Source organism: Cottoperca gobio, unplaced genomic scaffold (assembly GCF_900634415.1).
Source record: "Cottoperca gobio unplaced genomic scaffold, fCotGob3.1 fCotGob3_87arrow_ctg1, whole genome shotgun sequence".
Classification (NCBI taxonomy): Eukaryota; Metazoa; Chordata; class Actinopteri; order Perciformes; family Bovichtidae; genus Cottoperca; species Cottoperca gobio.
The window spans coordinates 1-68,567 of record NW_021167072.1 but is presented as its reverse complement, the minus strand read 5'-3'; the positions used below and the strand labels follow the sequence as shown (position 1 = coordinate 68,567).

Here is a 68,567-nt window from a genome sequence, read left to right as displayed (position 1 = left end):
CTTATAAATAGTACATCAATTGTTCTCTAATCTCTGAATTAATGGTTGAGAAATTGCCAACATGTTCACGTGAAGTCACTTTTATTTTGAGGTCAGTTCTCAAAGCCTGGTCTATACACACACAGCACAACAACAACAACATGGGTCTAGAGTGGAGGGCTTGAGATGCAGACAGACGGGCGGTTGAGAGGGGGAGAGAAGCGAAACTCCAAAGCGAGTTTGAAAAACTTTACGGGACGATTTGTACTTAGTGTCGCCTTTTTTTGCATGTTATGTTCAATACATAATCAGAAATCCTTTATTGTCCCTCAGCGGGGAAATGTACGAGTTACAAAAACGCAGAGACGGAGCAGATAAAAGACAACACACACATGGTAGAAATAAGTAGCAGCTTATAAAAGTGAGCTAGCAGTCAGATATATAAATAATAAAATAGTATAAAATATGTTGCACGAGCAGTTTCACTGCACATCATTTGAGCTTCGTACTAACTCATTGAAAAACTTGTAATATGAATTTAATTTTACTTTTATGTGATTGGAGTAAGGTGTACAATTTGTGTTCTTTTATATTTTTTGCCGTTATTCATATTTAATGCTTGGTTTCAGTATCACTGGGTGAACAAGACTGTTGAATGAAACCTGTAAATATTAATGTAAAAACTTTCTAAAAGAAAAAGTGATTCTAGTGACCTACAGAGGGATTTTCTATCACTAAACACAGGTCAGTTCACGCTTCTGAGCGAACAGAAATCTTTCACTAGCATTGGAAGTTTCCTTTATGATAATTATTATATATTGAAACAGTTTCACTCGCCGGCTTTTAAGCAATTCAATCATTCTTTGAATCTGAGCGGAGTTGTCTGGCTTGTGAAAGAAGTTTAAGAGGCCTTTTCAAAATGCACAGATACAGAGAATCCTCAACTTTACGACGCCACCACGTAGAACAAGCTGCAGTACATGGCGTATATTCCATATTTCACCCCCCTAAGATACTTAGTACAAGACTAGGGCTTTTGAGTCTGAGTGATTGGAAGGAGACCAGAGAACGTCCCTCAGGTTTAAACTCTCTGTACATCTTATTACACTTGAGTTTGGTCAAAGATTTGGTGCAGAGGAGAGAAAACCCTTCAGTGCTCAGGTTGTGGGAACTGTTCATCTATCTGCTGACGTTCTGGACCCATCTTCAGTGATGTTCTGGAATCATCAGACCCTCCTACAGCCAGGGCCAGCTCACCAGCTCCTATTGACTCATGGCTCCTTCTCTTTGAGCCACAGCCTGCTGGACCTGATGGTGCCTCCATCGTTACGTTTGTCTCCTTCGGGCAGTTAAGGTTGTGCTCCAGGGTTCTGCTGCTGACTCTGCCCCGTCGGTCTGATGGCGGAGAAAATAAAGCATTCCCTCGAAGGAAAACTTAGTTCATCACATGCTGGTTCATGTTGTCATAAGTTTCTTTATATTGAACGATGTTGATAATTATCACTACATATATGTAATAATAACAAATTAACATTTAGCATTCATCAGCATCTAGTCTCTGAGAGACAACAGAACTGTGTGAACTTCCATAAATGAAACAAAATAAACAAGTAGTGTTGTGTTCTTCTGCTGTGACTGTGCAATACTTATAATACTGTGATATATATATACTATAGTTAATTAAATTATATAATCAGCCTCCTATGCAGATGATTTAAAAATGGCTTTAAATGATCGGTCTACCATATAGTAATAATAATAATAATAATAATGCTTTCTCCCCTTTTTCATTAATAATGGAGGAGGCATTGCATATGAAGAACCTGAGACTGGCAGCATTAAACGCTTTCTCGTTTTATTTTGAAGGAGGATTGAACCGGAAGCAGTCTTCCTCACGTGACTAACTCAGTCCGGTTGAAGAGCTTGTTCCGGGCCTTGTTGAACCGCTTCCCCCGTTAGTCCTGCTCTCGCCGTTCCGTACTTCATCACATACAACCGGAGTGAACCACCAGAGCCGGATGTGAGGAGAAACCTTCTGTTTCCCCTCAGACTCACCTCCGTTAGCCGAGAATGCTAAGTGAAGTTAGCGTGCATGCTAACGTTAGCGGGAAATAGACGGAGCCGGAGCTCGGCCACACAGCGCTAGTGGGAGAGACGAGTAGAGAGCAAAGTGTGTTTCTCATGGAGCCACAGTGTCCAGAAAAGCTGTCTGAATGGACTCTGTGCTGCTCCCTTTATCTGAAAACGTCACAATGATCTCTGGTTCCTAAGAAGCTAATGAAGTTAGCTTGCTAGCGGAAGTAGACGCAGACGGACCTCGGCCACACAGCGCCGCATTTCAGAGACAGCAACGTTTTAACGGAGTGTGTCTGCAGCAAAGGTTCTGACATTCAGTCAAAATGTGTAAAGTCCAAATGCTGAGAGCGTTGGTGAAGCAGCGACTAACTGCGGCTGCTGAAGAGATATTTGTGCTGTTTGAAAGAACGATAGCAGAGTACGAGGAGGAACTGTGTCGTTCAAAAGAGGGAACGAGCGACAACGGAAACTACTGGACGCTGTGCTCAAGCCTCAGCTTGAGTCTCCAGCAGGTTTGTTCATTAAACATACAAGTTAATTATTAATAGAATGCAAAATTGAAGTCTTTTAAGGATGAAAACTATTCAGCCAACATCCGGCTCTTTCAAAACAAAAGCATACGGCTCTACTTAAAGTGTGAAAACAGCCTGACATTTCTTCAAAATTAAACCCATTAACACATCTGATGTGATATTTAAATAATTAGTTTTCTCTTCTATTAAGGTAATTTAAGAAGTTTATCTTCTCACATTAATACAGACATGCTCTAATTATCCCAGAATAAATTATTATTATAGTTACTATAGATCATTTAGCCGACATGAGTTCAATGTGGTTCAGGACTGATACACAACTTACATTGATTATTTATTTATTTATATATATAATATATTTTATCCTGCAGTTTTTATTAGCCCCCCCCCCAAAAGTCTTAGCCCTTTGACAGGTAAACCAGTGCACTCAGAGCAGACGTTCGTTCTTTAATTTCACTTCAATGTTGCGTGTTCCCCACAGCACCCCAAACAGGATCTGTTGGTGCTTTATAGAGCTGAAAAGGCATTCGACCAGGTTTAATGGCCCTATCGACCTTAAAATCAGTAATGCGTTTATTTCCAGGATACAATTAACATATAACAACCCCAAGTCCAAGTAATGATTAACTAAACACCTGTCTTAACTTTAGGTCCTTTGCTCTTTGCGATACACGTGTCTTACCGAGAGCGTTCGATTACAACCAGAAATATCAGATGTAACACAAAATACACCGTGAGCACAAATAACTCTCTACGCAGACGATACTCTCCTTTTTATAATCCAACCAAAAAAAACATCAATCTTGTCAATTCTGTCCTTGATTGTCTGTGAAGATTGAGAGTTAGATGGTTCTGTGAAGGTGAAGTAAAGAGATTTGATAAAGAGTATCGATACTGTTGAAGCTGCAGTGAAGAGTTGTGTGTGTCGATGTTAACGTGTGTGTGGTGTGTGTGTGGTTTGTGTGTGTGTGTGTGTGTGTGGTGTGTGTGTGTGTGTGTGTCACTCTCCTCCACAGACATGAAGCAGCTGCTGTGGTTAAAGAAAGGTTCCCCCTGAGCAGCAGGAGTGGAGCTCCAGTCTGGACCAGCAGGACCCAGACCCCCCCCCACCCATTAAAGAGGAACAGGAGGAACTCTGGAGCAGTCAGGGGGTGAGCAGCTTCAAGGTCTGGAAGAGGCTGATATCACCATGTTCACATTCACTCCTGTCATGTGAAGAGTGAAGATGATGAAGAGAAACATCAGTCCTCACAGCTTCATCAAAGACAAACTGACAAATGGAAACAGGAGCTGATGGTGAGGGTGGAGGACCATAACCAGCCAGGAACTCAGAGAGACATTTAGATCCAGATACTGAGGACAAGACTGGAAACTCTTCTGGACCTGATAATAATTATCACTGGGAGGGACTAAGGACCCTCAGTCAGATCTAAACTCTCTGGGAAATGAAGAAGTCCCCGTCAGTGATTCTAGAAGTAGTGCTGGAGAGAAACCATTCAGCTGCTCTGAGTGTGGGAGAGGATTATCCACAAGAGAAGTATGAAGAGACACATCCTGAGTCACACAGGAGAGAAACCTTACAGCTGCTCTGAGTGTGGGAAAATATTTGGTCGTAAGTCACATCTGAACAGACACATGTTAAACTCATGGTGGAGAGAAACCATTTAGCTGCCCTCAGTGTGGGAAATTATTTGGCGCAAGACACATCTGAACAGACACATGTTAATCCACATTGGAGAGAAACGTTCAGCTGCTCAGTTTCTAAGATTATGTTGCACAGAGTAGTCATACACAAACACATGAGAACCCACACAGAGAGAAAACCATCCAACTGCTCTGATGGAAAGGACTCTGGAGGACCAGAACAGCTGTTAAATGAAATTAATTCTAACAGTAATCTCCCGTGGATAACCTTCCACATTATGTAACATGAAGGCAAAAACATTTCTGAGCTTTGACGTGAGGAGCGTGTAATATGCCTCGACTTGTTTAAGTATTTTGTTTACCATCAAATCCTAAAGCATCAGAAAAAAGTAAATAGATGACAAGACATCATTTTACTTTACTTTTAAGTGGAAGATGTGAAAAGAAGACTTAAAAACAACAGTAGTGAATTATTGTACCATGTGTGTTCACACATTTTTAAATCCAACCAGGAGAAACTCTTAATAAGATCAGCTCTCACCTGTGCTTACGTAGACACGTTTTTCCGGGATATGATGTTGAAATTGAAAGTTTCAGTGTGTCCACATAATCCTCTTTATCAGAACATTTGAATAACTTTTGACGTCCTGTACTGGACACAAGCCAGCAGGCAAAATATCCTACGCTCGATATCTATCTGAAAGTGGCTGCGACTTAATTTAAGGAGTGATTCCATCAGCACTTAATTCAATACCAGGACTCAACACCAAAAACAGAGGACTCCAATGCTAACTTTAGTCCCTCCCAAATTAATCATCTATTGATAGCGCTGCAGCCTCACTGCGAATAACACTCAACTCTGTCGCTCCTCTAAAGAAGAAGATCATAAAACAGAAAAATAAATTTTACAAATCCGCAAAACTAAACAAAAGTCGAGAAATCTTGAAAGTAAATGGCGTTCACTAAACTGGAAGAATCTCGTTTAGTCTGGTTAGATCATCTTAAAACGTATAAGAAGGCTCTCCGTTAGCAGAGCAGCTTATTACTCTTCCTTAATAGAAGAACATAAGAACAACCCCAGGTTTCTGTTCAGCACTGAGGCTGACAGAGAGCCACAGCTCTACAGAGCCTTCTGTTCCTGTATCTCTCAGTAGTGACGAATTACTGAGTTTCTTTAACCATAAAATTATAATATTAGAGACTAAATTAATCTCCTCCTGACCTCAATCAGTAACGACTTAACTTCAACCTCCAGAACCTTAAAAACATCTGTAAATCCGAAATAATCTCGACTGTTTTACTCCAATCAACCTTAACCAACTAACTTCAACAATCTCATCGTCTAAACCCAACCTGTCTTTAGACCCGATCAACTAAAATGTTTAAAGAAGGTTTTACCCTTAATTAACACTTCATTATAAATATGATCAACCTGTCTCTATTATCTGGCTACGTACCACAATCCTTAAAGTAGCTGTAATAAAACCACTTCTTAAAAAGCCTGGTCTTGATCCAGAGGTTTTAGCCAACTATAGGCCGATATTAACCTTCCCTTTCTCGCTAAAATCCTTGAGAAAGCCGTTGCAAAACAGTTGTGTGATGTTTTACACAATAATAGTTTTATTGAGGTTTTCAATCTGGATTTAGAGTTCATCATAGCACAGAGACGGCACTGGTGAAAGTTACCAATGAACCTTCTGTTGGACAACCCTAAAGCACCATGTCTGCGTCTGTCACTGGATCCTGTCGGGACTAAAAGTGGGTGTGTGTGTGTGTGTGTGTGGTGTGTGTGTTGGGGTTGGGGTGGTTGGTTGGGTGGCTGTTCACTGTCATGCTTTCCTTCTCACGTCTTGTAATAAATATGCTGTTACATAAGATCCAGATCTGATTGATCTCTTCATCACATTAAATATGTGTGATAGTATTAATATTAAATATATATATATATATATATATATATATTATATATATATATCTATAATATATATAACACACAACTAAATTATATATATATATATATAGATATAAAAATAAAAGAAGATATTATATTATATATATATGATATATTATATATATATATATACACACATATATATACATATACATAACATAATATATATCTATATATATATATATATATATATGGATACATATATATATATTATAAGTATATATTATATATATATATATATATATATATATATATATAGATATATAGATATTATGATATAGTGTATAACATATATATATATATATGTGTATACATATATATATATATGTGTATACATATATATATATATGTGTATACATATATATATATATATGTATACACATATATATATATATGGTTACATATATATATATATGTATATATATATATTTGTTACATATATATATATATGTGTATACATATATTGTATATATATCAAATATGTTGTACATATATAATAATATAGTGTTACATATATATATATATTGTATAATTAATATAATGTGTATACTAATATATATATGATTATACAATATTATATATATATGGATACATATATAGATATCTATGTGTTTATATATCTAATAATAATATATGTATTATCAAGTATATATATATATATATGTATACACATATATATATCTAGTATTGGAACAGAGAGGCGGGGAGAGGGAGACACACAGAAGAGAGAGAGAGGGAGACAACAGAGACGAGAGAGAGAGAGAGGAGAGAAGAGAGAGAGAGAGGCGAGAGAGAGGAGACATGGAGACAGAGAGAGGAGAGAGAGAGAGAGAGAAAGAGAGGGAGGAGAGAGAGAGAGAGAGAGAGGGGAGGTAGAGGAGAGGAGGGGGGGAGAGAGATAAGCGAGACCAGAGACAAGAGAGAGACAGAGACAGAGAGAGATAAGAGAGAGAGAGATATATATATATATATATATATATATATATATATATATGTGTGTGTGTATATATATATATATATCTAGCATCTATCTCTCTCTCTATCTATATCTTATATATATATATTATATATATCTATATAATATAATATATATACACACATATTAATGTGATGAAGAGATCAATCAGATCTGGATTCTTATGTAACCGCATATTTATTACAAGACGTGAGAAGGAAAAGCATGACAGTGAAACAGCCACCCAACCAACCAACCCCAACCCCAACACACACACACACCACACACACACACACACACACCTTTTAGTCCCGACAGGATCCAGTGACAGACGCAGACATGGTGCTTTAGGGTTGTCCAACAGAAGGTCATTGGTAACTTTCACCAGTGCCGTCTCTGTGCTATGATGAACTCTAAATCCAGATTGAAAAACCTCAAATAAAACTATTATTATGTAAAACATCACACAACTGTTTTGCAACGGCTTTCTCAAGGATTTTAGCGAGAAAGGGAAGGTTAGATATCGGCCTATAGTTGGCTAAAACCTCTGGATCAAGACCAGGCTTTTTAAGAAGTGGTTTTATTACAGCTACTTTAAAGGATTGTGGTACGTAGCCAGATAATAGAGACAGGTTGATCATATTTAATAATGAAGTGTTAATTAAGGGTAAAACTTCTTTAAACAGTTTAGTTGGAATCGGGTCTAAAAGACAGGTTGATGGTTTAGACGATGAGATTGTTGAAGTTAGTTGGTTAAGGTTGATTGGAGTAAAACAGTCGAGATATATTTCAGGAGTTACAGATGTTTTTAAGGTTCTGGAGGTTGAAGTTAAGTCGTTACTGATTGAGGTCAGGAGGAGATTAATTTAGTCTCTAATAATTATAATTTTATGGTTAAAGAAACTCAGTAAGTCGTCACTACTGAGAGATACAGGAACAGAAGGCTCTGTAGAGCTGTGGCTCTCTGTCAGCCTCAGTGCTGAACAGAAACCTGGGGTTGTTCTTATGTTCTTCTATTAAGGAAGAGTAATAAGCTGCTCTGCATTACGGAGAGCCTTCTTATACGTTTTAAGATGATCTAACCAGACTAAACGAGATTCTTCCAGTTTAGTGGAACGCCATTTACTTTCAAGATTTCTCGACTTTTGTTTTAGTTTGCGGATTTGTAAAATTTATTTTTCTGTTTTATGATCTTCTTCTTTAGAGGAGCGACAGAGTTGAGTGTTATTCGCAGTGAGGCTGCAGCGCTATCAATAAGATGATTAATTTGGGAGGGACTAAAGTTAGCATTGGAGTCCTCTGTTATATTGGTGTTGAGTCCTGGTATTGAATTAAGTGCTGATGGAATCACTTCCTTAAATTAAGTCGCAGCACTTTCAGATAGATATCGAGCGTAGGATATTTTGCCTGCTGGCTTGTAGTCCAGTAACAGGACGTCAAAAGTTATTCAAATGTTCTGATAAAAGAGGATTATGTGGACACACTGAAACTTTCAATTTCAACATCATATCCCGGAAAAGACGTGCTTACCGTAAAGCACAGTGTGAAGAGCTGATCTTAATTAAGAGTTTCTCCTGGTTGGATTTAAAAATGTGTGAACACACTATGGTACAATAATTCACTACTGTTGTTTTAAGTCTTCTTTTCACATCTTCCACTTAAAAGTAAAGTAAAATGATGTCTTGTCATCTATTTACTTTTTTCTGATGCTTTAGGATTTGATGGTAAACAAAATACTTAAACAAGTCGAGGCATATTAACGCTCCATCACGTCAACAGCTACAGAAATGTTTTTGCCTTCATGTTACATAATGTGGAAGGTTATCCACGGGAGATTACTGTTAGAATTAATTTCATTTAACAGCTGGTTCTGGTCCTCCAGAGTCCTTTCCATCAGAGCAGTTGGATGGTTTCTCTTCTGTGTGGGTTCTCATGTGTTTGTGTAAATGACTACTCTGTGCAACATAATTCTTAGAAACTGAGCAGCTGAAACGTTTCTCTCCAATGTGGATTAACATGTGTCTGTTCAGATGTGTCTTGCGGCCAAATAATTTCCCACACTGAGGGCAGCTAAATGGTTTCTCTCCACCATGAGTTAACATGTGTCTGTTCAGATGTGACTTACGACCAAATATTTTCCCACACTCAGAGCAGCTGTAAGGTTTCTCTCCTGTGTGACTCAGGATGTGTCTCTTCATACTTCTCTTGTGGATAAATCCTCTCCCACACTCAGAGCAGCTGAATGGTTTCTCTCCAGCACTACTTCTAGAATCACTGACGGGGACTTCTTCATTTCCCAGAGAGTTTAGATCTGACTGAGGGTCCTTAGTCTCCTCCCAGTGATAATTATTATCAGGTCCAGAAGAGTTTCCAGTCTTGTCCTCAGTATCTGGCTGTAAATGTGTCTCTGGATCTGAGTTCCTGGCTGGTTCTGGTCCTCCACAGTCCTCACCATCAGCTCCTGTTTCCATGTGTTCAGTTTGTCTTTGATGAAGCTGTGAGGACTGATGTTTCTCTTCATCATCTTCACTCTTCACATGGACAGGAGTGAATGTGAACATGGTGATATCAGCCTCTTCCAGACCTTGAAGCTGCTCACCCTCCTGACTGCTCCAGAGTTCCTCCTGTTCCTCTTTAATGGGTGGGGGGGGGTCTGGGTCCTGCTGGTCCAGACTGGAGCTCCACTCCTGCTGCTCAGGGGGAACCTCTTCTTTAACCAGCAGCAGCTGCTTCATGTCTGTGGAGGAGAGTGACACACACACACACACACACACACACACACACACACACACACACACACACACACACACACACACACACACACACGTTAACATCGACACACACAAACTCTTCACTGCAGCTTCAACAGTATCGATACTCTTATCAAATCTCTTTACTTCACCTTCACAGAACCATCTAACTCTCAATCTTACAGACCAATCAAGGACAGAATTGACAAGATTGATGTTTTTTTGGTTGGATTATAAAAAGGAGAGTATCGTCTGCGTAGAGAGTTATTTTGCTCACGGTGTATTTTGTGTTACATCTGAATTTCTGGTTGTAATCGAACGCTCTCGGTAAGACACTGTTATCGCAAAGAGCAAAGGACCTAAAGTTAAGACAGAGTGTTTAGTTAATCATTACTTGGACATTGGGGTTGTTATATGTTAATTGTATCCTGGAAATAAACGCATTACTGATTTTAAGGTCGATAGGGCCATTAAACCTGGTCGAATGCCTTTTCAGCATCTAAATAAAGCACCAACAGATCCTGTTTGGGGTGCTGTGGGGAACACGCAACATTGAATGTAAATTAAAGAACGAACGTCTGCTCTGAGTGCACTGGTTTACCTGTCAAAGGGCTAAGACTTTTGGGGGGGGGGCTAATAAAAACTGCAGGAATATATATATATATATATAAATAAATAAATAATCAATGTAAGTTGTGTATCAGTCCTGAAACACATTGAACCTCATGTCGGGCTAAATGATCTATAGTAACTATGAATAATAATTTATTCTGGGATAATTAGAGCATGTCTGTATTAAATGTGAGGAAGATAAACTTCTTAAATTACCTTAATAGAAGAGAAAACTAATTATTTAAATATCACATCAGATGTGTTAAATGGGTTTAATTTTGAAGAAATGTCAGGCTGTTATCACACTTTAAGTAGAGCCGTATGCTTTTGTTTTGAAAGAGCCGGATGTTGGCTGAATAGTTTTCATCCAGTAAAAGACTTCAATTTGCATTTCTATTAATAATTAACTTGTAATGTTTAATGAACAAACCTGCTGGAGACTCAAGCTGAGGCTTGAGCACAGCGTCCAGTAGTTTCCGTTGTCGCTCGTTCTCCTCTTTTGAACGACACAGTTCCTCCTCGTACTCTGCTATCGTTCTTTCAAACAGCACAAATATCTCTTCAGCAGCCGCAGTTAGTCGCTGCTTCACCAACGCTCTCAGCATTTGGACTTTACACATTTTGACTGAATGTCAGAACCTTTGCTGCAGACACACTCCGTTAAAACGTTGCTGTCTCTGAAATGCGGCGCTGTGTGGCCGAGGTCCGTCTGCGTCTACTTCCAGCTAGCAAGCTAACTTCATTAGCTTCGTAGGAACCAGGAGATCATTGTGACGTTTTCAGATAAAGGGAGCAGCACAGAGTCCATTCAGACAGCTTTATCTGGACACTGTGGCTCCATGAGAAACACACTTTGCTCTCTACTCGTCTCTCCCACTAGCGCTGTGTGGCCGAGCTCCGGCTCCGTCTATTTCCCGCTAACGTTAGCATGCTACGCTAACTTCACTTAGCATTCTCGGCTAACGGAGGTGAGTCTGAGGTGAAACAGAAGGTTTCTCCTCACATCCGGGCTCTGGTGGTTCACTCCGGTTGTATGTGATGAAGTACGGAACGGCGAGAGCAGGACTAACGGGGGAAGCGGTTCAACAAGGCCCGGGAACAAAGCTCTTCAACCGGACTGAGTTAGTCACGTGAGGAAGACTGCTTCCGGTATCAATCCTCCTTCAAAATAAAACGAGAAAGCGTTTAATGCTGCCAGTCTCAGGTTCTTCATATGCAATGCCTCCTCCATTATTAATGAAAAAGGGGAGAAAGCATTATTATTATTATTATTATTACTATATGGTAGACCGATCATTTAAAGCCATTTTTAAATCATCTGCATAAGGAGGCTGATTATTAATAATTTAATTAACTATAGTATATATATATACACAGTATTATAAGTATTGCACAGTCAACAGCAGGAAGAACACAACACTAACATTGTTTATTTGTTTCATTTATGGAAGTTCACACAGTTCTGTTGTCTCTCAGAGACGTGGAGATGCTGATGAATGCTAAATGTTAATTTGTTATTATTACATATATGTAGTGATAATTATCAACATCGTTCAATATAAAAGAAACTTATGACAACATGAACCAGCATGTGATGAACTAAGTTTTCCTTCGAGGGAATGCTTTATTTTCTCCGCCATCAGACCGACGGGGCAGAGTCAGCAGCGAGAACCCTGGAGCACAACCTTAACTGCCCGAAGGAGACAAACGTAACGATGGAGGCACCATCAGGTCCAGCAGGCTGTGGCTCAAAAGAGAAGGAGCCATGAGTCAATAGGAGCTGGTGAGCTGGCCCTGGCTGTAGGAGGGTCTGATGATTCCAGGAACATCACTGAAGATGGGTCCAGAAGCGTCAGCAGATAGATGAACAGTTCCCACAACCTGAGCAGCTGAAGGGTTTCTCTCCTCTGCGACCAAATCTTTGACCAAACTCAAGTGTAATAAGATGTACAGAGAGTTTAAACCTGAGGGACGTTCTCTGGTCTCCTTCCAATCACTCAGACTCAGAAGAGTCCCTAGTCTTGTACTAAGTATCTTAGGGGGGTGAAATATGGAATATACGCCATGTACTGCAGCTTGTTCTACGTGGTGCGTCGTAAAGTTGAGGATTCTCTGTATCTGTGCAGTTTGAAAAGGCCTCTTAAACTTCTTTCACAAGCACAGACAACTCCGCTGCAGATTCAAAGATGATTGAATTGCTTAAAAGCCGGCGAGTGAAACTGTTCAATATATAATAATTATCATCAAAGGAAACTTCCAATGCTAGTGAAAGATTTCTGTTCGCTCAAGAAGCGTGAACTGACCTGTGTTTATGTGATAGAAATAATCCCTCTGTAGGTCACTAGAATCACTTTTTCTTTTAGAAAGTTTTTACATTAATATTTACAGGTTTTCATTCAACAGTCTTGTTCACCCAGTGATACTGAAACCAAGCATTAAATATGAAATAACGGCATAAAAATATGAAAAGAACACAAATATGTACACCTTACTCCAATCACATAAAAGTAAAATTAAATTCATATTACAAGGTTTTTCAATGAGTTAGTAACGAAGCTCAAATGATGTGCAGTGAAACTGCTCGTGCAACATATATTTATACTATTTATTATTTATATATCTGACTGCTAGCTCACTTTTATTAAGCTGCTACTTATTTCTACCATGTGTGTTTGTCTTTTATCTGCTCCGTCTCTGCGTTTTTGTAACTCTGTACATTTCCCCGCTGAGGGACGAATAAAGGATTTCTGATTATGTATTGAACATAACATGCAAAAAAAGGCGACACTAAGTACAAATCGTCCCGTAAAGTTTTTCAAGACTCGCTTTGGAGTTTCGCTTCTCTCCCCCTCTCAACCGCCCGTCTGTCTGCATCTCAAGCCCTCCACTCTAGACCCCATGTTGTTGTTGTTGTGCTGTGTGTGTATAGACCAGGCTTTGAGAACTGACCTCAAAATAAAAGTGACTTCACGTGAACATGTTGGCAATTTTCCAACCATTAATTCAGAGATTAGAGAACATATTGATGTATTATTTATAAGCCACATCTCTCTGGATCTGAGTTCCAGGCCGTTTCTGGTCCTGCACAGTCCTCTCCATCAGCTGCAGCTGAATGGTTTCTCTTCCGTGTGGATTCTCATGTGACTCTTCAGACGTGTCTTATGCAAAAACCTTTTACCACAAACTGAGCAGCTGAAGGGTTTCTCTCCTGTGTGGATTCTCATGTGGACCTGTAAACATCCACTCCGCGCGAAAGATTTATCGCACACGGAGCAGCTGTAGGGTTTCTCTCCTGTGTGAGTTATCATGTGTGTCTTCAGATATTCCTTGCGCAAAAATGTTTTCTCACACACTGAGCAGCTGAATGGTCTCTCTCCTGTGTGGATTCTCATGTGTTTCTGTAAATTTCCACTCTGTGTATAAGATTTTTTACAGACTGAGCAGCTGAACGGTTTCTCTCCTGTGTGAGATCTCATGTGTGTATTCAGATGATCCTTGCGAAAAAATCCTTTATTACAAATGGAACATATGAAAGGGTTTTCTCCTGTGTGACATCTCATGTGTCTCTTCAGATTTCCACTATTGCAAAAATGCTTCCCACACTCAGAGTAGCTGAATGGTTTCTCATCGGTACCGACAGGAACTCCATCATCTTTCAAGAGAGAGTTTAAACCCGACTGAGCTTTCTCTTTGCAATCATCACTGTCCTCACAACTGACTTCAATCTCAGCGCCAGAAAAGTCTCCAGTCATTTCATCTGTGTCAGAAGAGTCTCTAGTCTTGTCCTCAGTGTCTGGATGTAAATGTCTGTCTGGATCTGAGTTCCTGGCTGGTTCTAGTCCTCCACAGTCCTCTCCATCAGCTCCTGTTTCCATGTGTTCAGTTGGTCTTTGATGAAGCTGTGAGGACTGAGGTTTCTCTTCATCATCTTCACTCTTCACAGGGACAGGAGTGAATGTGAACTTGGTGATATCAGCCTCCTCCAGTCCTTGAAGCTGCTCTCCCTCCTGACTGCTCCAGAGTTCCTCCTGTTCCTCTTTAATGTGTAGGGTGGGCTCTGGGTCCTCCTGGTCCAGACTGGAGCTCCACTCCTGCTGCTCAGGGGGAACCTCTTCTTTAACCAGCAGCAGCAGCTGCTGCACATCTGTGGAGGAGAGTGAGATACACACACACACACACACACACCGACACACACACAAACTCTTCACTGCAGCTTCAACAGTATCAAGTCTCTTATCAAATCTCTTTACTTCACCTTCACAGAGCCATCTAACTCTCAATCTTACAGACCAACCAAGGACATAATTAATGTTTTTTTGGTTGGATTATAAAAAGGAGAGTATCGTCTGCGTAGAGTTATTTTGCTCACGGTGTATTTTGTGTTACATCTGAATTTCTGGTTTTAATCGAACGCTCTCGGTAAGACACTGTTATTGCAAAGAGCAAAGGACCTAAAGTTAAAGTTAAGACAGAGTGTCTAGTTAATCATTACTTGGGCATAGGGGTTGTTATATGTTAATTGTATCCAGGAAATAAACGCATCACTGATTTTAAGGTCGATAGGGCCATTAAACCTGGTCGAATGCCTTTTCAGCATCTAAATAAAGCACCAACGGGTTCAGCTGGAAGCGGTGCTCTGTGTCGCACTGCGTCACTTGCGGGCAGTTAAGACAATTTTTCATGGACATGGGTGGTGGTCAGGGGTTCAGGCTTCCAAACATGACACGGGAAGGTTGTTAGTTCACTGGAAGTCGCTCTGGATAAGAGAGTCTGCATGTAGTTTTTAGAAGGAATATTTAAACGTAATTGTTGACATTATTTCAGGCTTATTTCAGACTCTGTGTCTTTGGCAACAATCCCGGGAAAATGCTTCACTAACTTCCTGCAAATCCAACGTTTCCTACTGCTGAAGCTTCACATCAGAATCTTTTAACGCATAGGTCTTGAACTGCAGGGGGGGGGGGGGGTCGCAAAATTGTTTGTAGATAAAGCAAATATTATTATTTTTATATTTCTTTCATAAAAAATATATTTATTTTTTTTTGCATATTCACGTGTGTGAATTGGACAAGGTTTGTCCAATTCACATACCTAAAGAGCAGTGGTCTTCACTATTTTTTACGTGAGAGCCACATTGATAGGACAAAGTCAATAGGAGAGCCACTTTTACCGCAAAGTATGAAAAGCTACATCCAGTCATAAAAAGCATGTCTGTTTATTAATTTGTCATCTCACCCAGAACATACAATATGCAATGCAGCCAACCAATACATTCAATAAAAGCAGGATTATCTTAATACTGGGATGATGTTGTCAAACTCTGCAAACAATATTTCTGCTGAAGCCAAAAAGCAGTGTTTCACAATTTATGAGTGAAAAGTTTTTTTGCCCAAGCCAAAATCCATGCAATCTCAAAAGATGCCTCAGTGAATCGTTCAGCTGTATTAGTTGTCCTGTGTATGAGTCTTTGTTGTCCAGAAACAGAAGAAGAAAGCTGCTCTGTTTTTTTTTTACTAATTCCACTTCCAGGTGCGTAAGTTTCGTTGAATTTTGGATGAGTCATTTGGAAATGCCGCTCCAAATGACTTCGCTTGAAATCAGAGTGGATCTGTTTGCACATTAAGCACGAAGGGTTCGACTGGTGGAGGACAAATACAAATTCCTCTGTCCACTTTTATTGAAATTTCCTTTGCTCGTCTTGTATAGCTCTACCTTTTGTTTTTATAACGGGAGCAGCTGTTGTCTGTCCACAAACCACATCTCCAGCATTTTCCGCTCGAATGCGCTGTGGTTTGATGCTCCAAAGACAAATCTTAATTTCCCTCGTTTGTCACGCTTTGTTTCTGTCCAACTGGTGTGCAACTATTTTTTAATAAGAAATTGATCCATTTTATGTCCATAGAAACCCACGCGAACTAGCATGTAATGGTGAAACGAGTCGACAGGAGCCAAGCTAACGCAAGTATGAAGTGTTTTTATGAAATATCTGTATTGACTCCATAACCAGAGGGTTCAATCAGGCCCGGGGGATGATTTTGCAAAGTGTAAAAATTACCTACCTTTGGGAACAACTTGTCTCTGTAATGAGCATCAATAAAACAAAAAGATAAAAAGATGCCAAGTTTCAGGAGCACACTAAACTGTGAGTAAGCCTTTTTAATGTAAAATGCTGCTTCAGACACTTTTGCACGTTATATATTTCTGTAAGAATATATTTCTGTGAACATTAATACTTACTGTAGAAATATTTAAAGACATTGAACAGTGTGAAATATAATGTCAGTTAGCAGCTGCAGTACAAAGAGACGCAACCTTTATGTGTTTTCATGTATACATTATATACATTTACAAGGCAGGGGGATAACTTAACCTTCTTCCTTAATAGTTCCCACTTTAGTTTGTATTTGGATGTGTGTGGTGTGTCAGGATTACTACACAGATGTGGAAATGAATGTAATTTTAAAATGATTTCTATATCTTGACAAATTGTTTTGATCATAAAGTAAAATACTATATTGTTCCAGATACCTGTGACTAAATGTTTTGTGCCTGACACACTGATCTGTAAGTTGTAATGCAACTAAATGATAAACTGATAATAATATTGTTGAAATTGCACTTTTAAGTTGTTCATAATGTTTTGTAAAAAAATAGTTTTCAGAATATACTGTGTAGTTTCTTGCACGAAAACAAACGGAAACATTTTGAGATCTCGTTATTTATAGGTTATTATGATATGATTTGGTCCGGCCCACTTGAGATCAAATTGGGCAGCATGTGGCCCCTGAACTAAAATGAGTTTGACACCCCTGATCTATAGTAACTCTGAATAATAATTTATTCTGGGATAATTAGAGCACGTCTGTATTAAATGTGAGGAAGATAGACTGCTTAAATTACCTTAATAGAAGAGAAAACTAATGATTTAAATATCACATCAGATGTGTTAAATGGGTTTAATTTTTAAGAAATGTCAGGCTGTTATCACACTTTAAGTAGAGCAGTATGCTTTTGTTTTGAAAGAGCCGGATGTTGGCTGAATAGTTTTCATCCAGTAAAAGACTTCAATTTGCATTTGTAATGTTTAATGAACAAACCTGCTGGAGACTCAAGCTGAGGCTTGAGCACAGCGTCCAGTAGTTTCCGTTGTCGCTCGTTCTCCTCTTTTGAACGACACAGTTCCTCCTCGTACTCTGCTATCGTTCTTTCAAACAGCACAAATATCTCTTCAGCAGCCGCAGTTAGTCGCTGCTTCACCAACGCTCTCAGCATTTGGACTTTACACATTTTGACTGAATGTCAGAGACTTTTTCTCCACACACTCCGTTAGAAACCGTTTGCTCTCCATCAAACTTCCACTCTGACTAGCGCTGTGCTGCAGCTAGCATGCTAAGCTAACTTCACGAGCAGTGTAGGAGAGGAGTCCGAGGTAAAACCTTCAGGGAGAAGCTGAAGAGCACAAAGTCCCTTCAGACACTTTATGAGACACACAGAGGCTCTGCTGGAGCAGGACTGCTGCAGCTCACACACTTTCTCACTAAAACAGAGAGTGACGAGACGCCATCTTGTTTCGAGTTAGAGGAGGATCGTGAGAACGATCACTTCCGGCGGATGTCAATATCTGGTCTTCAAAATAAAAGCTACAAGGGTTTCAATAGACAGAATCGGAGTTTCGGGCTTCCGTTGGAATCGCAATGCATGCTGGTGTGGCAAGCCTAGAAAGGGCCGCCATATTGGATTTCTTCTCTACGTGTTTACATTGTATTTAGCTTATTCTTATATATAGGTATGTGTTTGAATAAAATGGACATTTTTGTTTTATTCTATAAACTACTGACAACATTTCTCACAAGTTCCCCAAAAAAATATTGTCATTTAGAGAATTTATTTGCAGAAATTTACAACTGGTCAAAATAACAAAAAAGATGCTGATGTTGTTTTCAGACCTGGAATAATGCAAAGAAAACAAGTTCATATTTATTTTTAAACAACACAACACTAATGTTTTAGTTAATAAATCAGTATTTAGTGGAATAACCCTGATGTTCAGTCACAGTGTTCATGCGTCTTGGCGTGCGCTCCACCAGTCTGCACGTTGCTGTTCGGGGACTTTATGTCACTCCTGGTACAAACATTCAAGCAACTCGGCTTGTTTGATGGCTTGTGACCATCCTCATCCTCTTCATCACATTCAAGAGGTTTCCAATGAGGTTCAGGTCTGGAGAGTGAGCTGGCCATGATAGGGTCTTGCTCTGGTGATCCTCCATCCACACCTTGATTGACCCGGCTTTGTGGCGTGGAGCATTGTCTTGCTGGACAAACCAATCCTCAGAGTTGGGGAATATTGTCAGAGCAGAAGGAAGCAAGAATTCTTCCAGGACAACATTGTACGTGGTGTGATTCATGCGTCCTTCACAAAGACACATCTGCCATATTCCAGCCTCGCTGAAGCCCCCAGATCATCACCGATCCTCCACCAGATGTCACAGTGGGTGCGAGACACTGTGGCTCATAGGCCTCTCCAGGTCTCCGTCTAACCATCAGACCACCAGGTGTTGGGCAAAGCTGAACATTGTACTGACCAATGAAGATGACCGTAGTCCAATCCTTACGGTCTTTTGCAAACCTCAACCGCATCCTTACTAGATGCCCGAACCACCTCAACTGGCTCCTTTCAACGTAAAGGAGCAGTGGCTCTACTCCGAGTCTCTCACGGATGGCTGAGCTTCTCACCCTATCTCTAAGGGAGACGCCAGCCACCCGTTTGAGAAAACCCATTTCGGCCGCTTGTACCCGTGATCTTGTTCTTTCGGTCATGACCCAGCCTTCATGACCATAGGTGAGGGTAGGAACGAAGATCGACCAGTATATTGAGAGCTTTGCCTTCTGGCTCAGCTCTCTTTTCGTCACAACGGTGCGGTAAAGTGACTGTAATACCGCCCCCGCTGCTCCGATTCTCCGGCCAATCTCTCCCTCCATTGTCCCCCACTCGCGAACAAGACCCCGAGGTACTTGAACTCCTTCACTTGGGGTAATGGCTCATTCCCTACCCGGAGTAGGCAATCCACCGGTTTCCTGCTGAGAGCCATGGCTTCAGATGTGGAGGTGCTGATCCTCATCCCAACCGCTGCACACTCGGCTGCGAACCGATCCAGTGACTGTTGAAGGTCACAGACCGATGATGCCATAAGGACCACATCATCTGCAAAGAGCAGCGATGAGATCCTCAGGTCACCGAACTGCAACCCCTCTCCTCCACGACTACGCCTCGATATCCTATCCATGAAAATCACGAACAGGATTGGTGATAAAGCGCAGCCCTGGCGGAGGCCAACATTCACGGGAAACGAGTCCGACTTACTGCCGAGTATCCGGACACCACTCTCGCTTTGGGCGTACAGGGATTGAATGGCCCTCAAAAGTGACCCCCTCACCCCATACTCCCGCAGCACCTCCCACAGTATCACCCGGGGGACCCGGTCATACGCCTTCTCCAGATCCACAAAACACATGTAGACCGGATGGGCGTACTCCCAGGCCCCCTCCAGGATCCTTGCGAGAGTGAAGAGTTGGTCCGTTGTTCCACGACCAGGACGGAATCCGCATTGTTCTTCTTCAATCAGAGGTTCGACTACCGGCCGAACCCTCCTTTCCAGTACCTTGGAGTAGACTTTACTAGGGAGGCTGAGAAGTGTGATACCCCTGTAGTTGGCACACACTCTCTGGTCCCCCCACCCCGGTCTGCCAACCCCTAGGCACTGTCCCAGACTTCCACGCAATGTTGACGAGGCGTGTCAACCAAGACAGCCCCTCAACACCCAAAGCCTTCCCAAAGGATCTCATCAACCCCTGCGGCTTTGCCACTGTGGAGTTGTTTGACTACCTCAGTGACTTCCATCAGGGAAATTGACGATGATCCCCCATCAGCTTCCAGCTCTGCCTTAACCATAGAGGGCATGTTAGTCGGATTCAGGTGTTCCTCAAAGTGCTCCTTCCACCGGCCGATAACCTTCTCAGTTGAAGTCAGCAGGGTCCCACCCTTGCTGTACACAGCTTGGATTGTTCCTCGCTTCCCCCTCCTGAGGTGCCGGATGGTTTTCCAGGAGCACCTTGGTGCCGACCGAAAGTCCTTCTCCATAGCTTCTCCGAACTTCTCCCACACCCGCTGCTTTGCCTCTGACACGGCAGAAGCTGCCGCCCTTCTAGTCCTTCGATACCCTGCAACTGTTTCCGGAGTCCTCCCGGATAACATAACCCGGAAGGACTCCTTCTTCAGTCGGACGGCTTCCCTGACCACCGGGGTCCACCACGGTGTTCGAGGGTTACCGCCCCTTGATGCACCTAAGACCTTGAGACCACAGCTCATCACCGCAGCTTCAGCAATAGAGGTTTTGAACATCGCCCACTCAGGTTCAATGCCCCCAACCTCCACAGGGATGGCTGAAAAGCTCCGCCGGAGGTGTGAGTTAAAGATCCCCAGGACAGGGGCTTCCTCCAGACGTTCCCAGTTCACCCGCACTACCCGTTTGGGTTTACCAGGTCTGTCCAGAGTCTTCCCCCACCCCTTGATCCAACTCACCACCAGATGGTGATCAGTCGACAGCTCCGCCCCTCTCTTCACCCGAGTGTCCAAAACATGCGGCCTCAGATCAGATGATACGATTACGAAATCGATCATTGACCTTTGGCCTAGGGTGCTCTGGTACCACGTGCACTTATGAGCATCCTTATGTTCGAACATGGTGTTTGTTATGGCCATTCCATGGCTAGCACAGAAGTCCAACAACAAACGACCGTTCGGGTTTAGATCAGGGAGGCCCTTCCTCCCAATCACGCCTCTCCAGGTGTCTCCATCGTTTCCCACGTGTGCGTTGAAGTCTCCCAGCAAGACTACGGAGTCCCCTACTGGAGCCCCCTGCAGGGCTCCATTCAGGGTCTCCAAGAAGGCCGAATACTCAGAACTGCGGTTTGGGGCATAGGCACAAACAACAGTCAGAGTTTTCCCCCCCATAACCCGAAGGTGTAGGGAGGCGACCCTCTCGTCCACCGGGAGAAACTCCAACGTAGCGGCGCTCAGCCGGGGGCTAGTGAGTATCCCCACCCCGGCCCGACACCTCACACCTTGGGCAACTCCGGAGAAGAATAGAGTCCAACCCCTATCCAGGAGTACGGTTCCAGAGCCAAGACTGTGCGTGGAGGTAAGCCCCACCAGATCCAACTGGTAGTGATCCACCTCCCGCACTAGTTCCGGCTCCTTCCCCCACAGAGAGGTGACGTTCCACGTCCCCAGAGCCAGCCTCTGCTGCCCGGGTCTGGTCCGTCGAGGTCCCTGACCATCACTGCCACCCATGTGACAGCGCACCCGACCCCAGCGGTTTTTCCCATGAGTGGTGGGCCCACAGAATGGATGGATGGGAGGCACCACGTAGCTTCTTCGGGCTGTGCCCGACCGGGCTCCGTGGCAAACCCGGCCACCAGGCGCTCGCTGTCGGGCCCTCCCTCTGGGCCTGGCTCCAGACGGGGGCCCCGGGCTTCCTCCGGGCAGGGTCTCTCCTTTCCTTTCCCTTTCTTTAATGAAGTCGTTTTTGAACCGTTCTTAGTCTGGCCCCTCACCTGAGACCAATTTGCCTTGGGAGACCCTACCAGGAGCACTAGGCTTCAGACAACACAGCTCTCAGGTTCATAGGGACACACAAACCTCTCCACCACGATAAGGTGATGGTTCCCAGAGAGGCAGTGGAGAGCATACCTGTCAATATTGGAATTTCAAAATAAGTGAAATGTTTTGCCGGACTCTGCCCATATCTTAACAGCTCTCAGCCACCAATGTAAACGTAAACACATAAGGGACGGGTATATACATACATTTATGACTTTTCAGCTGCAAACACGTTGTTTCTGAAGCGTTCAGCCACAAGCTGGGCCGTCCTCAGGGACTCCGGCTCACATCATGGAGAAGTCTTTTAATGAATGTTAAATGTCTTTAATGTTTTGTACACGATGGTGTGATATCTTTTCAAGGAGAAAACAGAAACACGTGGAGTGAATGAAGCAGCTCTTTCAGCTCTTGTGTTGCCTTTATTAAGTATAAAAGAGAAGGGGCAGTGTCAGAGAATATTCACTGTCCTATGTTGTAAATATGCCCAAAACAGATCAATATGCAGAACATGCAGAGCTTATAAAAGTAAATCATATTATCATGTAAAATCTGATCAAATCTGTCAAAACATCACCAGATTAACAAACTACAGCAACCAAGTCAACGTATCACATTTATCATCAGCATATAAACACTACAGAGAACTACCGGGAGCACAGCGCAACGCTCTGCACGCAAACACATGGGATGTACACAACATATAGCAGACGATATCAGCTTCAACAAGAAAAAAGGATAATTGTTAATAACATCTTTTAAACAATAACCTTAATTATTAATCATTTCCTCTTAAGTATGTAAAAGAAGATATTTATCAAATCAAATCAAATTTATTTATATATATAGCCCAATATTACAAATTATACATTCATTGTTTACAGACTGTACAGGATACGACACCCTCTGTCCTTAGACCCTCTGTCCTCAGACCCTCCATCCTTGTTCTTAGACCCTCCGTCCTTAGACCCTCCCTCCTCAGACCCTCTGTCCTTAGACCCTCGCATCGCACAAGGAAAAACTTCCTAAAAGAAACCCCATAATTAAAGGGGGAAAAATGGAACCTCAGGGAGAGCAACTGAGGAGGGATCCCTCTCCCAGACAGACGTGCAATAGATGTCGTGTGTACAGGATAAACAACATAGTACAAATACAACATTTGACAGAAATGATGTGTTGAAAAAGAGAAAGTTTGGATGAATCCAGGAAAATGTCAAAAAGGCTTCCCGGTGTCCAGCAGGATCAGGGCAGCATGCGCAGCCACGATTCCTGATACTGACGTAAACTTTATCAGTGGCAACCTGCCACATGAGAGACAGAAACTCTGGGGATGAGTTAGTAACATACATTTACATAAATGCATACAGATAGAGAGGGAGAAGAAGAGAGGGAGGGGAGGAAGAGGAGAGCAGGGAGGTGTCCCCCGGCAGTCTAAGCCTATAGCAGCATAACCTTGGGCTGATCCAAGGCAAACCTGAGCAAGCCCTAACTATAAGCTTTATCAAAAAGGAAAGTCTTTAGCCTGCCCTTAAATGTGGAGAGGGTGTCTGCCTACCGAACACAAACTGGAAACTGGTTCCACTGGAGAGGAGCTTGATAGCTGAAGGCTCTGGCTCCCATTGTACTCTTAGAGACTCTAGGAACCACAAGTAACCCTGCAGTCTGGGAGCGCAATGCTCTAGTTGGTTTATAAGGTACTATGAGATCTTTAAGATATATTTATCTCTCTTAACAGTCAATGCTTCCCACATTAAATTAGTTTGAGCAGACACTCTTTATAAATGTGCTTTAGTTTCCACCAAATCAGAAGACATTAATAATTTCACTGTAACAGTGTGTAGCTATTAGTGCTGATCTTTGTGAATTGGGTTTGTAATGAGGCTCATCTGCATTTTACCTCATTTAAATACGTTAGGGCTGCATTTCATTGTTTGAGGTGCTCTGAGAATCAAATTGTTTCTTTTTGTGTCCCCCACCAAGCTAAAAACGTTTGTGAATTCACCCCTCAGTGTACACTTCATGTATTTGATTATAAAGTTATAAAAAAAATGCAACAACATTGGTATGTATGTTTATACTTTTACGTTTTTATTTCTATATGAATGTGTTTCATTTACAACGTCGCTTTTGATGGAGTCAAAGATGTATCTGCTGGTATCGTTCTGTTTTATCAGCAGTGGCCGATGTTTATATGTTGCATGTATAAAGGTGAATAGAAAAGGTCCAAGTACAGAACCTTGCGGGACTCCATGACTGACTTTGTCTTGCCTGGAGGATTCATCGTTAACATGTACAAACTGAGATCGCTCAGATAAATACGACTTAAACCGGCTTAGTTTACAAATAACAGTGAAAGAAAAAGTTGACCGTGTGGGAGTTTTAGACCGACTGGAAAAGATCATCGACAAGAACATTATGTTCAAAGAGAAAGTGTTACGTGAAAACAATTACTTTCTTAATCAATCACTGCGGTCTGGATGGTTTCTCCTCTGTGTGGGTTCTCAAATGACGAACCAGGCTTTCCTTTCGAGAAAACCCTTTACAGCACACTGAGCAGCTGAAAGGTTTCTCTCCTGTGTGAGTTTTCATGTGTGTCTTCAGATGATCCCTGAGCAAAAATCTTTTATCACAAACTGAGCAATTGAAAGGTTTCTCTCCCGTGTGGATTCTCATGTGTGTATGTAAAGTACTTCTCAGTTTAAAAGACTTCTTACAGATTGTGCAGCTGAATGGTTTCTCCTCTGTGTGGGTTCTCAAGTGACATACTAGGGTTTCTTTTAGAGAGAATCCTTTACCGCACACTGAGCAGCTGAAAGGTTTCTCTCCTGTGTGAGTTCTCATGTGTGTCTGTAAATTTCCTCTCTGTGCAAAACCTTTTTTACAAATTGAGCAGCTAAATGATTTATCTCCTGTATGAGTTGCAATATGTCTATTCAAATGTTTCTTGAGCAAAAATCTTTTATCGCAGACTGAGCAGCTGAATGGTTTCTCTCCTGTGTGAATCCTGATGTGTCTGTTCAGATCTCCCTTCAAGCCAAATCTTTTCCCACACTCAGAGCAGCTGAATGGTTTCTCTCCAGCACTACTTCTGGAATCACTGACAGGGACTTCTTCATTTCCCAGAGAGTTTAAACATGACGGAGGTTCTCTGGTCTCCTTCCAATCCTCACTGTCATCAGTGTCAGAAGAGTCTCCAGTCTTGTCCTCAGTGTCTGGGTGTAAATGTGTCTCTGGATCTGAGTTCCTGGCTGTTTCTGGTCCTCCACAGTCCTCTCCATCAGCTCCTGTTTCCATGTGTTCAGTTTGTCTCTGATGAAGCTGTGAGGGCTGAGGTTTCTCTTCATCATCTTCACTCTTCACAGGGAGAGGAGTGAATGTGAACTTGGTGATATCAGCCTCCTCCAGCCCTTGAAGCTGCTCTCCCTCCTGACAGCTCCAGAGTTCCTCCTCTTTAATGTGTGGGGGGGGCTCTGGGTCCTCCTGGTCCAGACTGGAGCTCCACTCCTGCTGCTCAGGGGGAAACTCTTCTTTAACCAGCAGCAGCTGCTGCACGTCTGTTGAGGCGAGAGAGAGACATACATACATTACTGACCACCAATAAACTTCAACCAATAATAATAATAATAATAATAATAATAATAATAATTATTATTATTATTATTATTATCCTGACTACCGTATGAACATTAGAAACTCAAGTTAAATTATTTAAGAGTTAATCATCTTTTCATCTGATCCTGAATCACATTGTAAAGTTTCTACATGAGCTTTATAAATGATCATGTTGATGAGCCATATCACCGTCCCGGAGCGGTCTGAGGAATAATATCAAACTTATTGTTCTCGTCATCTAAAGTGGTTATGTTCACAAAGACACTTAATTCAAATGATTTGGAAATAAATGATAGTATTTTTATTTAAACATTTGCTTTGATTAGTAGTTTTGATGATGATAAGCTGCTTAGAGTGTCAGGAAGTAAAACAGGTTATAATTCAATTTATATCTAATGTATTTTACTGTGAAAACATGTGCACTTAGTCAAGTTACTCCTCAATTTGACCACATTTCACTTGAACATGTCATGATAACGTTAAACTGCAACTCTATGCACTCTCTGTTGATGTTAGCTCCGGTGTTTAGTCTTGTTGCAAACTGTAATCCGGATCCATCGGGGCATCCCATATATATTAATCGGAACTCACTCATGGCAATTGAGCCATGGGACTCAATTTCCCAGGATCCTTCACTGGTGTCAAAACCCTACATCACGCCATGTGCCGTCAACCAGAAGCGCCCAAAACTCTGCTCACGAACTGAATGTACAGCCGCACAGCGTTGTGTTGGCTTCAAACATCGCGACACACACAGAGAGGGATTCAGATTCAGGAGTGTGTGTCCTCCACACACACCTCTGTATATTATCAGAACAGCGTTTAATAAAACATGTGAGAGAAAACAGCATCTGTTAACATATTGAGAGAGGAGAACAAACCTGCTCTGTGTAACCGAAGCTGAGGCTTGAGCACAGCGTCCAGTAGTTTCCGTTGTCGCTCGTTCTCCTCTTTTGAACGACACAGTTCCTCCTCGTACTCTGCTATCGTTCTTTCAAACAGCACAAATATCTCTTCAGCAGCCGCAGTTAGTCGCTGCTTCACCAACGCTCTCAGCATTTGAACTTTACACATTTTGACTGAATGTCAGAGACTTTTTCTCCACACACTCCGTTAGAAACCGTTTGCTCTCCATCAAACGTCCACTCTGACTAGCGCTGTGCTGCAGCTAGCATGCTAAGCTAACTTCACGAGCTGTGTAGGAGAGGAGTCCGAGATAAAACCTTCAGGGAGAAGCTGAAGAGCACAAAGTCCCTTCAGACACTTTATGAGACACACAGAGGCTCTGCTGGAGCAGGACTGCTGCAGCTCACACACTTTCTCACTAAGACAGAGAGTGACGAGACGCCATCTTGTTTCGAGTTAGAGCGTGAGAACGATCACTTCCGGCGGATGTCAATATCTGGTCTTCAAAATAAAAGCTACAAGGGTTTCAATAGACGGAATCGGAGTTTCGGGCTTCCGGTGGAATCGCAATGCATGCTGGTGTGGCAAGCCTAGAAAAGTGCAAGGGCCGCCATATTGGATTTCTTCTCTACGTGTTTACATTGTATTTAACTTATTCTTCAAGCGTGTTGTAAACAAACCTACTGCTCTACAATGAGTTCTGAACTCCTTTCTCATGATGAGGTTCAGATGTGGAAAGTCGAAGTTTTGAAAGTATTTTGCCGCAAGCGGAATTTAAAGGTTTCAGGAACAAAACTGGAGCTTATTGCCAGGGTGTTTGCTGCATCAGAGATGGGCATTGAGGAGCAACCAACAGCTAACGAAAGACTTTCAATCACAGAAAAAGAAAAGACGAAGCTTTTGGTTATGCCGAGTGGCGTTTCAGTGCCTGATCCCTTGATACTGCAGGATGGCTGGGTCAATGAAAACAACAGCATGACTTCTTGGCCGCCGATATAACTCAGCAACTTTTGACTCTGGCAGGTTGAAACAAATATCTTTCAATCCTCTCGCAGATTCTGAGTATTGCTTTTTGAAAGCAAAATGTACTCATTCAATGAAAACTTCCCATACGCCACATTCGGCATGGATCTGAGCAGTCAAGAAAACTGGCAATATCATAAGTGCTTATTGCAGTTGTGTTGCAGGGTAAGCTATTATAAATATATACCTAACTTGTGTTTGTTAATTATTATAAAACTCAATATATAGAAAGTACATTTGTCAATATATAAATAGTAGATAGACTACACACCCCAGGTCGAGTTCAGGATCCGAGAATTCATTTGTTGGTTTTCCTTGCATGAAATGCTCACTGCAAATCCACGAAGATTTCTTGGGCTCCCAAGACTTCCCATTGTAATCCTGTCTCTTTACAGCTTTGGTCCATGCTAGCCTTCTATCATTGTTCTTTAGTGCTGTTGGAAATGGAAATAGTTCGAACGGGGGCTCGCAGTCGCAATTTTTGCAATCGTGAAGCTCACAATGAGATTCTGCCCATTTATTTAGCTTTTTCCCACTATTTGAACATCCTTTCACCACACAATGTGTCCAAATCCCATAACTAGAAGAGCGAAGATTACACACTAAAAACTAGCCAAATACAATGTAAACACACTTGAAGAATAAGCTAAATACAATGTAAACGCGTAGAGAAGAAATCCAATATGGCGGCCCTTGTAGAGTTGGTGCTCACTTTTCTAGGCTTGCTAAGCTAACTTCACGAGCTTTCTAGGCTTGCCACCCCAGCCCGAAACTCTGATTCCATCTATACCTAGCAAAATATGCAGTTACAACAATTCAACAACCTTTACTACTGCTCTCTATTGAATTATATTTTTGTTGCTGTTAAAGTTAAACTTCATGTATTTATTACAGATTAACGCACAAGAGCCACCTGTGGAGATCTGTGTATAGAGGGCTCCTTGTATCTCACCGCACTTCAAGAAACTCATGAATGTATATTAAAGGGGCAGTGGAGAGGAGGATATTCACTTTTCCAAGTTGTGTGTATATATATATATATATATATATATATATATATATATATATATATAACAGAGTATCAGATTAATATACAGAGTATCAGATGTGCTTTACAGAAATCTCTTCTACCACAAACTGAACAGCTGGTTTCTCTCCTGTGTGAATCCTCATGTGTCTCTTCAGACTCCTGAGACCAAATCTGTGACTTTATATCTTTCACTCATAGCAGCTGCCAGTGACTGTTTGTGGGACTTTATTATGTTAGTGAGTTGAGACCTGACTGAGGGTCTCTGGTTCAGTCGCAGCTTCAGCATCCACAAGCTTTAAGTGAACCAACAGAAGTGTAGCGGACACTGTGCTCCTGATGTTACTTATTGTATGTATTCCACCTTTTTCAATCTCTAACTGCTGATTATGTTCATATTCACTTCAATAAACTCAAACTACAGGCAGTCAACACATTGTGCTTTATTGAAAGAAAGAAAAATCTTCACAAGAACTTCTATTAGAACACAAGTGATTGTACTATCTGGGGAGAATTCACAAAGAATGGATTGCGGCCACTGATATCTTCATGAACTGTGCATCATTTACAAACCGCTCTGTCCCGTCTCAAGGTCCAGTTTACAAAAGATTTTGCGATTAGAATATTACAGCCAACACGAGCCTAAGGTTGAATGCGCTTCAGAACAATACATCGGCACCGTTGTTTTAATGCACTTTTTCTCTCATGTATAAAATAACGGTAAAAAAATGACCTGTAGTGGAGCTTAATTCATTTATTTCTCAAAACACAACTGTCAATACATCCCAAAATACAGGATTTTCATCAGACACTCTTTACAAATGTGCTTCCGTTAGCACCAACTCTGAAGATTCTAATAATTGCAGTGTAATTGCGTGTGAAACATTATCTCATTTAAACATGTGTAACTAGCACAGGAGCACCGAAACGCTCTTTGCTTGGCAGCACAGTTCAGGCTGCATTTCTTTTTGTTATTCGTGCAGGTTATAATATAATATATATTCGAGCCGCACAATCCTTTTATGAATTTTTCCCTAAGTGTGCAGTTAATGGGTTTGATCAGAAACAGTTTTCCGGATGCAAGTCAGAAAAGCAACGCTGCAACATGAGGAAGTGTTTGTTTCACTCCGTGGCATTTGGGGGAACCCGTTTTCCGGGGGTGGAGGGTACTGTACAAATGCAGGCTCATACATGAATGTTCCCGCTTACAGCGACAAAGACACAGAATAAGGATGCTCCGATTGATCTGCCGGTATCGTTGTTTTATCAGCAGCGGCCGATGTTTATATGTTGCGGCCCATTAATTTTGCGCTGGCCAAATGTTGTTGGTTATTTGCTGTCGGACTCGGAAAACGGTAAACACGGTTTCCTCTGGTTTGATTGATACATATAATTGTTTATCATCGGCATAACAACGAAAGTTTATGGAGTGGTTCTTATAATATTGTCTAAAGGAAGCATATATAAGGTGAATAGAAAAGGTCCAAGTACAGAACCTTGCGGGACTCCATAGCTAACTTTGGCTGGCACGGAGGATTCATCGTTAAAACGTACAAACTGAGATCGTTCAGATAAAAAGAACTTAAACCGGCTTAGTTTACAAATAAGTGAAAGAAAGTCGGCCGTGTGGGAGTTTCAGACTGACTGAGAAAGATCAGAATCAAAATTGTAATTTTAGAATCGTACCAACACTAATGCAGTGGGAAGGAAAAGGTCTGAGTTACATTGCGCAGGGAGAAAACATTTGATAGTAAACAAAACGTTTAAACGCACTGACGCATATTAGAGCTACGTTACAACAACAGCTACAGAAGTAAATTTGCCATTACGTTACATAATGCGGAAGGTTATCCGCAGGAGATTACTGTAAGAATTCATTTAATTTAACAGCTGGTTCTGGTCCTCCACAGTCCTCTGCATCAGCTCCTGTTTCCATGTGTTCAGTTGAGCTGCTGGCTAGAGGCTCTGCCTCTCTGCTCTCCTCAGTTTGAGTTTGATGAAGCTGTGAGGACTGAGGAACATCACATTCATGTGTTTTTACATGTCTACGCCAGGTGAATCTTTTATTACAAACACTGCAGCTGAATGGTTTCTCTCCTGTGTGGATTCTCATGTGTCCCTTTAAACCATCACTCTGTGTAAAAGATTTCTCACAAACTGAGCAGCGGAATGGTTTTGTTCCCGTGTGAGTTAAAATGTGACTTTTCAGATCTACTTTGTGACTAAATCCTCTCCCACACACAGAGCAGATATTTGGTTTCTCTCCTGTGTGGATTCTCATATGTGGTATCAGATTACCCTTACATGAAAATCTTGCATCACAAACTGAGCAACTGAATGATTTCTCGCCTGTATGAGTTCTCATGTGTGTTTGTAAATTACTTTTCTGTGTAAAAGATTTCATACACACTGAGCAACTGTATGGTTTCTCTCCTGTATGAGTTATCATGTGTAGCTTCAGATTTCCTTTCAAGACAAATCTTTTCCCACACTGAGAGCAGCTGAATAGTTTCTCTCCAGCACTACTTCTAGAATGTGTTTCCGTGTGTTCAGTTGAGCTGCTGGCTGGAGGCTCTGCCTCTCTGTTCTCCTCAGTTTGAGTATGATGAAGCTGTGAGGACTGAAGACCAACACATTTATGTATTTTGATCTGACAAGGTCGGGCAAATCTTTTGTCACAAACACTGCAGCTGAATGGTTTCTCTCCTGTGTGAGTTCTCATGTGTAGTCTCAGATGAGCCTTTACCGAAAATCTTCTATCGCAAAGACTGCAGCTGAATGGTTTCTCTCCTGTGTGAGTTCTCATGTGGTTCTGTAAAATTCCTCTCTGTGAAAAAGATTTCTTACAGACTGAGCAGCTGAATGGTTTCTCTCCTTTGTGGATTTTCTTGTGTTTCTGTAAATTTGCTCTCTGTGGAAAAGATTCCTTACAGACTGAGCAGCTGAATGGATTCTCTCCTTTGTGAATTTTCATGTGTTTCTGTAAATTTGCTTTCTGTGAAAAAGATTTCTTACAAACTGAGCAGCTGAATTCTTTCTCTCCTGTGTGAATTCTTACGTGTCTGTTCAGAGTTCCCCTGGCGCCAAAAGTTTTCCCACACTGAGAGCAGCTGAATGGTTTCTCTCCAGCACTACTTCTGGAATTACTGACGGGGACTTCTTCATTTCCCAGAGAGTTTAAACCTGACTGAGGTATTCTGATCTTCTTCCAATTCTCTGTGTCAGAAGAGTCTCCAGTTTTGTCCTCAGTATCTGTGTGTAAATGTCTCTCTGGATCTGAGTTCCCAGCTGGTTCTGGTCCTCCACAGTCCTCTCCATTAGCTCCTGTTTCCATGTGTTCAGTTGAGCTGCTGGCTGGAGGCCCTGCCTCTCTGTTCTCCTCAGTTTGAGTTTGATGAAGCTGTGAGGACTGAGGAAAATCACATTTATGTTTTATGACCTGTCGACGCCCGGCAAATCTTTTGTTACAAATACTGCAGCTGAATGGTTTCTCTCCTGTGTGGATTCTCATGTGTATCTGTAAACTTCCACTCTGTGTAAAAGATTTCTTACACACTGAGCAGCTGAAAGGTTTCTCTCCTGTGTGAGTTAAAATGTGTCTGTTCAGATTTCTCTTGTTGCCAAATCTTTTCCCACACTCAGAGCAGCTGAAGGGTTTCTCTCCAGCACTACTGATGGGGACTTCTTCATTTCCCAGAGAGCTTAAACCTGACAGAGGTTCTCTGGTCTCCTTCCAATCCTCACTGTCATCAGTGTCAGAAGAGTCTCCAGTCTTGTCCTCAGTATCTGGCTGTAAATGTGTCTCTGGATCTGAGTTCCTGGCTGGTTCTGGTCCTCCACAGTGCCCTCCACCAGCTCCTGTTTCCATGTGTTCAGTTTGTCTTTGAAGCTCTGAGGACTGAGGTTTCTCTTCATCATCTTCACTCTTCACAGGGACAGGAGTGAATGTGAACTTGGTGATATCAGCCTCCTCCAGCCCTTGAAGCTGCTCTACCTCCTGACTGATCCAGAGTTCCTCCTGTTCCTCTTTAATGTGTGGGGGGGGCTCTGGATCCTCCTGGTCCAGACTGGAGCTCCACTCCTGCTGCTCAGGGGGAACCTCTTCTCTAACCAGCAGCAGCTGCTGCACGTCTGTGGAGGGGAGAGAGACACACATTACTGACCACCACTAAACCTCAACCAATAATAATAATAATAGTGATAATAATAATAATCAGATCAAGTTTGTATCATAAATCAAGAACAAGAGTTTAAGCAAAATATCCATTAATGATGTGATGGACCTTTTTCTAAATTAGTTCATGAAGTTCAGCTGATGAACAATCAAAATGTAAACAAACTGCCTGTGCAGGTAAACGAAGGTTCAGATTTAAATGGAGGACTGTGGCTCAGATTCTGTTATCTGTTTGTAAGGTTGTGGTGATTGATGTCCTGTTTTCTTTGAGCACCATCTCCGTACGCACTAATGTTCAAATAGAGGTAATCCTTAACCCTTTAACACCGAATGTGTCGGCGACGACACATTTTGCAAGCAAAACTTTGGATGAAAATTTCAACGGTTTCTGAAAGCTGAGACTCTGCGCTTTACAGCATATATTGAGTCATTACGGTAACTTCACTTACGGCCCACCCGGAAACCCGCGAAACAGCGCCTTTGTTCTGAGCGAATACACACACACACACAGCGTTGGAGAGACACAAACAACACAGCGGAAAAATAGAGCTGGAAAACAGCGGATTTAATTCAAATGGAAGCAAGACGTTATGTAAATCAACACTTGTATTGCGTTGTTTAGAACAGTGTACCAAGTCTGTAAGGTTGTACTAGGTGTGTAATTGTACTTTATATGCGTAAATGTGCGCGTCTTCTTCAAGTAGCCTGCGTCCTAGCAGAGGCTGTGTGCAGGATCTAGCTGGAGAGGAGGAGGTGTCACCAGAGATCACGAAGTGTCACAAGAGATCACATTCAGGCCTGTAGATGGAGCTGTGGGGATGATGGATGATCTGGTGATGCTGTCAGACACAGAAGCCCCTCACCACATCACACCACAAGATGGCAGACTGAGGCAGAGCCCGATGATGGACCCCAGGTGTCCAACCCCCTCTCGATATGGGAAACCCAGCACCAGGTGACATTTATTCCCACTTTGATGCTGCAGTTTTCAAACTCCTCTCTGAATACACAAACAAGAATGCAGCCAAAAGCCTGGAGAGAGGGAGAAAGTTCATCTGGACTGAAATAACTCCAGAAGAAATCCACAGGCATGTTGCTGTACATGTCAGTTTTGGACCTGCACAAAGATGAGCAACTTTTGGTGTAAGCAAACCATCTTCCATGTGTCATTCCCTGCCACTGTCATGTCCCCAGACTGTACAGGACAGCTCATGGCCATTTGATCTAATCAAAATGAGTGACCCAGAGAAAACAGGAGCAACAGGAACAGTCACTGGCAGTACCACCAAGACCTCTGCATGTGAAGGGACACTTAGAAAGGAGAGCACTACCCTCTGTGGGGAAAAACGCCTGGACATATTTTCCATTTTATGGCCTGTTTTTGCAGATGTAAGAGTAAAAGACTCAAACCTTTTACTGGAAATAGTTGTATACATTTCAAACTTCAAATGTAACATGTTAAATCTCTTATTCATGTACAATTGCAGTGTTTTTTGTTCACTAAACTCAAATACAGCTTTTGTGTTTCACTTCATTTTAAACTGTTATTACACTATTGTTGGAAAATGGGCAAAAGCACTTACTTACAGGACATTTTCTGACCTTTTTATAGTCGAAATAAGCTAAAAAGTCCAGGCGAAAATGTTGAGGCTTTTTAGGCTTAAGTGTTAAAGGGTTAAGGATATATTAAGGATTAAAGTACTTCTCTCTGTATTTATCTTCAGTAGACTCGATTACTGTAACAGCATTTTGTTCTATAATACCTCTCTGGGAACCATCACCTTATCGTGGTGGAGAGGTTTGTGTGTCCCTATGAACCTGAGAGCTGTGTTGTCTGGAGCCTAGTGCTCCTGGTAGGGTCTCCCAAGGCAAATTGGACTCAGGTGAGGGGGCCAGACTAAGAATGGTTCAAAAACGACTTCATGAAAGAAAGGGAAAAGGAAAGGAGAGACCCTGCCCGGAGGAAGCCCGGGGCCTCCGTCTGGAGCCAGGCCCAGAGGGAGGGCCCGACAGCGAGTGCCTGGTGGCCGGGTTTGCCACGGAGCCTGGTCGGGCACAGCCCGAAGAAGCTACGTGGTGCCTCCCATCCATCCATCCTGTGGGCCCACCACTCATGGGAAAAACTGCTGGGGTCGGGTGCGCTGTCACACGGGTGGCATTGATGGTCAGGGACCTCGACGGACCAGACCCGGGCAGCAGAGGTTGGCTCTGGGAACGTGGAACGTCACCTCTCTGTGGGGGAAGGAGCTGGAACTAGTGCGGGAGGTGGATCGCTACCAGTTGGATCTGGTGGGGCTTACCTCCACGCACAGTCTTGGCTCTGGAACCGTACTCCTGGATAGGGGTTGGACTCTATTCTTCTCCGGAGTTGCCCAAGGTGTGAGGCGTCGGGCCGGGGTGGGGATACTCACTAGCCCCCGGCTGAGTGCCGCTACGTTGGAGTTTATCCCGGTGGACGAGAGGGTCGCCTCCCTACGCCTTCGGGTTATGGGGGGGAAAACTGTGACTGTTGTTTGTGCCTATGCCCCAAACCGCAGTTCTGAGTATTCAGCCTTCTTGGAGACCCTGAATGGAGCCCTGCAGGGGGCTCCAGTAGGGGACTCCGTAGTCTTGCTGGGAGACTTCAACGCACACGTGGGAAACGATGGAGACACCTGGAGAGGCGTGATTGGGAGGAAGGGCCTCCCTGATCTAAACCCGAACGGTCGTTTGTTGTTGGACTTCTGTGCTAGCCATGGAATGGCCATAACAAACACCATGTTCGAACATAAGGATGCTCATAAGTGCACGTGGTACCAGAGCACCCTAGGCCAAAGGTCAATGATCGATTTCGTAATCGTATCATCTGATCTGAGGCCGCATGTTTTGGACACTAGGGTGAAGAGAGGGGCGGAGCTGTCGACTGATCACCATCTGGTGGTGAGTTGGATCAAGGGGTGGGGGAAGACTCTGGACAGACCTGGTAAACCCAAACGGGTAGTGCGGGTGAACTGGGAACGTCTGGAGGAAGCCCCTGTCCTGGGGATCTTTAACTCACACCTCCGGCGGAGCTTTTCAGCCATCCCTGTGGAGGTTGGGGGCATTGAACCTGAGTGGGCGATGTTCAAAACCTCTATTGCTGAAGCTGCGGTGATGAGCTGTGGTCTCAAGGTCTTAGGTGCATCAAGGGGCGGTAACCCTCGAACACCGTGGTGGACCCCGGTGGTCAGGGAAGCCGTCCGACTGAAGAAGGAGTCCTTCCGGGTTATGTTATCCGGGAGGACTCCGGAAACAGTTGCAGGATATCGAAGGACTAGAAGGGCGGCAGCTTCTGCCGTGTCAGAGGCAAAGCAGCGGGTGTGGGAGAAGTTCGGAGAAGCTATGGAGAAGGACTTTCGGTCGGCACCAAGGTGCTTCTGGAAAACCATCCGGCACCTCAGGAGGGGGGAGCGAGGAACCATCCAAGCTGTGTACAGCAAGGGTGGGACCCTGCTGACTTCGACTGAGAAGGTTATCGGCCGGTGGAAGGAGGACTTTGAGGAACTCCTGAATCCGACTAACACGCCCTCTATGATTGAGGCAGAGCTGGAAGCTGATGGGGGATCATCATCAATTTCCCTGATGGAAGTCACTGAGGTAGTCAAACAACTCCACAGTGGCAAAGCCGCAGGGGTTGATGAGATCCGTCCAGAAATGCTGAAGGCTTTGGGTGTTGAGGGGCTGTCTTGGTTGACACGCCTCGTCAACATTGCGTGGAAGTCTGGGACAGTGCCTAGGGGTTGGCAGACCGGGGTGGCGGTTCCCCCATTTAAAAAGGGGGACCAGAGAGTGTGTGCCACTATAGGGGTATCACACTTCTCAGCCTCCCTGGTAAAGTCTACTCCAAGGTACTGGAAAGGAGGGTTCGGCCGGTAGTCGAACCTCTGATTGAAGAGGAACAATGCGGATTCCGTCCTGGTCGTGGAACAACAGACCAACTCTTTACTCTTGCAAGGATCCTGGAGGGGGCCTGGGAGTACGCCTATCTGGTCTACATGTGTTTTGTGGATCTGGAGAAGGCGTATGACCGGGTCCCCCGGGTGATACTGTGGGAGGTGCTGCAGGATTATGGGGTGAGGGGGTCACTTTTGAGGGCCATCCAATCCCTGTACGCCCAAAGCGAGAGTTGTGTCCGGATACTCGGCAGTAAGTCGGACTCGTTTCCCGTGAATGTTGGCCTCCGCCAGGGCTGCGCTTTATCACCAATCCTGTTCGTGATTTTCATGGATAGGATATTGAGGCGTAGTCGTGGAGGAGAGGGGTTGCAGTTCGGTGACCTGAGGATCTCATCGCTGCTCTTTGCAGATGATGTGGTCCTTATGACATCATCAGTCTGTGACCTTCAACAGTCACTGGATCGGTTCGCAGCCGAGTGTGCAGCGGTTGGGATGAGGATCAGCACCTCCAAATCTGAGGCCATGGCTCTCAGCAGGAAACCGGTGAATTGCCTACTCCGGGTAGGGAATGAGCCATTACCCCAAGTGAAGGAGTTCAAGTACCTCGGGGTCTTGTTCGCGAGTGATGGGACAATGGAGCGAGAGATTGGCCGGAGAATCGGAGCAGCGGGGGCGGTATTACAGTCACTTTACCGCACCGTTGTGACAAAAAGAGAGCTGAGCCAGAAGGCAAAGCTCTCAATATACCGGTCGATCTTCGTTCCTACCCTCACCTATGGTCATGAAGGCTGGGTCATGACCGAAAGAACGAGATCACGGGTACAAGCGGCCGAAATGGGTTTTCTCAGACGGGTGGCTGGCGTCTCCCTTAGAGATAGGGTGAGAAGCTCAGCCATCCGTGAGAGACTCGGAGTAGAGCCGCTGCTCCTTTACGTTGAAAGGAGCCAGTTGAGGTGGTTCGGGCATCTAGTAAGGATGCCACCTGGGCGCCTCCCTAGGGAGGTGTTCCAGGCACGTCCAGCTGGGAGGAGACCCCGAGGAAGACCCAGGACTCGGTGGAGAGATTATATCTCCTCACTGGCCTGGGAACGCCTCAGGATCCCCAGTCGGAGCTGGAGGATGTGGCCCAGAGAAGGGAAGATTGGGGTTCCTTAATGGAGCTGCTGCCCCCCCGACCCGATCCCGGATAAGCGGTGGACGATGGATGGATAAATGGATGGAATATCAAAGGAGTTTCACATCGGAGGTCTTTACATCGGCTTCCTGTCTGTCAAAGAATTGTCTTGAAAGCAGCACTACTGTTGGTTTATAAAGCACTGACTGTTTATTCTGATCTTCTGCTACATTATGAACCGACAGACCTCTCAGCTCACCTGGGACGGATCTGCTTTCCGTCCCAGAGTCAGAACCAAACACAGCAACGCAGCGTTCAGTTTTTATGCCTAACCCAGACCATCATCTACCACTTATCCGGGGTCGGGTCGTGGGGGCAGCAGCTCCAGTAAGGAACCCCAATCTTCCCTTCTCCGGGCTACATCCTCCAGCTCCGACTGGGGGATCCGAGGCATTCCCAGGCCAGTGAAGACATATAATTTCTCCACCTACTCCTTTACATCCTGTTGGTACTTTAATGCACACAATGCATCATATTCTATAAGATCATCATGTTTGTCTCTGTCCTGTTAGAACCACGTGTCTCTAAAAAGTCAACTTTTCATGAGTTCCTCAGAAAAAACGTTTCCAGCTTTGTGACGATGCATTTTCCAGCTGATCCAAGAGGCTTTTTAAAGACTTTATTATGTGAAGAGGAGGAGAATCTTCTCATGAAGGAACCTTCATCACAAAGAAACATGTTTAAGTGACAGGAAGGAGATAAACTGTGACGAGGAACTAAAGACATGTAGTGCAGGAACATGTCCCTCTGATGGAGGACAAGTAGAAAGTTACTGAAGTACAAGTACCTGGAGTTTGTACTGAAGTACAATCCTTGAGTAAATGTACTTCGTTACATCCCAGCAGTGCTTGTAACGGAGTATTTCAGTGCAGTATCAGTACTTTTACTTCAGTAAAGGATGTGAATACTTCCTCCAGCAGTTGAAAGTGATAATAAACCAGTAAAGTGAACAAACCTGCTCTGTGTAACCGAAGCTGAGGCTTGAGAACAGCGTCCAGTAGTTTCCGTTGTCGCTCGTTCTCCTCTTTTGAACGACACAGTTCCTCCTCGTACTCTGCTATCGTTCTTTCAAACAGCACAAATATCTCTTCAGCAGCCGCAGTTAGTCGCTGCTTCACCAACGCTCTCAGCATTTGGACTTTACACATTTTGACTGAATGTCAGAACCTTTGCTGCAGACACACTCCGTTAAAACGTTGCTGTCTCTGAAATGCGGCGCTGTGTGGCCGAGGTCCGTCTGCGTCTACTTCCAGCTAGCAAGCTAACTTCATTAGCTTCGTAGGAACCAGGAGATCATTGTGACGTTTTCAGATAAAGGGAGCAGCACAGAGTCCATTCAGACAGCTTTATCTGGACACTGTGGCTCCATGAGAAACACACTTTGCTCTCTACTCGTCTCTCCCACTAGCGCTGTGTGGCCGAGCTCCGGCTCCGTCTATTTCCCGCTAACGTTAGCACGCTACGCTAACGGAGGTGAGTCTGAGGTGAAACAGAAGGTTTCTCCTCACTTCCGGGCTCTGGCGGTTCACTCCGGTTGTATGTGATGAAGTACGGAACGGAGAGAGCAGGACTAACGGGGGAAGCGGTTCAACAAGGCCCGGGAACACAGGTCTTCAACCGGACTGAGTAGGGCTAAAGTTAGTCATGCGAGGAAGACTGCTTCCGGTATCAATCCTCCTTCAAAATAAAAGGTTAATAAATACAAACGGATGTTTTTTGCAAACAATATGTTCTGTAATTATTATACAATGCTCTCATGTTATGAAATGAATTCTCATAAGTAATAAGTTGGACAAATTAATCATCTTGTTGATAGCGCTGCAGCCTCACTGCGAATAACACTCCACTCTGTCGCTCCTCTAAAGAACAAGATCATAAAACAGGAAAAGAAAGCTCCATGGCTTAATTTACAAATCCGCAAACTAAAACAAAAGTAAATGGCATTCCACTAAATTGGAAGAATCTCGTTTAGTCTGGTTAGATCTTAAAACGTATAAGAAGGCTCTCCGTAATGCCAGAGCAGCTTATTACTCTTCCTTAATAGAAGAACATAAGAACAACCCCAGGTTTCTGTTCAGCACTGAGGCTGACAGAGAGCCACAGCTCTACAGAGCCTTCTGTTCCTATATCTCTCAGTAGTGACGACTTCATGAGCTTCTTTAACCATAAAATTATAATTATTAGAGACAAAATTGATCTCCTCCTGCCCTCAATTGGTAATGACTTAACTTCAACCTCCGGAACCTTAAAAACATCTGTAACTCCTGAAATATATCTAGACTGTTTTACTCCAATCAACCTTAACCAACGAACGTCAACAATCTCATCGTCTAAGCATCAACCTGTCTTTTAGACCCGATTCTAACTAAACCGTTTAAAGAAGTTTTACCCTTAATCAACACCTCGTTATTAAATATGATCAAACTGTCTCTATTATCTGGCTACGTACCACAATCCTTTAAAGTAGCTGTAATAAAACCACTTCTTAAAAAGCCTGGTCTTGATCCAGAGGTTTTAGCCAACTATAGGCCGATATCTAACCTTCCCTTTCTCGCTAAGATCCTTGAGAAAGCCGTCGCAAAACAGTTGTGTGATTTTTTACATAAGTTTTTTTTGAGGTTTTTCAATCTGGATTTAGAGTTCATCATAGCACAGAGACGGCACTGGTGAAAGTTACCAATGACCTTCTGTTGGCATCAGACAAAGGACTTGTCTCTGTTCTTGTCTTGTTAGACCTCAGTGCTGCTTTCCACACTGTTGATCAGGACATTCTACTACAGAGACTGGAACATTGTGTTGGCATAAAAGGAACCGCACTAAGCTGGTTCAAGTCCTATTTATCTGAGCGATCTCAATTTGTGTGTTTTAACGATAAATCCTCCATGACAGCCAAAGTCAGTCTTGCCGTTCCGCAGGGTTCTGTACTTGGACCGATTCTATTCACCTTATATATGCTTCCTTTGGGCAATATTATAAGGAACCACTCTATAAACTTTCATTGTTATGCGGATGATACTCAATTAAACCAGACGAAACCAATAACTTGGCTAAACTTCAAGCCTTAAAGATATAAAAACTTGGATGTCTAGCAACCTTTTGATGTTAAACACAGACAAAACTGAAGTTATTATACTTGGCCCTAAAGACCTCTGAAACGCATTTTCTGTAACGGTACGATCAAGACAGAAGGGAGGTGGGACTCAATTGCACGACACAGAGGCAGATAAATGTTGAATGGAACTGGTCTTTACTGAAAACTTTGCAGTTGCTATGGTACACGCATAGACAGTTGAACATACAAAGTATCAAGGGGTAATCCAGGAGCAGAGTCGGGTCACGGAAACAGGTTTGGTACACGGGCAGATCCTCAGCGTAACAGCACAGCAGACAAGGATCAGGCAAGGGCAGAATCGAGTCACGGAAACAAGGTCGAGGAAGCCAGGGAATCAAACGCTTGGGAAACAGGAAGACGGTACTAATGCTGGAACTCTTGACATCGAAGTACGAAGACAAACTGGCAACGAGAGACAAACAAAACAGACTCTATATACACACTAAGAAGTGAGAGGGAACGAGACACAGGTGAGGACACTAACGAACAGATTGGGAACACCTGGGGGTATGAAGTAGAAACAACAGAGAACAGGTCATTAACAAAATAAAACAGGAAGTACAAACACAACACAAAACATCTAACGAACAGGCCGAGACCTAATATTTTCTAATGACATAGAAGCTCTGGATGGCATTAACTTGGCCTCCAGCACCACTGTAAGGAATCTTGGCGTCATCTTTGATCAAGATCTGTCTTTTAACTCCCACATAAAAAAAATCTCAAGGACTGCCTTCTTTCATCTACGTAACATTGCAAAAATAAGACACATCCTCAAAATGATGCAGAAAAACTAGTTTGTGCATTTGTTACTTCAAGGCTGGATTACTGCAACTCATTGTTATCAGGTTGTCCCAAAACGTCGCTTAAGACTCTTCAGTTGATCCAAAATGCAGCGAACAAGGAAACGGGATCATATTACTCCTGTATTAGCTGCTCTGCACTGGCTCCCGGCAAAATACAGAATAGAATTCAAAATCCTTCTCCTGACTTACAAAGCAATTAATGGTCAGGCTCCAGCATATCTTAAAGATCTCATAGTACCTTATAAACCAACTAGAGCATTGCGCTCCCAGACTGCAGGGTTACTTGTAGTTCCTAGAGTCTCTAAGAGTACAATGGGAGCCAGAGCCTTCAGCTATCAAGCTCCTCTCCAGTGGAACCAGCTTCCAGTTTGTGTTCGGGAGGCAGACATACTCTCCACATTTAAGAGTAAGCTAAAGACTTTCCTTTTTGATAAAGCTTATAGTTAGGGCTGGCTCAGGTTTGCCCTGTATCAGCCCCTAGTTATGCTGTTATAGGCTTAGACTGCCGGGGGACACCTCCCTGCTCTCCTCCTCTTCCTCTCTCCTCCCCTCCCTCCCTTCTTCTCCCTCTCTATCTGTATGCATTTATGTAAATGTATGTTACTAACTCATCATCTGGGGTATCATCCCCGGAGTTTCTGTGTCTCATGTGGCAGGTTGCCACTGATAAAGTTTATGTCAAGATCAGGAATTGTGGTTGCGCCTGCTGCCCTGGTCCTGCTGGACACCGGGAAGCCTTTTTGACATTTTCCTGGATTCATCCAAACTTTCTCTTTTTCAACAAAACACAATTTCTGTCAAATGTTGTATTTGTACTATGTTGTTTATCCTGTACACACGACATCTATTGCACGTCTGTCCGTCCTGGGAGAGCGATCCCTCCTCAGTTGCTCTCCCTGAGGTTTCTTCCATTTTTCCCCCTTTAATTATGGGGTTTCTTTTAGGAAGTTTTTCCTTGTGCGATGCAAGGGTCTAAGGACAGAGGGTCTAAGGACAGAGGGTCTGAGGACAGAGGGTGTAAGGACAGAGGGTCAGAGGACGGAGGGTCTAAGGACGGAGGGTCTAAGGACGGAGGGTCTAAGGACAGAGGGTCTAAGGAGAGAGGATGTCGTATCCTGTACAGTCTGTAAACACTGAGACAAATGTATAATTTGTGATATTGGGCTATATAAATAAATTTGATTTGATTTGATAAATATCTTCTTTTACATACTTAAGAGGAAATTATCAATAATTAAGGTTATTGTTTAAAGGATGTTATTAACAATTATCCTTTTTTCTTGTTGAAGCTGATATCGTCTGCTATATGTTGTGTACATCCCGTGTGTTTGCGTGTAGAGCGTTGCGCTGTGCTCCCGGTAGTTCTCTGTAGTGTTTATATGCTGATGATAAATGTGATACGTTGACTTGGTTGCTGTAGTTTGTTTATCTGGTGATGTTTTGACAGATTTGATCAGATTTTACATGATAATATGATTTACTTTTATAAGCTCTGCATGTTCTGCATATTGATCTGTTTTGGGCATATTTACAACATAGGACAGTGAATATTCTCTGACACTGCCCCTTTTCTCTTTTATACTTAAAAAAGGCAACACAAGAGCTGCTTCATTCACTCCACGTGTTTCTGTTTTCTCCTTGAAAAGATATCACCCCATCATGTGCAAAACATTAAAGACATTTAACATTCATTAAAAGACTTCTCCATGATGTGAGCCGGAGTCCCTGAGGACGGCCCAGCTTGTGGCTGAATGCTTCAGAAACAACGTGTTTGCAGCTGAAAAGTCATAAATGTATGTATATACCCGTCCCTTATGTGTTTACGTTTACATTGGTGGCTGAGAGCTGTTAAGATATGGGCAGAGTCCGGCAAAACATTTCACTTATTTTGAAATTCCAATGTTGACAGGTATGCTCTCCACTGACCAGGAAGAGCAACAACTCATTCGAATGTCATTCAACAATTGTAGGATGACATCAAGTGACCTACAGAAAGAATGGCAAACGGCAGCTGGAGTGAAGTGCACGGCGAGGACGGTTCCAACAGGATCCATCCAAACTTTCTCTTTTTCAACACAACATCATTTCTGTCAAATGTTGTATTTGTACTATGTTGTTTATCATGTACACACGACATCTATTGCACGTCTGTCCGTCAGTCCCGTCACTTTGTCCCGGGGCAGTTTAATTTTGTACACATTTAGATACTTCCTCGAATATGTATTTTCCCGTGGTTGTGCAATGCATTGATTTAATTACCAAAACCGGCGGGCCAGTTCTGATAGACATGATATTCTCACGGGCCGGATATAATTGTGGCCTAGAGTTTGACACCCGTGCAGTAAACACTGAAACGTGCACATAAATAACATAAGCGTTTAGTTTATTTAATAAAAGAGCACCTGTTCAATGTGAAAAGTGAGAATTCAGGAGGGGCGGGATTCCGTTGGGAGGGGGGGGGGACAGACAATGGTAGGGGAAACACTGATAGCGCTTTTAGTACTTGGAGACGTGATATACTTAAAACTCAATTTTATTAAATATATAGCTCTCAAGGGAATACATTTAAAAATATTTGGCTTTTATGGCTCTCCCAGCCAAAAAGGTTCCTGACCCCTGAACTATGGGAAAGGGAGGGTGTTTTTGAAGAATGAGAAAACTAATGGTGTCTAGTGGTTAATGATAAAAGAAAAAGTCGATGTCGGCAGGAGGGTCTCAGACACACAAAGAAGGCGTAACGATAAGATAAAGAAACTGTATAAAGAAAGAGGTTTGACATTTGTAAAGTCATGTCACTCCATGGAGCAACTGGTGTTTGCTGTACTGTGTTGATTCTTCAGTAAACTCTTGTTCTATTGGAACTCCTTTGACTCTGTTGATTTTTTGAAAGCAATACAGAAGTGTTGTTATAGTGTGAAGATCTTCAGGGATCTTCTCCCACAGAGGCATCGATGAAAAGCTGAACAAGCTTGGCGCCATTTTAGTTTTTAAACATTCCGTTACCATGGATGTATTAGACCGGCAACAGTAAAAAGATCACTTCTGGATCTTCTCCGTCAATAGAATATATAAGTATATATATCTATATATACACATTGACTCATATCCTGATGTCTTGCTGCGGAGCCTCAATAAAGGAGGTAACAATAACAACATTTATAAGCAGCCCCAGACTTCACTGAAACTGTAGTTGGTATTGTAGCTTTATTCCATTCACATAAGCAACATTTTTGCACACAACATATATGAAAATTATTTTTGTATAAATGCAAACTACCAACAGTTACACAAGTTTAACTTATTTGCTTTTACAACAATAAACCATCAGAAAAACAAAGCTAGAATAGATATGCACAACCAACGAAAGCATCTTACCATAAAGTTCAAGAGGAAACGCTTTCAGTTTAAACTCCAACAGCTCAACGATTTGTCCGTTAATCAATTTGTTGATTGACTGAAAATGTATTGAAAACTATTTTGATGGTTAAAGTAATTTTCTATGTAAAAACATTTTGGGATTCCAGCTTCACAAATGTGACTATTTGTTGCTTTGAATAATGTTAATTTATTAGTAATAATGTCATGGTTTGGACTAAATAGTTTCTCACTATTTTTACAAAGCAAACAATCAATATATTAATGCAGTCATAGTCTAAACCAGGGGTGCCCACACTTTTTTGGCTTGAGAGCTACTTTTAAAATGACCAGGTCCAAGTGATCTACCTGTATAAAAAATGCTGCGACGGGGGGGTGCGCTCTCTGAGGTTCGTGCGACGGGGGGGGTGCTGGTGCGTAGTTCACTCCTTTCCTTTCCTCCGCTCTGTCTCCGACTGTAGGTGTGTGCGCACGTGTGGGAGCGAAACAGTGGAGGAGGGGATGGGGCGCGGGGTTCCGTTGGGGGAATATATATATATCCCACCCTGCAGAAATCTCTAAATGGCTGCTACATGAGAATGCTGCGTGTGGTACTTGGCATCAACAAGGATGAGCATGTCACCAACACGCACTTGTATGGGGGGGGGGGGGCGCTAAGGGTGGGCGAGAAAACAGCGGTCACGAGAATGAGGCTGGCAGGTCACTGCCAGAGACACTAAGAGCTGCCAGCCAGCAAACTTGTGCTGTGTGAGCCAACACACGGGCACCGATCACGAGGGCGTCCCGCAATAACATACGTGGATGTACTCAGGAAAGATGCGGGAGCAAAAAATACTGGCGAGCTAGCCAGATGCATGGAGGATCGGTATGACTGGAAGCACCGATGGAGGGCCCGTCTGAGGACGGTTGATGAGGTTTAAGAGACTCCGTCACATCTGCGTCGATCCGATCAGGAATCTGATTACAGTCTTTGTTTCCTCGCCAACGTGGAAATCAAGAGTGTCCTCCATTCAGTCCAGCAGGTGCTGATGAACCTAAAGATTAACGATAACCACTAAAGACGAAAGAAACATGAGGCCAAATACAACAGACACATGAACAGGATTATGTAAATAAATAGGAAACTAACAACTGGTTCACTTAAATGAACAGACAAAAACTGATTAACCGAAAAACAGCAGTCTGTCAGAGCACACGGCTCCTCCTCCCTGTGTGTGTGCTGTAATTAGCATGTCTTATCTCTATCTTCTGGACGTTGGGAGCTAAATGTCATCTCATGAGTTGCTCCAGGGAGACTGTCCCTGTAGTTAGTTCACTGTAAGTCGCTCTGGCTAAGAGCGTCTGCTAAATGACCTGTAATGTAATCTGTAATGTAATGTGAAGCTCGTCTCTGATTGGATGATCACACTGAAGAAAACACACAGCTGGTTTTCTTCAAAGTCCAAATGTGTAATGAAGTAAATTAGATCACCTTAAAACCAAAGTCAACTGAAGAAAGGAAACACCTAATTAAGCTGCTCATCAACCTGCTAACTGACCTGCATATTGTTCATTTATGTACCTTTTTTTCCTTCTTCTAACTGACATGCTAACTGTTAACTACCATGTTACCTTCTAACTGACCTGAACATCGACCTGCTAATTATCCTGCTAAGTAAGCAACCTACTGATTGTTTACTGACATGCTACATGCTCACTGCCATGTTCTCTGTTAATTGCTAACCAACCTGCTAAATGCTAACTGACAAATCCTTCAGCACAAACTGAGCGACATAATTGTTTTTTCCTTTGATTTCAGGATCAACAACAGGATGATTTCACCAAAACTGTCCAATGAATGAGTTACATGTCAGTCCATGTGGCTCAAGAGAGTTCCTGGCTGGTTCTGGTCCTCCAGAGTCCTCTCCATCAACTCCTGTTTCCATGTGTTCAGTTAGTCTCTGATGAAGCTCTGAGGACTGAGGTTTCTCTTCATCATCTTCACTCTTCACAGGGACAGGAGTGAATGTGAACTTGGTGATATCCGCTTCCTCCAGCCCTTGAAGCTGCTCTCCCTCCTGACTGCTCCAGAGGTCATTAAGTTGGGAGGATTCACCTCCACACTTGTGGGTTTTAAACTGATGCAGCCAAGTGAATCTTTTGTCACAAATGTTGCAGCTGAATGGTTTCTCCCCTGTGTGGTTTCCCATGTGTAACTGTAAATGTTCACACTGAGAAAATGTTTTTTTACAAACTGAACAGCTGTAAGGTTTTTCTCCTGTGTGACATCTAAAATGGCTCTGCAGATGTGCCTTCTGACCAAATCTTTTGCCACAAACTGAGCAACTGAAGGGTTTCTCCCCCGTATGAGTTCTCATATGTGTTTTAAGATTTGAGTTTTGGTTAAACTGTTTACCACACTCAGAGCAGCAAAATAGTTTCTCACAAGAATTATATCCTTTATTTTTTGGAAAGTTTAAACCGGAGTGAGGTTCTCTGGTCTCCCTCCAGTCATCGCTAACTTCAGTTAGTTGTTTGTAACATTGTGAGGCCTTGCCACTATTATTTAGTTGTAAATGCGTCTCTGGATCTGAGTTCCTGGCTGGTTCTGGTCCTCCACAGTCCTCTACATCAGCTCCTGTTTCCATGTGTTCAGTTTGTCTTTGATGAAGCTGTGAGGACTGAGGTTTCTCTTCATCATCTTCACTCTTCACAGGGACAGGAGTGAATGTGAACTTGGTGATATCAGCCTCCTCCAGCCCTTGAAGGTGCTCTCCCTCCTGACTGCTCAAGAGGTCATTAAATTGGGAGGATTCACCTCCACACTTGTGGGTTTTAAACTGATGCAGCCAAGTGAATCTTTTGTCACAAATGTTGCAGCTGAATGGTTTCTCCCCTGTGTGGGTTCTCATGTGTAACTGTAAATGTTCACACCGAGAAAAACATTTATTACAAATTGAACAGCTATAAGGTTTCTCCCCTGTGTGACATCTAAAATGGCTCTGCAGATGTGCCTTCTGACCAAATCTTTTACCACAAACTGAGCAACTGAAGGGTTTCTCCCCCGTATGAGTTCTCATGTGCGTTTTAAGATTTGAGTTTTGGTAAAACTGTTTTCCACAATCAGAACAGCGAAATAGTTTCTCACAAGAATTATATCCTTTATTTTTCGAAAAGCTTAAACCGGACTGAGGTTCTCTGGTCTCCCTCCAGTCATCGCTGACTTCAGTTAGTTGTTTGTAACATTGTGAGGCCTTGCCACTATTATTTAGTTGTAAATGTGTCTCTGGATCTGAGTTCCTGGCTGGTTCTGGTCCTCCACAGTCCTCACCATCAGCTCCTGTTTCCATGTGTTCAGTTTGTCTTTGATGAAGCTGTGAGGACTGAGGTTTCTCTTCATCATCTTCACTCTTCACAGGGAAAGGAGTGACTGTGAACTTGGTGATATCAGCCTCCTCCAGCCCTTGAAGCTGCTCTCCCTCCTGACTGCTCCAGAGTTCCTCCTGTTCCTCTTTAATGGGTGGGGGGGGCTCTGGGTCCTCCTGGTCCAGACTGGAGCTCCACTCATGCTGCTCAGGAGGAACCTTTTCTCTAACCAGCAGCAGCTGCTGCACGTCTGTGGGGGAGAGTTAGACACACGTGTTAGAAAACATAATGAGCTTCACCTCAACCAACTACGGCAGTAAAATCCTGCTTTTACATTAAAACACAAGTAATAATAATCTAATTATATGATGCCCAGTAGAGACATGTGTTCTGCACGTTCATATACAGAAGAGATATTCACATACAACCCATAATTTATTTAGGTCCTAGTCCTCAAACTAAATGTACTGATTGTGCAGTAAATTATATCTGATGTTCCTACTGCAGATGTTTTCCCTCCTTTACATCCTGTTGATACTTTAATGCACACAATGCATCATATTCTATAAGATCATCATGTTTGTCTCTTTGTCTCTGTCCTATTAGAACCACGTGTCTCTAAAAAGTCAACTTTTCATGAGTTCCTCAGAAAACAGTTTTCAGCTTTGTGACGATGCATTTTCCAGCTGATCCAAGAGGCTTTTTAAAGACTTTATTATGTGAAGAAGAGGAGAATCTTTACAAAATAAGTGAGTTGTGAATATTTATGAACAAATTAATAAAATAAACACCTTGAATTTCAGAGGGGGGGGGGGGTCTAGGTTCCATTGGTAGGGGAAACACACTGTAGCTTGTAACATCCTTTGACACCTGTAACCCCCCGTAACACCCTGTGACATCCCGTAACGTCCTGTAAAACCCAGTAACCCCCCGTAACGTCCTGTAACACCTTGTAACCACCCGTACCCCCGCAATGTCCTGTAACACATTGTAACCCCCGTAACGTCAAATAAAATAAAATTTATTTGTATAGCCCAATATGACAAATTATACATTTGTCTCAGTGTGCTTTACAGACTGTACAGGATACGACACCCTTGGTCCTTAGATCCTTAGACCCTCTGTCCTTAGACCCTCTGTCCTTAGACCCTCTGTCCTTAGACCCTCTGTCCTTAGACCCTCTGTCCTTAGACCCTCTGTCCTTAGACCCTCGCATCACACAAGGAAAAATTTCCTAAAAGAAACCCCATAATTAAAGGGGAAAAATGGAAGAAACCTCAGGGAGAGACTGAGGAGGGATCCCTCTCCCAGGACGGACAGACGTGCAATAGATGTCGTGTGTACAGGATAAACAACATAGTACAAATACAACATTTGACAGAAATGATGTTGTGTTGAAAAAGAGAAAGTTTGGATAAATCCAGGAAAATGTCAAAAAGGCTTCCCAGTGTCCAGCAGGACCAGGGCAGCAGGCGCAGCCACGATTCATGATCCTGACGTAAACTTTATCAGTGGCAACCTGCCACATGAGACACAGAAACTCCGGGGATACCCCGGATGATGAGTTAGTAACATACATTCATACATACATTTACATAAATGCATACAGATAGAGAGGGAGAAGAAGAGAGGGAGGGGAGGAGAGAGGAGGAGAGCAGGGAGGTGTCCCCCGGCAGTCTAAGCCTATAGCAGCATAACTAGGGGCTGATCCAAGGCAAACCTGAGCCAGCCCTAACTATAAGCTTTATCAAAAAGTAGCTAGACATCCAAGTTTTTATGTCCTTAAGGCATGAAGCCAATTGATTGGTTTCGTCTGGTTTAATTGATAGATATAATTGGGTATTGTCCGCATAACAATGAGAGTTTATAGAGTGGTTCCTTATAATATTGCCCAAAGGAAGCATATATAAGGTGAATAGAATCGGTCCAAGTACAGAACCCTGCGGAACGCCAAGACTGACTTTGGCTGTCATGGAGGATTTATCGTTAAAACACACAAATTGAGATCGCTCAGATAAATAGGACTTGAACCAGCTTAGTGCGGTTCCTTTTATGCCAACACAATGTTCCAGTCTCTGTAGTAGAATGTCCTGATCAACAGTGTCGAAAGCAGCACTGAGGTCTAACAAGACAAGAACAGAGACAAGTCCTTTGTCTGATGCCAATAGAAGGTCATTGGTAACTTTCACCAGTGCCGTCTCTGTGCTATGATGAACTCTAAATCCAGATTGAAAAACCTCAAATAAACTATTCTTATGTAAAGAATCACACAACTGTTTTGTGACTGCTTTCTCAAGGATCTTAGCGAGAAAGGGAAGGTTAGATATCGGCCTATAGTTGGCTAAAACCTCTGGATCAAGACTAGGCTTTTTAAGAAGTGGTTTTATTACAGCTACTTTAAAGGATTGTGGTACGTAGCCAGATAATAGAGACAGGTTGATCATATTTAATAACGAGGTGTTAATTAAGGGTAAAACTTCTTTAAACAGTTTAGTTGGAATCGGGTCTAAAAGACAGGTTGATGCTTAGACGATGAGATTGTTGACGTTCGTTGGTTAAGGTTGATTGGAGTAAAACAGTCGAGATATATTTCAGGAGTTACAGATGTTTTTAAGGTTCCGGAGGTTGAAGTTAAGTCGTTACTGATTGAGGTCAGGAGGAGATTAATTTAGTCTCTAATAATTATAATTTTATGGTTAAAGAAGCTCATGAAGTCGTCACTACTGAGAGATATGGGAACAGAAGGCTCTGTAGAGCTGTAACGTCCCGTAACGTCCTGTAAAACTCTGCAACACCCTGAAACACCTTGTAAAACCTTGTAATATCCTGTTTTGACTGTTTGGCTTATTTGAAGCTATTGTTCTGCACTTAAAGGATTGTACCTTTTTGAAGTTGATGTACCTGCAGGATTCCTGTTGTTTGGAGTTGTATCTTCATGATTGTTTGCACTCATTGTCGCTTTGGACAAAAGTGTCAACTAAATGAACTGTAATGTGATGTAACACCTGATAGTTTTTATTATATTTAGTCAAGTTTCAGTTGACTAATATCCTTGGCACCTTAGTTTCTTCTTGGTCAAAGAAGAACCTGAACTATTTTAATTTTGGTCCATTTTAGTCACAGAACATTTCAGTCAATCCAGTAAAATAAGTCCAATATAAGCCTTAAAACAATTACATTGTTGTTATATGATACACCTGTTTACTTCAGGAAACTTAAACCTGGTAGATAAAGTGTGATGTGCTGCAATTCATTTTTAGTAAGCAGGAGCACTTGGTGCATGTTTGGAGAAAATGTAAGCTATTAAACAGTCAATGTTTTATTATGAAGATACTAAGATGTCTTCAGTGATTTTTACTGCACCAGCACTGTGTGCAGGTTGTTAATCAAAAGAAGAAGAAACTATTCCATTTTCCATACATAGGACTTCTTTTTCCGGGGTATCGAGTATTGTTTTTTATACTAGTATTGTATCAAAGTTTAAAATTCTTGTATCGAGACAACCTTACTAAGTGTTTTGTTTTTCAACATGTAATGACAATAAAGCATATTTTATTATTACATTTATGGAATTCACTTTACCTCCCGGACGGGAAGAGGATCACCTTTTCTATTCTGAGGGTTAATAGCATCTGTTAACATGTTGAGAGAGAAGAACAAACCTGCTCTGTGTAACCGAAGCTGAGGCTTGAGCACAGCGTCCAGTAGTTTCCGTTGTCGCTCGTTCTCCTCTTTTGAACGACACAGTTCCTCCTCGTACTCTGCTATCGTTCTTTCAAACAGCACAAATATCTCTTCAGCAGCCGCAGTTAGTCGCTGCTTCACCAACGCTCTCAGCATTTGGACTTTACACATTTTGACTGAATGTCAGAGACTTTTTCTCCACACACTCCGTTAGAAACCGTTTGCTCTCCATCAAACTTCCACTCTGACTAGCGCTGTGCTGCAGCTAGCATGCTAAGCTAACTTCACGAGCAGTGTAGGAGAGGAGTCCGAGGTAAAACCTTCAGGGAGAAGCTGAAGAGCACAAAGTCCCTTCAGACACTTTATGAGACACACAGAGGCTCTGCTGGAGCAGGACTGCTGCAGCTCACACACTTTCTCACTAAGACAAGGGACTCTGCTAACATGCATATTCTGCCAGACGCCATCTTGCTAAAGGAAAGTGTGAAGCTATTTCCAGTAAACAATATAGCTTCCAGGGTGTTTCAAAATAAAAGTCGCAACCTGGAACGTACTCATGGACTCTATTGCTCAGATGTCATTTACATGTTAAAACAGTATTAATGTTGTGGCACATTATGGTGTGGTATATTTTCAAGGACTAGGGAACCAAAAAAAGGACAGTGGGTAAAATCCACTTTTATTCTGAAGGTCAGAAGTGTAGCGGAAGTTGTGTTTGTGTTTCCGGGTCCTGACGTTTCTTTCTTACAGAACACAGTTAGCATGTGTAGCTGTGTTAGCATGTCAGCTGAGTGTAAATAAGGACAGAAACACAGTTTAGTTTGTGTGTGTTCTCTTTGACTCGATCTGTAGAAAATGTCCAGATTTCAGGATCTTAAACATTTATTCAAACTGCGGCTCGCGAGCATCTGATTGGATATTTCGAGACAAATATCCGGATATGAAAAGCAGCTCGAGCCCCACCGAAAACTGCTGTATGTGGTTTTAAAGCCCGACATGGAGCTGCAGAGAGAAGCAGGTTGGTTTTCTTTCTCCTGCTGGAAACATCTTTACTCGTAATGTTGTCCGTGCTAAGCTAACGTTAGCTACAACCCCCACACACAGCCTGTTAGTAGCTAGCAGATAGCTCCCGCTAACAGCTTTGACTGCGCGTGGAGTTTGGATTATTGTATTTGTGAGGCTTTTTGTACGCGCTTCATGTTCTAAATGAAAACACTGGTGTAATAGTAACGAAGTACATTTACTCAACTGAAGTACAAGTTAGAGGTTCTTGTACTTGTACTACTTTATACTTTTACTGCACTACATATCATAGGGACATTTTCCTTATACAATATGATACATTGTGTACATTAAACTACCAACAGGATGTAAAGGAGGGAAAACATCTGCAGCAGGAGCATGTAACACACACATTAATGTAACAGGAACATGTAACACACACATTAATGTAGCATGAACATGTAACACACACATTAATGTAGCATGAACATGTAACACACACATTAATGTAACAGGAACATGTAACACACACATTAATGTAACAGGAACATGTAACACACACATTAATGTAACAGGAACATGTAACACAGACATTAATGTAACAGGAACATGTAACACACACATTAATGTAACACACACATTAATTTAACAGGAACATGTAACACACACATTAATGTAACAGGAACATGTAACACACACATTAATGTAACAGGAACATGTAACACACACATTAATGTAACAGGAACATGTAACACACACATTAATGTAACAGGAACATGGAACACACATTAATTTAACAGGAACATGTAACACACACATTAATGTAGCAGGAACATGTAACACACACATTAATGTAGCAGGAACATGTAACACACACATTAATGTAGCAGGAACATGTAATACACACATTAATGTAACAGGAACATGTAACACACACATTAATGTAACAGGAACATGTAACACACACATTAATGTAACAGGAACATGTAACGCACACATTAATGTAACAGGAACATGTAACGCACACATTAATGTAACAGGAACATGTAACGCACACATTAATGTAACAGGAACATGTAACGCACACATTAATGTAACAGGAACATGTAACACACACATTAATGTAACAGGAACATGTAACACACACATTAATGTAACAGGAACATGTAACACACACATTAATGTAACACACACATTAATGTAACAGGAACATGTAACACACACATTAATGTAACAGGAACATGTAACACACACATTGATGTAACACACACATTAATTTAACAGGAACATGTAACACACACATTAATGTAACAGGAACATGTAACACACACATTAATGTAACAGGAACATGTAACACACACATTAATGTAACAGGAACATGTAACACACACATTAATGTAACAGGACCATGTAACACACACATTAATGTAACACACACATTAATGTAACAGGAACATGTAACACACACATTAATGTAACAGGAACATGTAACACACATTAATGTAACAGGAACATGTAACACACACATTAATGTAACACACACATTAATTTAACAGGAACATGTAACACACACATTAATGTAACAGGAACATGTAACACACACATTAATGTAACAGGAACATGTAACACACACATTAATGTAACAGGAACATGTAACACACACATTAATGTAACAGGAACATGGTACACACATTAATTTAACAGGAACATGTAACACACACATTAATGTAACAGGAACATGTAACACACACATTAATGTAGCAGGAACATGTAACACACACATTAATGTAACAGGAACATGTACACACACACATTAATGTAACAGGAACATGTAACACACACACATTAATATGTAACAGGAACATGTAACACACACATTAATGTAACAGGAACATGTAACACACACATTAATGTAACAGGAACATGTAACACACACATTAATGTAACAGGAACATGTAACACACACATTAATGTAACAGGAACATGTAACACACACATTAATGTAACAGGAACATGTAACACACACATTAATGTACAGGAACATGTAACACACACCTTATAAGTAACAGGAACATGTAACACACACATTAATGTAACAGGAACATGTAACACACACATTAATGTAACCAGGAACATTGAACACACCACATTAATGTAACAGGAATCATGTAACACACACATTAATGTAACAGGACACTAATGTAACAGGAAACTAATGTACACACAACATTAATGTAACAGGAACATGTAACACCACATTAATGTAACAGGAACATGGTAACACCATTAATGTAACGAACATGTAACCACACATTATTTAAAGAACATGTAACACAACACATTAATGAACAGGACCATGTAACACACACATTAATGGAACAGGAAACATGTAACACACACATTAATGTAACAGGAACATGTAACACACACAGTAATGTTAACAGGAACATGGTAAAAACATTACTTAACAGGAACATGTAAACGACACTTAATGTAACAGGAACATGGTAACACACACATTAATTAAGCAGGAACATGTAAACACACACATTAAATGTAACAGGAACATGTAACACACAACACATTAATGTAACAGGAACATGTAACCACACACATGAATGTACAGGAACATGTAACACACACATGTAAGGTAACAGGAACATGTAACACACACATTAATGTAACAGGAACATGTAACACACACATTAATGTAACAGGAACATGTAACACACACATTAATGTAACAGGAACATGTAACACACACATTAATGTAACAGGAACATGTAACACACACATTAATGTAACAGGAACATGTAACACACACATTATGTAACAGGACATGTACACTCACATAAATGTAACACCACACATTAATGTAACAGGAACATGTAACACACACATTAATTGTAACAGGAACATGTAACACACATTAATGTAACAGGAACATGTAACACACACATTAATGTAACAGGAACATGTAACACACATTAATGTAACAGGAACATGTAACACACACATTAATGTAACAGGAACATGTAACACACACATTAATGTAACAGGAACATGTAACACACACATTAATGTAACAGGAACATGTAACACACACATTAATGTAACAGGAACATGTAACACACACATTAATGTAACAGGAACATGTAACACACACATTAATGTAACAGGAACATGTAACACACACATTAATGTAACAGGAACATGTAACACACACATTAATGTAACAGGAACATGTAACACACACATTAATGTAACAGGAACATGTAACACACACATTAATGTAACAGGAACATGTAACACACACATTAATGTAACAGGAACATGTAACACACACATTAATGTAACAGGAACATGTAACACACACATTAATGTAACAGGAACATGTAACACACACATTAATGTAACAGGAACATGTAACACACACATTAATGTAACAGGAACATGTAACACACACATTAATGTACAGGACATGTAACACACACATTAATGTAACAGAGAACATGTAACACCACACATTAATGTAACAGGAACATGTAACACACACACATTAATGTAACAGGAACATGAACACAACATTAATGTAAAGGAACATGTAACCCACACATTAATGTAACAGGAACATGTAACACACACATTAATGTAACAGGAAACATGTAACAGGAAACATGTACCACACACATTAATGTAACAGGAACATGTAACACACACATTATGTAAAGGAACATGTAACACACACAATTAATGTAACCCCCACCCCCCCCCCCCAACACACATAATGTAACAGGAACATGTAACACACACATTAATGTAAACAGGAAACATGTAACACCCATTAATGTAGCAGGAACAGTAACACACACATTAATGTAGGCAGGAGCATTGTAACACACACATTATGTAACAGGAACATGTAACACACATTAATGTAACAGAAACATGTACACACACATTAATGTAAAAGGAACATGGAAACACCACATTAATGTAGCAGGAACATGTAACAACACACATTAATGTAGTAGGACATGTAACCAACACACATTAATGTAGCTAGGAACATGTACACACACACATTAATGTAGGAACATGGTACACACACATTAATGTAACAGGAAACATGTACCACACCAATTAATGTAACAGGAACATGTAACACCACACATTATGTAAAACCACATTACATGTAACAGGAACATGTAACACACACATTATGTAACAGGAACATGTAACACACACATTAATGTAACAGGAACATGTAACACACACATTAATGTAACACACACATTAATGTAACAGGAACATGTAACACACACATTAATGTAACAGAACATGTAACACACATTAATGTAACAGGAACATGTAACACACACCTTAATGTAACACACACATTAATTTAACAGGAACATGTAACACACACATTAATGTAACAGGAACATGTAACACACACATTAATGTAACAGGAACATGTAACACACACATTAATGTAACAGGAACATGTAACACACACATTAATGTAACAGGAACATGGTACACACACATTAATTTAACAGGAAACATGTAACACCACACATTAATGTAACAGGAACATGTAACACACACATTAATGTAGCAGGAACATGTAACACACACATTAATGTAACAGGAACATGTAACACACACACATTAATGTAACAGGAACATGTAACACACACACATTAATGTAACAGGAACATGTAACACACACATTAATGTAACAGGAACATGTAACACACACATTAATGTAACAGGAACATGTAACACCACACATTAATGTAACAGGAACATGTAACAGGAACATGTAACACACACATTAATGTAACAGGAACATGTAACACACACATTAATGTAACAGGAACATGTAACACACACATTAATGTAACACACACATTAATGTAACAGGAACATGTAACACACACATTAATGTAACAGGAACATGTAACACACATTAATGTAGCAGGAACATGTAACACACACATTAATGTAGCAGGAGCATGTAACACACACATTAATGTAACAGGAACATGTAACACACATTAATGTAACAGAAACATGTAACACACACATTAATGTAACAGGAACATGGAACACACATTAATGTAGCAGGAACATGTAACACACACATTAATGTAGTAGGAACATGTAACACACACATTAATGTAACAGGAACATGTAACAGGAACATGTAACACATGCATTAATGTAACAGGAACATGTAACACACACATTAATGTAACAGGAACATGTAACACACACATTAATGTAACGGGAACATGTAACACACACATTAATGCAACGGGAACATGTAACACACACATTAATGCAACGGGAACATGTAACACACACATTAATGCAACGGGAACATGTAACGCACACATTAATGCAACGGGAACATGTAACACACACATTAATGTAACAGGAACATGTAACAGGAACATGTAACACACGCATTAATGTAACGGGAACATGTAACACACACATTAATGCAGCAGGAACATGTAACACACACATTAATGTATCGGGAACATGTAACACACACATTAATGTAATGGGAACATGTAACACACACATTAATTCAGCGGGAACATGTAACACACACATTAATGCAGCAGGAACATGTAACACACACATTAATGTATCGGGAACATGTAACACACACATTAATGTAATGGGAACATGTAACACACACATTAATTCAGCGGGAACATGTAACACACACATTAATGCAGCAGGAACATGTAACACACACATTAATGTATCGGGAACATGTAACACACACATTAATGTAATGGGAACATGTAACACACACATTAATTCAGCGGGAACATGTAACACACACATTAATGCAGCGGGAACATGTAACACACACATTAATGTATCGGGAACATGTAACACACACATTAATGTAATGGGAACATGTAACACACACATTAATTCAGCGGGAACATGTAACACACACATTAATGCAGCGGGAACATGTAACGCACACATTAATGCAGCGGGAACATGTAACGCACACATTAATGCAACGGGAACATGTAACACACACATGAATGCAGCGGGAACATGTAACACACACATGAATGCAGCGGGAACATGTAACACACACATTAATGTAACAGGAACATGTAACACACACATTAATGCAGCGGGAACATGTAACACACACATTAATGCAGCGGGAACATGTAACGCACACATTAATGCAACGGGAACATGTAACACACACATGAATGCAGCGGGAACATGTAACACACACATTAATTCAGCGGGAACATGTAACACACACATTAATGTAACAGGAACATGTAACACACACATTAATGCAGCGGGAACATGTAACACACACATGAATGTAACAGGAACATCAGATGTAATATAAAACATTTACTGGACAATCGGTACTTTTACTTTAAGTACTTTAACTACATGTTACCGATAATACTTACATACTTTTACATGTTTACATTATTCCATAAAATGAATAATAGTTAGTTGGCTAAGAATGTCAGGTCCATCCTGCACACCATTGAACACGGGTGTTGGAGGAAAAACATGGATAATATAATGTTATAATGCTATAATAATAATAATAATAATAATAATAATAATAAACACTCAACACACTTTTTGGTACAATATACAGATAAAAGGCATGAAAAACATAATCAGTAATACCTGTGATATATTATACATTTAATCATTAATCATTTGTGCTTTAAATATTACAAAATATTTGTTTTTTTAAATTTCAGAGAACCAAAGATGTCATCAATGTCTTGATTTGACCAAAAGTAAATAATAATAATAATAATAATTCAATTTACAATAAAAGATTATGATTTGATTATCGGAGAAGTTGCTGTTTATTTCCTGGGGATTGACGTGTTGAACACCAAGCAGAACATTTATTTAGGATCCACTCAACACAGCTAAAAACAGCTTTGTCAGTCAGATTGGTCTTTTAAATATATTTGAACATTGACTTTGAGGAACTTCCTGTTGTTATTTATTTATTTATTTATTTATATATATATATATATATATATATATATATATATATATATATATATATATATATATTTATATTTATATATATAGCTGATCTTTTTTTTTTTGGCTTTAGGAAACAGTCACATTTTCCCTATTTTCTGAAATTTTATAGGTATAATAATCTGCAGATTAATCAACTACTACTGATAATAAATGATGTTACTTTGTGACAATGATGCAAACAACTCGTTAAAATGGAAAATCACCATTTCAAGCTAGTCTTTAACATAACATAACTTCTGTTTTTCCATAACGTGTTTCCTGCAGACGTCCAGCAGCTGCTGCTGGTCAAAGAAGAGGTTCCCCCTGAGCAGCAGGAGTGGAGCTCCAGTCCGGACCAGGAGGACCCAGAGCCCCCCCCACACATTAAAGAGGAACAGGAGGAACTCTGGAGCAGTCAGGAGGGAGAGCAGCTTCAAGGGCTGGAGGAGGCTGATATCACCAAGTTCACATTCACTCCTGTCCCTGTGAAGAGTGAAGATGATGAAGAGAAACCTCAGTCCTCACAGCTTCATCAAAGACAAACTGAACACATGGAAACAGGAGCTGATGGAGAGGACTGTGGAGGACCAGAACCAGCCAGGAACTCAGATCCAGAGACACATTTACAGCCAGATACTGAGAACAAGACTGGAGACTCTTCTGACACTGATGAAATGACTTCGGATTCTTCTGAAACTGCGACTGAAAAAGACTGGAATGGACCTGATGGAAAACCATTTCGCTGCTCTGTGTGTAAAAAAACATTCAAACACAGGGGAAATCTGAATATACACATGAGAACTCACACAGGAGTGAAACCTTTTAGTTGCTCTTTGTGTAGTAAAAGGTTCACTCAGAAAGCCGGTCTGGACTACCACTTGAAAACTCACACAGGAGAGAAACCGTTTAGTTGCTCACTTTGTGGTAAAACATTTCGACACAAAGGAGCTGTAACGTACCACATGGCGACCCACACGGGAGTGAAACCCTTCAGCTGCAGTGTTTGTAACAAGAGATTTAGGGCGACGTCACAGCTCAAAGTTCATAAGTGTGTTGGCGATTACAGAAGCCAAAGTGATAAACCCAATAAACCACTGAGCTGCTCTGAATGTGACGCAACATTTCCCAACAATTACCTTCTGGTGACCCACATGAGGATGCATAAAGGAAAGAAACTGTTTACTTGCTCCATTTGTGGTCAAAAACGTCAGTTCAGCTCACATCTAGACATACATATGAGAACCCACACAGGAGAGAAACCGTACAGCTGCTCTGTGTGTGGGAAAAGATTTTCTCAAAGAGGAATTATGTCTCAACACATGGCAGTCCACTCGGGGGTGAAACCATTCAGCTGCAGTGTCTGTGGCAGAAGGTTCTTTTGGCATTTTCAGATCAAAAAACACAAGTGTCTCGGAGAGTCCTCGCAGCAGAGAAGAACCGGCTTCAATGGAGAGGACTGCGGAGCAGCAGAAGCAGCCGGCTCGGATCCAGAGAGACATTTATACCCAGAGACTAATACAGAGACGGAACCGTCTCCTGACAGTGTTGACATTGAGTTTTGGAAAGACACCAGGCAACATCAGTCCGGGTTCACTTATCGGAGGAATAAAAAAGTATCTGTAAATAATGGATATAATACCGACAAGATTCCAGTCAGCTGCTCTGATGAGCCGGCTCAAGCTGAACCCAACACTGACGAAGGAGACTTTTCCAAACACACCCGGCAACCTCAATCAGGTCCAAATCAGCTGAAAACTGAGGAAGTCTCCGTCAGTGATACAGGATGTAAATCTGAGAGGAAAACGTTCAGCTCCTCTGAATGTCATGAAGGATCTGAAGACAGTCGCACTCTGCTGACACACAGACAGTCTCCCACAGGAGAGAAACCATTTAGTTGCTTATTCTGTGGAAAAGGATTTGCAACTGGAGGAAATCTGACGAGACACACATCTGTCCATATAGGAGAGAAACCGCTCGGCTGCATCGTTTGTAAGAAAAGATTCACTTTAGAGTCGCAGCTCATGAGCCACGAGTGTGTTAGTGAGTCCTCGCGGCTTCACGCTGCCAACAAGTTGATTGGCAGCTCTCAGTGTGGGAAAGGATTTAACCGAAAACACCAGCTGCAGGTTCCCATGAGAATTCAAACCGGACTGAAACCATTTGGTTGCTCACTATGTGGTAAAACCTTTGCCAATCATGAAAGCTTAAGTTCTCACATGACATGTCACTCAGGGGAGAAACCCTTCCGCTGCTCTGTGTGCAACTCAGGCTTCAGTGACAGCGAGGCTTTACTCAAACACATGAGGATCCACACGAGACAGACACAGTTCAGTTGCACAATTTGTGGTAAAGAATTTGCATGGAGAAGATATCTGACTAAACATATGGAGGTCCACACAAAGGGGAAAACCTACAGCTGCAGATACTGTGACAAACATTTCACCTGGCATTATCTGTTGGAATATCATAAATGTGTTGGTCAGTCCTCAGAGCTTCATCAGAGACAAACTGAACACATGGAAACAGGAGCTGATGGAGAGGACTGTGGACGACCAGAACCAGCCAGGAACTCAGATCCAGAGACACATTTACACCCAGATACTGAGGACAAGACTGGAGACCCTTCTGACACTGACACTGAGGACAGTGACATCAGTGATTTTTGGATAGAGAGCAGTTTGTCGAGTTTAACTTCTCTGAAACATGATGAAGTCTGTCAGAGTGGTGAAACATTTAACAACAATCACCTACAAGAGGAAGAGTTCACAGAAGGAGGAAGTCTGAACCAGCACACGGCAAAGCAGGAGGACTCAGAGCCCCCCCCACACATTAAAGAGGAACAGGAGGAACTCTGGAGCAGTCAGGAGGGAGAGCAGCTTCAAGGGCTGAAGGAGGCTGATATCACCAAGTTCAGATTCACTCCTGTCCCTGTGAAGAGTGAAGATGATGAAGAGAAACCTCAGTCCTCACAGCTTCATCAAAGAGGAACTGAACACATGGAAACAGGAGCTGACGGAGAGGACTGTGGAGGACCAGAACCAGCCAGGAACTCAGATCCAGAGATGCATTTACACCAAGACACTGAGGATAGTGTCGATAGTGATTTCTGGAAGGAAACCAGAAGACGTCCGCTGTATGATGAAATCTCTGAGAGTATTATGGGATGTGATTCTGGAATCAATAACATGAGTTTTCCTGAGTGTCCTGAAGCTGAGAGTGACGACAGTGATTTCTGGAAAGATGACAGGAAACCTCAATCGGGTCTCAACTCTTTGTTTGACAGCGAAGCTGCTGAAAGTGAAACGACATGTAACACATTCAGGAAACCGTACAGCTGCCCCGACTGTGGGAAAAGGTTTCTGCACCACGCCAACATGAAGAACCACATGAAGTTTCATACGGGAGAGAAGGTGTTCCTTTGTTCTGTGTGTGGTTTAAAATGTCTTTACAAGTCCCACCTGGAGATACACATGAGAACTCACACCAGAGAGAAACCGTTCCCATGCCCTGTGTGCGGGAAAAGATATGCACATAAGGCAAGTATGCAATCTCACATGGCCGTCCACACTGTGGAGAAACAGTACAGCTGCAGCGTCTGTGACAAAGGCTTCGCTTGGTATTCAGAGCTGAAATATCATGAGTGTGTGGGGGAGTCCTCACAGGAACAGACTTACCGAGGAGAAACCATGTAGCTGCACCACAGCGAAATCTGAACACAGATGAAGATTCACTCTGGTGCTGCTGAGAGCAGCAACAGGAAGTCGAGTTAGTTCTATTATTTATTAATTTAGTCTTCGAATGTCTTGTTGTCCAAAACCCAGAGAGACTGTTTACTGTCATGTGACAAAACAAAGCAGCTTCGTCACATCTGAGAAGCTACAAATATTTATCATTATATTATTATGTTTATACAGTTTCTGTTGATCCACTGATTTATTGACTAATCATTGAGCTATAGTTCAGTAATTTAATAGATGATGTGATCCTGTTTTTGTTTTCAATTGAGGAATTTAAACCAAGTTTATTAGGAGTAGTATTGTTTTTTGTAAGAAATTATTTTCCTTCTTTGAATATTGACACCGTGAACTTTCCTCACACTTCCTGTCTGTTTTTCTTTGTAATTTATGAATGAATGAATCACTTGTCATGTATTCATCACGGTGGAGCTCATTAAACTACAGAAGAAGATTCAGGGTGAAACTCAAGACGCTCTTTCTTAAGTTCCTCCATTTACTTTGGAATGCCTAATAGAAACAGTTTAACTTAAATATATATGTATATAATAATATGTGTGTGTGTAATGTATTATATGTGTATGTATATATAATATATAATGTGTATAGTATGTATATATATATATATATCTATATATATATATATATAGTATATATATCGATATATATATATATATATACATATATATATATATATATCATATATATAATATAGTATATATAGTCGTATATATAATATGTATAATGTAGATATCTATATATGTATATGTATATGTATATAATATGTATATATTATACTCTACTCTATGTATATACTATTATCTCAGTATCCATATATAGAATGTATCTCTATCTATCTTCTCTAATTTATATATATTTATAATATATATTCTCTATTATCTCTCTCTATATATATACGTAATATATTCTTTGTATACTTTATATATTGTATATATATCTATACTATATGTCTATATGTTGTATATCTCTCTATCTATACTATCTATAGCCTATGCTGTTTATGTATAGTCACTATCTCTCTCTCTAGTAGTACTATAGTATTTTAGATACTATAATATCATACTCTAATATCTACTTACATCTCTAGTATATATCTATCCGCACATCTATCATCCTCTTCTCTATTTTTCTATCTCGTATCTCTCTAGTTCTCTTTCTCCTAGTACATACATACCTCTCTCTCCACATATCATATACTATTCTTTCATCCCCCTCTCCCCCTCTCATCTCTCCTCTATCTCTCCTCTCTCTCATTATATCTCTCTCTCTCTCCTCTCTCTTCTCTCTCTCTCTCTCATCTATCTCTTCCACATCTCTCTCTCTATACTATCCTCTCTCTCTCCCTCTCTCTCCCCCTCTCTATCTCTTCTCTCTATCTCTCTACCCCCTCTCTCTCTCTCCCTCTTTCTATATTGTAACATATGATCATATTATATATCTATCTATATATTGTCCATGTTGTATCTCTATTATAATATTATATATATTATATATATTTCTATATATATCTCTACTCTTAATCTTATATTATATATCTATATATTATGTATGTTGTATGTTCTATATTCTATATATATATATTATGTATGCTATGTTGTTGTTGTGTTGTGTTTGTATGTGTATATTGTCTATGTATGTATGTATGTATGTATGTATGTATGTGTATGTATGTATGTATGTATATCCATCCATCCATCCATCCAGCCATGTCTACCGCTTTTCCGGGATCGGGTCGCGGGGGCAGCAGCTCCAGTAAGGAACCCCAATCTTCCCTTCTCCGGGCCACATCCTCCAGCTCCGACTGGGGGATCCTGAGGCGTTCCCAGGCCAGTGAGGAGATATAATCTCTCCATCGAGTCCTGGGTCTTCCCCCGGGGTCTCCTCCCAGCTGGACGTGCCTGGAACACTTCCCTAGGGAGGCGCCCAGGTGGCATCCTTACTAGATGCCCGAACTATCTCAACTGGCTCCTTTCAACGTAAAGGAGCAGCGGCTCTACTCCGAGTCTCTCACGGATGGCTGAGCTTCTCACCCTATCTCTAAGGGAGACGCCAGCCACCCGTCTGAGAAAACCCATTTCGGCCGCTTGTACCCGTGATCTCGTTCTTGCAACAATAATTATAATAATATAATACACATTACTCTGCAGAATGAGTACTTTGCTAACTCTTGTACTTCTACTTGTAGCTAGTATTTCACACTGTGGTATTAGTACTTTTACTGAAGTACTTCTTCCACCTCAGTTTGTCTCTGATGTAGTGCAGTAAAAGTATAAAGTAGTACAAGTACAAGAACCTCTAACTTGTACTTCAGTTGAGTAAATGTACTTCGTTATATTACACCAGTGTTTTCATTTAGAACATGAAGCGCGTACAAAAAGCCTCACAAATACAATAATCCAAACTCCACGCGCAGTCAAAGCTGTTAGCGGGAGCTATCTGCTAGCTACTAACAGGCTGTGTGTGGGGGTTGTAGCTAACGTTAGCTTAGCACGTAACAACGTAAAGGAGCAGCAGCTCTACTCCGAGTCTCTCACGGATGGCTGAGCTTCTCACCCTATCTCTAAGGGAGACGCCAGCCACCCTTCTGAGAAAACCCATTTCGGCCGCTTGTACCCGTGATCTCGTTCTTTCGGTCATGACCCAGCCTTCATGACCATAGGTGAGGGTAGGAACGAAGATCGACCGGTAGATTGAGAGCTTTGCCTTCTGGCTCAGCTCTCTTTTCGTCACAACGGTGCGGTAAAGTGACTGTAATACCGCCCCCCGCTGCTCCGATTCTCCGGCCAATCTCTCGCTCCATTGTCCCCTCACTCGCAAACAAGACCCCGAGGTACTTGAACTCCTTCACTTGGGGTAATGGCTCATTCCCTACCCGGAGTAGGCAATCCACCGGTTTCCTGCTGAGAGCCATGGCCTCAGATTTGGAGGTGCTGATCCTCATCCCAACCGCTTCACACTCGGCTGCGAACCGATCCAGTGACTGTTGAAGGTCACAGACCGATGATGCCATAAGGACCACGTCATCTGCAAAGAGCAGCGATGAGATCCTCAGGTCACCGAACTGCAACCCCTCTCCTCCACGACTACGCCTTGATATCCTATCCATGAAAATCACGAACAGGATTGGTGATAAAGCGCAGCCCTGGCGGAGGCCAACATTCACTGGAAACGAGTCCGACTTACTGCCGAGTATCCGGACACAACTCTCGCTTTGGGCGTACAGGAATTGGATGGCCCTCAAAAGTGACCCCCTCACCCCATACTCCCGCAGCACCTCCCACAGTATCATCCGGGGGACCCGGTCATACGCCTTCTCCAGATCCACAAAACACATGTAGACCGGATGGGCGTACTCCCAGGCCCCCTCCAGGATCCTTGCGAGAGTGAAGAGTTGGTCCGTTGTTCCACGACCAGGACGGAATCCGCATTGTTCCTCTTCAATCAGAGGTTCGACTACCGGCCGAACCCTCCTTTCCAGTACCTTGGAGTAGACTTTACCAGGGAGGCTGAGAAGTGTGATACCCCTGTAGTTGGCACACACTCTCTGGTCCCCCTTTTTAAATAGGGGAACCACCAACCCGGTCTGCCAACCCCTAGGCACTGTCCCAGACTTCCACGCAATGTTGACGAGGCGTGTCAACCAAGACAGCCCCTCAACACCCAAAGCCTTCAGCATTTCTGGACGGATCTCATCAACCCCTGCGGCTTTGCCACTGTGGAGTTGTTTGACTACCTCAGTGACTTCCATCAGGGAAATTGACGATGATCCCCCATCAGCTTCCAGCTCTGCCTCAACCATAGAGGGCGTGTTAGTCGGATTCAGGAGTTCCTCAAAGTGCTCCTTCCACCGGCCGATAACCTTCTCAGTTGAAGTCAGCAGGGTCCCACCCTTGCTGTACACAGCTTGGATGGTTCCTCGCTTCCCCCTCCTGAGGTGCTGGATGGTTTTCCAGAAGCACCTTGGTGCCGACCGAAAGTCCTTCTCCATAGCTTCTCCGAACTTCTCCCACACCCGCTGCTTTGCCTCTGACATGGCAGAAGCTGCCGCCCTTCTAGTCTTTCGATACCCTGCAACTGTTTCCGGAGTCCTCCCGGATAACATAACCCGGAAGGACTCCTTCTTCAGTCGGACGGCTTCCCTGACCACCGGGGTCCACCACGGTGTTCGAGGGTTACCGCCCCTTGAGGCACCTAAGACCTTGAGACCACAGCTCATCACCGCAGCTTCAGCAATAGAGGTTTTGAACATCGCCCACTCAGGTTCAATGCCCCCAACCTCCACAGGGATGGCTGAAAAGCTCCGCCGGAGGTGTGAGTTAAAGATCCCCAGGACAGGGGCTTCCTCCAGACGTTCCCAGTTCACCCGCACTACCCTTTTGGGTTTACCAGGTCTGTCCAGAGTCTTCCCCCACCCCTTGATCCAACTCACCACCAGATGGT

At 42.1% G+C, this 68,567-nt stretch overlaps 5 protein-coding genes across 5 annotated transcripts; 1 reads left to right on the top strand and 4 right to left on the bottom strand.

Annotated features, from left to right (window-relative positions):
* Positions 1–8,541: 8,541 nt before the first annotated feature.
* Positions 8,542–18,083, bottom strand: LOC115006290 (gastrula zinc finger protein xFG20-1-like). The gene is made up of 4 exons (XM_029428425.1): positions 17,598–18,083; positions 13,604–14,644; positions 10,931–11,134; positions 8,542–9,875 (listed from the first exon to the last, which is right to left on the bottom strand). Exons 1-4 carry the CDS (start codon positions 17,785–17,787, stop codon positions 8,992–8,994), a joined length of 2,319 nt encoding a protein of 772 aa, XP_029284285.1. The 5' UTR covers positions 17,788–18,083; the 3' UTR covers positions 8,542–8,991.
* A 6,110-nt stretch (positions 18,084–24,193) lies between these two features.
* On the bottom strand, positions 24,194–27,147 carry LOC115006288 (gastrula zinc finger protein XlCGF57.1-like). Its single transcript, XM_029428424.1, has 2 exons — positions 26,650–27,147; positions 24,194–25,710 (listed from the first exon to the last, which is right to left on the bottom strand). Exons 1-2 carry the CDS (start codon positions 26,840–26,842, stop codon positions 24,620–24,622), a joined length of 1,284 nt encoding a protein of 427 aa, XP_029284284.1. The 5' UTR covers positions 26,843–27,147; the 3' UTR covers positions 24,194–24,619.
* A 2,000-nt stretch (positions 27,148–29,147) lies between these two features.
* Positions 29,148–39,644, bottom strand: LOC115006286 (zinc finger protein 271-like). Its single transcript, XM_029428422.1, has 2 exons — positions 38,942–39,644; positions 29,148–32,855 (listed from the first exon to the last, which is right to left on the bottom strand). Exons 1-2 carry the CDS (start codon positions 39,132–39,134, stop codon positions 30,586–30,588), a joined length of 2,463 nt encoding a protein of 820 aa, XP_029284282.1. The 5' UTR covers positions 39,135–39,644; the 3' UTR covers positions 29,148–30,585.
* Positions 39,645–46,751: 7,107 nt separating this feature from the next.
* LOC115006287 (zinc finger protein 3 homolog) lies at positions 46,752–52,774 on the bottom strand. The gene is made up of 2 exons (XM_029428423.1): positions 52,287–52,774; positions 46,752–48,874 (listed from the first exon to the last, which is right to left on the bottom strand). The coding sequence occupies exons 1-2, from the start codon at positions 52,477–52,479 to the stop codon at positions 47,097–47,099; spliced, it is 1,971 nt and encodes a 656-aa protein (XP_029284283.1). The 5' UTR covers positions 52,480–52,774; the 3' UTR covers positions 46,752–47,096.
* A 260-nt stretch (positions 52,775–53,034) lies between these two features.
* LOC115006285 (zinc finger protein 26-like) lies at positions 53,035–64,577 on the top strand. The gene is made up of 2 exons (XM_029428421.1): positions 53,035–53,326; positions 60,658–64,577. Exons 1-2 carry the CDS (start codon positions 53,305–53,307, stop codon positions 64,062–64,064), a joined length of 3,429 nt encoding a protein of 1,142 aa, XP_029284281.1. The 5' UTR covers positions 53,035–53,304; the 3' UTR covers positions 64,065–64,577.
* Positions 64,578–68,567: the final 3,990 nt, after the last annotated feature.

Bases quoted from the DNA above. Each gene is read 5' to 3' on its own strand.
- LOC115006290 (XM_029428425.1), bottom strand. From the start codon at position 17,787: ATGTGTAAAGTCCAAATGCTGAGAGCGTTGGTGAAGCAGCGACTAACT. The intron at 14,645-17,597 runs GTTTGTTCATTA...TCTCCTCCACAG, and splicing joins TCAGCTTGAGTCTCCAGCAG to ATGTGCAGCAGCTGCTGCTG. The intron at 9,876-10,930 runs GTTTGTTCATTA...TCTCCTCCACAG, and splicing joins TCAGCTTGAGTCTCCAGCAG to ACATGAAGCAGCTGCTGCTG.
- LOC115006288 (XM_029428424.1), bottom strand. From the start codon at position 26,842: ATGTGTAAAGTTCAAATGCTGAGAGCGTTGGTGAAGCAGCGACTAACT. The intron at 25,711-26,649 runs GTTTGTTCTCCT...TCGCCTCAACAG, and splicing joins GCTTCGGTTACACAGAGCAG to ACGTGCAGCAGCTGCTGCTG.
- LOC115006286 (XM_029428422.1), bottom strand. From the start codon at position 39,134: ATGTGTAAAGTCCAAATGCTGAGAGCGTTGGTGAAGCAGCGACTAACT. The intron at 32,856-38,941 runs GTTTGTTCACTT...TCCCCTCCACAG, and splicing joins GCTTCGGTTACACAGAGCAG to ACGTGCAGCAGCTGCTGCTG.
- LOC115006287 (XM_029428423.1), bottom strand. From the start codon at position 52,479: ATGTGTAAAGTCCAAATGCTGAGAGCGTTGGTGAAGCAGCGACTAACT. The intron at 48,875-52,286 runs GTTTGTTCTTCT...TCTCCCCCACAG, and splicing joins GCTTCGGTTACACAGAGCAG to ACGTGCAGCAGCTGCTGCTG.
- LOC115006285 (XM_029428421.1), top strand. From the start codon at position 53,305: ATGGAGCTGCAGAGAGAAGCAG. The intron at 53,327-60,657 runs GTTGGTTTTCTT...TGTTTCCTGCAG, and splicing joins GGAGCTGCAGAGAGAAGCAG to ACGTCCAGCAGCTGCTGCTG.